The sequence below is a fragment of the Thamnophis elegans genome, chromosome 6, assembly GCF_009769535.1.
Source record: "Thamnophis elegans isolate rThaEle1 chromosome 6, rThaEle1.pri, whole genome shotgun sequence".
Taxonomy (NCBI): Eukaryota; Metazoa; Chordata; class Lepidosauria; order Squamata; family Colubridae; genus Thamnophis; species Thamnophis elegans.
Window position 1 is genome coordinate 63,196,687 of NC_045546.1, and position 67,826 is coordinate 63,264,512.

Consider the following 67,826-nt stretch of genomic DNA (forward strand, 5'->3'; position numbering starts at 1 on the left):
ACGCAATGAGAGCGTAGAAATGTGAACATTTAGCCGCCCGAATCACCACTAGATAAGTCCTAATAAAGGGTCTTAATTGTGTTTGGTTGGATTCGGATTTACTGGCCCTCCAGCATCGCTCTAGACGTCTCTTTTGGCGCTTCATCTCACGGAGTTCCTCAGTAAACCAAGGGACCCTCCTGGATCCACTGCCGCAGAGAGACCGCAAAGGCGCCATCCGATCAAGAGCCCCAGCCACCGCTCTGTTCCAAGCAGCGACCAAGGACTCCGTCGGACTGTGGGCAAGCGAGTCAGGTATCTCCCCAAGCTCCGTCTGAAATCTCAAAGGATCCATCAGGCGCCTGGGCTGGAACCATTTAATCGGTTCCACCTCCCTGCAGTGGGGGAGTAGTTTCAGAAACTAGGAAGTGATCTGATCATGACAAGGGCAAGGTCTTTATGCCCTTCAATTCCAGATCACATCTCCACTGCCCCAAGAGTGTGTCCCACTGTATGAGTCGGACCCTGAATTACCTGGGTCAAGTCGATGGCTGTCATGGAAGCCATGAACTCCTGCGCCCCATCGGAGCGTTCGCCAAGAGATGGCAGGTTAAAGTCCCCCAGTACTATAAGTCTGGGGAACTCAACCGCCAAACCAGCTACTGACTCCAGGAGCGAAGGCAGGGCTGTTGTAACGCAGCTGGGAGGTAGATACGTTAACAACAAGGCCACTTGACCTCCAAGGTCCAGCTTCACCAGCAGAGACTCACACCCGACAGTCTCCGGAGCAGGGATCCCACAAGGTGCTAATGATTTCCGGATGACAACTGCCACTCCCCCACCCCTTTCTCTGGTGTCGTGGTTGGTGCAGCACCTGAAACCCTTCTGGGCACATTTCTGAGAGGGGGACTCCTCCCTCATGGCCCAGCCAGGTCTCAGTAATACATGCCAGGTCTGCCCACTCGTCTAATATTAAGTCCTGGACGAGGGGAGCTTTCTGAATCACAGACCTGGCATTTAGCAGCAGCAACCTGAGGCCAGGGCCCTGGCATCTCTTGCCACCTGGTCCTAGGGTTGAGTTTTCAGGGCCGGAACAAGGGATCACTGTAACATAGCGAGCCCTCCTTCCCCGGTAATGGCCTGCCCTGAAACTCCCGTCGTACCTGCCTCTCCCAACCATGACCGGGATGCTCCGGCCCATCCCCGTCGCCGTAGATCCCCACCTCCCCTCCCATGGCCCTTGTTCTTCCCAGCAGGCCATTCCGATCATACACTCTGGGACGAGAGGAGGGACCGGGCCCCCATCCATTTCTGCTTCTGCACTCAGATTGGCCTATAGTTCTTAATTTGTGTTCCATTTGTACCTTCTTTCAAAATCAGACAGATATATGCTTTTCTCCACGATTCTGGTAACTTTGCTTCTGTCAAAACATCATTACAGACTTCCAGTAATAACAATTCAATTGGTTCACTTAAATTCTTATAAACTTCCCCTTGTACCCATCCGTCCCCGGGATCTTGTTTGTGTTTTGCCTTTGAATTGCTTCCTTAAGTTCTTCTAATGTTATCTCCCTATTTAATATTTCTCTTTTCTCTTCTGTTAGCAGGGGCATGTTTTCTCCTTTCAGATAATCATTTATTTTCTCTAGTGCAATTCCTTCTTGTTTTAGAGTTCCTGAAAAAAGTCTTGTGCAATAATCTTTTTCTTATCCATATTGCTTTGTAAGTTTCCGTTCTTATCTTGTAGTTGCTGGATTATTCTCTTCCCTCTTTCTTTTTTTAATTTATATGTTAACCATCTCCCTGGTTTGTTCGTGTGTTCAAAGAGGTTTTGTTTTCAAATTTTAGGTTTCTTGCATTTTTCTCCTGATCCAGTATATTCAATTTGTGCTTGGCTAGGGCCTTTTTACTTTTAATTTGCTCATCCCCGGGCTTCTTTTGTAGTTGTGCTTCTAACTGTTTGATCTCCTCCTGTAATGTATTGTAATCTTTCTCTTTCTCCTTATTTTTCTTAGCAGTATAGGCTATTTTAGTCCTCTTATATACGCCTTCATTGTGTCCCATAAGTTTTGTAGCGAGGTATGTTGTTTCTTATTGACCTAAAAGAATAATTCTAATTCTTTTGTAATCCATTTAATATATTCCTTTTGTTTTAAAGTTTGTGGGTTCAATGTCCATCTTCCTCTCTTCTTTTTTTGCCCTTTCCATATTATTACAAGGAGATTATGATCTGCCCAGGTATTTGGCCGAATCTCTACTGCCTCTATTTCTTTGCATAATTCTACATTTATCCAAATCATATCGATCCTTGACCAGGATCTATGAGGGTTAGAGTAGAACGTAAATTTACTTTCTTCTGGGTTAAGGGTTCTCCAAATGTCTATTAAATGCAATTCCTCTGCCATTTCAAAAAAAGGTTTTGGAAGAGTATTCTTTTTTTTCTTATTTTTCTGGTCACTTGCATAATCTTCTTTATATCTACAATTGCATTATAATCACCAATTAAACATATATTCTCTTTTCCTATCTCTATAATCTTTTCATGAACTTTTCTATAGAATTCCTTTTGATTGTTATTAGTTGCATATATAGCTGCTGGCAACAGACTTTTTTGATCTAAAATTATTTCAATTATCAGCACTCTTCCCTTTGTATCTACATATATTGGTTTTACTTTTATCCCTTTCCTGATGTATACCACCACCCCTCTTTTTTCCCTTCCGCCAAAGCTACCTAAATTTTCCCCAATTTATTACATTGTAAATATTTTTTGTCTTGCTTCTTAATGTGTACCTCCTGGAGGCACACAATATCCATTTCCTGTTTTACTAATTTTGTGAATATTTGTTTCCTTTTAACTGGAGAGTTAAGTCCATTAACATTTAGTGAATACACTTTCAGTTCATTTTTCATTCTCTTACTGTTATGCCAGTCGTAGTCTTCTACTAGTCCTTGTATATCTTTGTGTCCTTGTTCTTACTCCTTCTTCTTCTTGGTGTTCTTTCTCTTCCTTACTTATTTCCTCCTGGTCTTTTCATTTCACAATCTGTCAGTCTTCTTCTTGGCTCATCTGTTCTAATTCCTCCTTGCTGCTATGCTCTTCCTCTGATCCAATGAGTTGGTCATAAAATTCTTGCACCTTATCTAAGGTATCTACTTTAATTTTTTTAATCCTGCCAGGATACCAACATTCTTTCCGGAGTTATCCATCAGAATAGTATATTTCAATTATTCAGCAGAGTTTCCAGAAAGCAATTTTGTTCTTTGTTCTCAGACTCTTCTAGGGATTTGTTTCAATGTTATGATTTCTTTATCCTTATATCACATCGGTTCCTCTTTAGTAATTTTGTAGATAATATCTCGAACTTTCTTCCAGGCAAATCGTATGTGGACTTCCTTTGGCAACCTATGACATCTGCGTAATTCGTGTACACTCTATAGACTTCATCCAACTCATTTAAAATCTCTTGTTTATCCCGTTGAAGGGCTTCAGCTATCGATTCTGCCATTACCATTCCCAGGTCTTCTTCCTTAGTCTTTGTTACATTTTGGAACCTTAGGTAAAATGAAGCCCAGTCCATCTCTAAGTGTATCAATGAATCTTCTAAATTCTTATTCAGCCCTATCATTCTCTGGTCTACCAAATCTATTTTTTTTCTGTTTGTTCTGTTCTTGTTTCAATTACTTTTATTCTTTGATCGTTTTTCTAGATCGCTTCCTGTATCGATCCATTCTCTCATCCAGCTTCTGGATATCACTTTTCACTTCTCCCATCTTTGCTTTTATCTCTCCATGATTGTTGGATATGTTTTCTTGGAGCTTCACCATAGTTCCCACATTTTTAAGTGACTAAAAAGTCCAAGTATACTATGTCCACAGCATTTCTCTGTTCTACTAATTTAGCCACTTTTCAAAGAATGAAATAAGATTTGTTTGGAATGTCCCTGATATAACAAATAGGTCCATGATGTTCTGCTCCTTCCTTTTCTATCTCACTTTTTAATCCTAGAATGTTTCTAGAGTAAATTACTTGGTCAATGCATTATCATATGACATGATCTACTGGGGCAAAGTTTTGATCCTTTGGCATCTGGACATTGCTCAGTGAACTACATAATCCCAATAGTCACAATCTGTAACTAAGAGTGGTTGGCATATCATTATCCACACACTTTCTGCACAATCATACCAAAGTTGCAACAACTTGCTAGGAAAACATGCGTTCTTTCTTAATAAGCACAAGAGCTTTGAAAGAAAATAATTTTGTACAAACTCATTGCGTACGATAAACTTACAAACATTTCCTAAGGTATAATGTTGACACATCCCATTTATTATACCTGTTTTATGACCAAAAGAAGGCCTGAAGTGCTATTTTTGCAGGGTCTTGTGAGACTCAGATACCCACTCTATGCATTAGAAGACACACTCTGCTGAGTGCTTCCATTTTGGGATTCATTTGCCTTATAACTAGGTAGGGCATAATTTTCAATATTCTCTGGGGGTTTTAAGTTCTCCTTTTCTACAGAGTTTCCAAATGTCAGAGGTTTGCAGACATAACAAAAAAACCTGAAGCATATTATCAATCCTTCGTAAATATTTGAAGAAAAAAGCTTCTTGCATGGATGACAGAACTGGTAGAACACAAGCATAAAAAGGACAGCTATGCAATAGCCAATCAGTAGTTGCAAGAACAGCACCGGAGCACATACATATGTGTAGACATCTGTCTTATATGTGTACCACATTATTAAGAGAAAAGCATTCTCAAAGAATCTCAGCAAATAGTACAAAGCCAGCTTACCCCAGTTTGGGGATTTGTCAATTAAATCAGAATCATTAAGCTTCAGCTGCACCGCTGACCAGCAAAACATATTGATGCCAGCATACAGGAAAGTGAGGAGACATAAGACAATGGTGGTGCCTACTTTTCTCAAGGCCTTTTCTATGTTTTCTGGCAGAGTACACTTGCTTTGCCAGAACTGAATCCAAGGATAAAAGAAAAAACCAAAAAAATTCACCAACACCACAGGCAGGATCCAGATCTGAAGAACTGAACTGAAGAGGACAAGGACTATCACCCTTGTTGCAATCTCAAAGCTTCTCCAGAGGAAAATGCAAAGGTAGGCAGCAGGTTTCACACTGATGTCATAATCGTCATACTTGATCTTAATGGCCAGAATATTGCATCGCAGTGCTCCATACACAATTGACAGGAGGGAAAGGATCATGAAGATACCTTGGAAAAGTAAATATGACAAACAATAGGTTTTTTTTAAAAACAAAACTGTCTGAACAACAGGAATGAGACTATATTTGGAAATTAAAAACCATACAGAACACTAACATATTTTTAGTGCTCTGTATGGTTTTTTTCTTATGCAAAGCACTTTCCCAGTCCTCTTATACTTATTCCTAGTGCTGGGAAATATTTTTCCAGAAAAGCTATAAAAATAAGCACAAAAACTTACCTGAAATAATACTAGCAACCATATACTATTTCACTGAATGACTGGCTAATGCACTATACATAAGCACAACTTTCTTAATTATCAACATATTTCTTAACTGAACAGAAAGAATATAGTACACTGTTGCTTATAGGCTGCAACTAACAGTGATGAAAAAAGGACGTTTATGACCAATCCTCACTGGTATAGTTCCCAGATCTTTAAAATAAAGAAAAACTGGGTAAGATCATAAGGACAGTGGCAGTTCCATTTAGCAACCATTTTGCTTAACAACTGAGTTGCTGGTCCTAATTATGGTTGTTAAGTAAGAACAACCTGTACTATTATGCTAAGCCAAAACAAAACACACTGCTTTATGACATACCATAATATGTAAACCCAGTTATGATGTACACAAAGGGAGGTTGAAAAGATCAATCAAGCATTTCACATTTTAGCTCTTTAGGGCTTGAGAAAAACATCATACTTACACCTCAGCAATCCTCCAAACCTCTTTACAAACACCCATGCATTTGAGCTTCAGATCTCAAAGTGTGCAAAGCTGTTCTTAATTGTGAAGTCTTCCCCCCCCCCCCCGTCAGTCAGCTGTTCTTTGGGCTCCTTAATACAATCATGATTATTATCTACCAGCAGTGGGATTGAGTATGTCTGCAGGGTAAAGTGGCTGCCTATTCCCACTGCCCATCAACGGTTACTTAGGCTCTTTTTGAAGATGGATTTTATACTCCTTTCCAAGAGCCTTGCATAGTGTTTGAAAATAGCCATATAACAGCTGGCTGGTTGGAGGATTATTCATGGGTCCTTTACGTACAGCCTTTTTTTTTGGGGGGGGGAGCTGTTATAAAACAGAACATAGAATAACAAAGTTGGAAGGGACCTTGGGGGTCTTCTAGTCCAACCCCCTCCTCGAGCAGAGGACCCATTTTACCATACCATTTTAGACAAATGGCTGTCCACTCTCTTCTACTTCTTCTGTTATATTTATATAGATATTGTTCAGATACAGTATATCACTATGTTATAAGATTATCCACGAGAGGATAACTCTAAATAATGTGATTTATTTGGCTTCAGTTTAGTGAGTTCTGGGAATACAGACATTATGATTATAAAGAACAGTTTATTGTTTATTGTGTGAAATAAATCTAACCAAATGTTCCCCCCCCCTCCCCCAGTAAACCATGTTCAAACAAATGGTCACTTGATGCAAATATAGACAATGTATCCCCTATGGGTCATATTACTTGCAACTCTCTTTGATGGAGGTACCTTTGATAGATACAATGCGCTCAGTTGGTAATCTCAGGTTTAAAAAAAATTACTTTGAAAAGAATTTAAAATTGTAGCCTAATCTAATATATGAGATTGCAGCCATTTTGTCAGCCTCTACTTTGCTACTTGCTTTCGGCTGCCATAGAAACGGGGAGGGGGAGCATGGTATTTGGGATGGGAATAATTGGTACAGGAGTGATACTTAAAAAGGGAGTTTTGTTCTCACCATCTTCTGCGCATGATGATGGCTGATGTTTGGAGTTGGTCAAGGCCAATCGTACTGCATACCAACCTGATGATGCTTCTTGGAGATGCACCCACATGACACCTAAGGGATTTGCAGATTGGGCAATGGGATGGGGGTTGTTTGGGGGAGGGGGTTGGGCAAATGTTTGATATTTATGATTTCATGCGTTTCTGCCTCAGACCTTGCTTTACTTTGCTGCTATCTTTTCATAACCAGTAAAAATACTCTTAATTCTACAAATGGAGTTGTGGTTTCTTTCTTGGTTGCTGAAGGAGGCACGCCTGACAATAAGCAAGGTCTCAGTTCACACTCATCCCAGAGCTAACACCTTCTGAGGGGAGTGTAATAAAAGCAAAACCTTCAAAGAAATGTCCAACCTGGGCAGCAACCAGGACGACATGGGGGCTTCCGGATCCTCATGTCCCTTGGAGACGGAGCGGATGACGGAACTGAATTTGGAAGAAAGATCCATCTGCCCCAGGTGGTCGTTGGGAGTGGGACAGAAGTATGATCTTGAGGAAATTCCAGCTGGAATTACAACAACCCGATGTCGGTGACCGGCAGCTACCTGGCAGGAAGCTGAAGAAGAGAATCTCATGATGTCCCACGCTATGAAACTCTTCCAGGAGGCTTGGGAGAAACGTCATTTTCCTGAGAGCAGGTCTGGAAGAGAAGCTGATTTCCCTGATCAAGAGAGACCTGCAGAGGACCTGTCTCACTCAGGGGGGATCCTGGGGGCAGACAGTGGAGCTGATCAGGATGGGAGAGCCCCAGCAACAGCAGCAGCAACTGCAAGAGCCCTTCCAAGGGGGGGGAGGGCCCCCCGCAGACGCCAGATGGCAAAAGTTCCTCCTCTTGGCGTGAAATTTGGAGGTGACCCAAAGGAGCTAGGATTTTTCCTGGTACAGGTCTGGAATTTCATGCAACAGTTTGGAGAGGATCTCCCCAATGAGGAAGCCAAGGTAAGAGTTGTTACCATGGTGTTAGAGAACAAAGCGGCAACCTGGATGGTTGTTCTGCATAACAATGACTCCCCCCTTCTGAGGAACTATAATAGGTTTATGGTTGTCTGAGAAAACGCTTTGATGACCCGCTCACCGAGCGAAAGGCCAGAACCAGTGGCTGAATACATCCAAGAGTTTCGTGAACTGTCGGTGTATATGTGGGGTGGGGGAGAGGGTCAGAGGAGGCTTTGATGGGCAGTTTTATGGATGGCTATATACCAGAACGGTGTTAATGGGGGGGGGGGGCGGGCCTCAACCTACAAGTCTGGTACAAATTGGCAGCAGATGTGGAGATCAACCTAGCCAGGGATAAACACCAGGAAGTGAGAAAGGTAAAAATCCCCTTCCCCCAGAGGAGCTCCGAGGGGAGGAAAAAGTTGGTCTGCAAGCAAGCCACAGTCTACTGCTTGTTTCCGCTGCAGGAAGGAGGGGCACTGGGCAGTGAACTGCCGCTCAAAAATTGGCCCAAAGCCCCCTGCCGCTGGAGAGAGGAAGCCAGACAAACAACCTGGGAAACGAAAGGACACTGCCATGAAAGGAGTGGATCCTGTTGAAGATTTCCCTCCCATCCAAGGGGAAGAAGAACTCTTCCTTTCTCTTGGGGGAAAGTGAAACCGACTCTGATGACGACCATCTGGTAAGTCCCTGATCGGGCCCCATGACCATTCCAGTAGAACTTAAAGTGCCCTCTACTGGAGCCCAAGCGAAAATGCTGGCCCTTTTAGACTCTGGATGCATGCGTTGCATAATTAGCCCAGAAGTGGTGGAGAAAATGGGCTTAAGACTGAGAACTTTGAAAGTGCCCATTGCCTTTTGCCAATGGGCTCCTGTCCATTTTGTGACTGAACCAGTAGATATGTGGATGGGGGATCACCAAGAAACCTTAAGTTTCATCATTGCACCTGGGATAGGTCGGCCCTTCATACTAGGACTACTCTGGCTACGGAAATGGAACCCATACATGAACTGGAGGAAAGGGTGGTTGCGCATCCGTTCCGCTAAAACCCCAGAGGGCAAGGGGAGGGTCTCCCACATAGCCAATGCTGAACCTAACCTAGTGGCTGCAGCGCAGGAGAAAATTGAGGGGGAAGAGAAAGTCCCTAAAGAATACTGGGACCTTAAGGACCTTTTCAGTGAAAAAGCTTCTGATAAATTGCCCCCCCACACACACACACTTTATTTTAGTATGTAATATTTATTTTAAAAGCATTGACACCTACAACATCGGTAAATATTATGACACCAACTGCCTGAAAATGTTGCTGACAACATATGTCAAGTTAGTCATGCCACCACAATAACCGCTTTTAACCATTTTTCTGAACCTTTCTAAAAAGAGAAAAATAGAAGGTTTAGACATTATTTGTCTATAATTTCCCTTCTCAAAGCATTTACTGAAACATAAATAGAGAAAAAAAACACAGTTGTACATACTTCTAGCTGTTGTGATCTCTTGTTGCAGCACACAGATGTAAAGCTGAAGTGTTAGCTGAGGTGCCGATCCTAGGAAAGCTTGAATCACTGATGCTCGGCTAAATGCAGATCTGTGTGTAAACAGCTTCCCCTCTGCCTGGCCTACTTCTTTCTCAACTTCTTCTGAATGTCCATCTTTTGGCATCTGTCTTTTCTTAGTAATACTGACATAAGGCTCTTCCACTCTACCTGCATGAAAGTAAATATAAAAAACTTCCACGCACCTGGAAGGAACAAACCAGAGAAACCATCACAGCTATCTATTTCTATCCACATATTTTAAAAGTCTAATGGATTGCATGTACATTTATACCCCACTGTCACTACCTAAGATAATCTGTATACACACCAATCAGCTAACTCACATTTAAGATTATTAAAATTATGGATCATATAACAAAGCAAAGTATTTTATATGAACATCCAGAATATTCTAAACACCCCCATGGAAACAGATTATTTAGAGAAAATCTTTCTCTTGATATGTTACTATTTGGTTACATGCTAATATGATCCATATTTAGCATTACTGAATTTACATAGCCCAATGCCAGAGGTGGGATTCAGCTGGTTTGGACCTCTTTGGGTAAACCGGTAGCTCCGACGATCAGGTGAGACTGGTTGAAGCAGTCACCAGGGGTCAACACTGACTCAAAGACAGCCAAAAAGCTTAAACCCATACTACATGTATTTCAATGTACTATGTATGATTTATTTACTAAATAAATAACTCGAAAAATTAGAATATCATGCAAAAGTTCATTTATTTCAGTAATGCAACTTAAAAGGTGAAACTAATATATAAGATTCATTACATGCAAAGCAAGATAGTTCAAGCCGTGATTTGTCATAATTGTGATGATTATGGCTCATGAAAACCCCAAATCCACCATCTCAGAAAATTAGAATATTACATGCAATCATAAGGTGACCAGATGTCCCGATTTATAACAATTTGTCCCGTGTCCCGGGGCGTTTTTAAAAAGTCCCAATTTTCTGGCTTCATGTTGAAAGCCCATTGGATTTGCTTAAGAAATCCTAACCGGGGCAAGACAAAAGTCACTCTGTCTAATCCCTCTCTCTGTCTCAGTACTTTCATTGAAGATGAAATGTTAAAGCAAGAAAACGGACACCACCACCCCGCCCATTTTACTTACTTTTATAAGAAAAGATGACCCAGTACCATAGAGCTCAAGGAAATAGTTTGGCTAGAGAAGTAGCGAGTGTTCCTTCCTGGATTTCCCAGAAGGGAGGGGCACGGAGGTTGGAGGTCGGCTCGTGTGGGAAAAATGGTGACTAATTTCACCATTTTAATTTGCTCAGTTCTTTGTATTAACATCTACATCATTCTGGATTGACTTGGAGTGCCTGCCTGCTGGTAAGTGAGCTGGGTTTTTTTCTTTTATTTTTTTAATGTATTTTAAAATAATATTTTATTTATTGTGCATAGGATTTTTTAAAATAGTTTTATTCTGTGTGGATTCTTTTTTTAAATTGTCTTAAGACTATCCAAAATAAATTTAAGTGAAACCATTTTTAAAAATTCTATGCACAATACTTTGAAATATATTGTGCATAGAATTTTTTAAAATAATTTTACTTCAATTTATTCTGTGTGGAATAGTTTGAAATGTTTTACTTCAATTTATTCTGTGTGGATTCTTTTTTTAAATTGTCTTAGACTATTTAAAAAAAGATTCTATCCAAAATACAAAATATCAGCTGCAGTTATTCACTTAAGAACTGTGGCAAGAAAGGTGGTATAGTGACCAAAGTTACAATGGCATTGAAAAAAATGACTGATGACCATTTTTCACACTTAGCTACAATTTTCACACTTAGCGACCATTGCAGCATCCTCATGGTCATGCGATCAAAATTTTGATGTTTGGCCACAGATTCATATTTATGATGGTTTCAGTGTCCTGGGGTCATGTGACCTTTTAATAAAGTCAAATGGGGAAACCAGATTCACTTATGTTACTAACTTATCAGCTGCAGTTATTCACTTAAGAATTGTGGCAAGAAAGGTGGTATAGTGACCAAAGTTACAATGGCATTGAAAAAAGTGACTGATGACCATTTTTCACACTTAGCGACCATTTTCACACTTAGCGACCATTGCAGCATCCTCATGGTCACGTGATCAAAATTTTGATGTTTGGCAACAGTTAAATTGTAGTTATGTTGAAATTAAAAAAATATGACAATACTATTTTTGCGTTGTATGAAAATTTTTGTTGCTCCGTATAAGATTTTTAATCAAGCCCCCCCCCTCCCTGGTCAAAGGTGTCCCTCTTTACCAATCTGAAAATCTGGTCACCTTATGCAATCAACAAAATAAGGATTGTGCATAGAACAATATCAGACTTCTGAAAAGTATAAGCATGCATATGTACTTAGTACTAGGTTTGGGCCCCTTTTGCAGCAATTACTGCCTCAATGCGGCGTGGCATGGAAGCTATCAGCCTGTGGCATTGCTGAGGTGTTATGGAAGACCAGGATGCTTCAATAGCAGCCTTCAGCTCTTCTGCATTGTTCGGTCTCTTGTCACTCATCTTTCTCTTGACAATGCCCCATAGATTCTCTATGGGGTTCAAGTCAGGTGAGTTTGCTGGCCAATCAAGCACAGTAATCCCATAGTCATTGAACCAGGTTTTGGTGCTTTTGGCAGTGTGGGCAGCTGGAAAATGAAGTCAGCATCCCCATAAAGCTCATCTGCAGAAGGAAGCATGAAGTGCTCCAAAATCTCCTGGTAGACGCCTGCATTGACCCTGGTCTTAATGAAACACAGTGGTTCAAAGTCCTGTTGCTCAATGGTCCAAAGTCCTCTTTTCTGAGGAGAGCAACTTTTGCCAAAAGCACCAAAAACTGGTTCAATGACCATGGGATTACTGTGCTTGATTGGCCTCTCCATTCTTCCTCCATACTCTGGGTCCTTGATTTCCAAATGAGATGCAAAAGTTGCTCTCATCAGAAAGGAGGACTTTGGACCACTGTGCTTCATTAAGACCAGGGTCAATGCCTGGTCTTAATGAGAATCTATGGGGCATTGTCAAGAGAAAGATGAGTGACAAGAGACCGAACAATGCAGAAGAGCTGAAGGCCGCTATTGAAGCATCCTGGTCTTCCATAACACCTCAGCAATGCCACAGGCTGAGAGCTTCCATGCCACGCCACATTGAGGCAGTAATTGCTGCAAAAGGGACCCAAACCAAGTACTAAGTACATATGCATGCTTATACTTTTCAGAAGTCCGATATTATTCTATGTACAATCTTAACTTTAACTTAACTTTTAATAAATTTATATGCCGCCCAATCCCATAGGACTCCGGGCAGCTTACAGAAACAAGTTAAAATAAGGAGTTAAAATAAGAAACAATTTAAAAAGAAACAATTTAAAAACAATGCACCATACACTCAATCTGGGTGGGGCTGGACCTCATTCATGAAGTCAATCCTTGTTTTGTTGATTGCATGTAATATTCTAATTTTCTGATTTGGGTTTTTATGAGCTGTATGCCATAATCATTACAATTATGACAAATCATGGCTTGCACTATCTTGCTTTGCATTTAATGAGTCTTATCTCATATATTAGTTTCACCTTTTAAGTTGCATTACTGAAATAAATGAACTTTTGCACGATATTCTAATTTTTCGAGTTTCATCTTTATATTGCCATCCAACTCACTGATGGTGATGCCAGGCAGGTTAAAGGAATAACCCCCCCCCCACACACACAAAACCCAATAACTCCCTCGCTCCTGGTGCCAACATTCAAACAGCTCACCACCCAATGGGCTCCATATTAGCCTGGATCATCAGACTCACTTGCAAAACTATGATTTTAGGCCCTTTGAAAGAATATGAAAATGGATGCTAGTGTTACGACTGTAGGGATGATGTTCCACAGATAGGGAGCCACCACATAAAAGGCCTAAGTGGACCTTCTTGATTTAAGGGACCCGTATCGTACTCTGCCAGTGGAAGGTCACTGATTTGGTGGGCTGGATAGATATAATTGGGAAACATAGTCTTTCAAATAAGCTGGCCTCAAGCTATGTAGGGCTTTAAATGTGATAACCAGCACCTTGAATTGGACCCAGAAGTAAATCAAGAACCAACAAGTAAATCAATTTGAATGGACCCAGAAGTAAATCAACGAGTTTCACAAGAAAGGTGATGTGTATTAATCAAGACTTGCACAAAACCATGCAACTGCTACATTTTAAACTAATATAATGCAAACACAAGCAATAGAAAATAATCCAACCAGTGCCTTAAATTTTAAAAGAGCAGATTTTAACAAACTCAGAGACATCCTATGAAAGATTTCATGGATGAAAATCCTAAAGGGAAAAACAATTCAAGAAGAATGGGGAAACTCTAAAAAATGCTATCATAAAAGCCCAGTCCAGCGCAATACCACTCAAAAACAAGAAATTCAAGAAGAAACTATCATGGCTGCAAAAAGATATCTCTCACAAACTTAAAGACAAAAAGAACAAGCATAGAAAACAGAAAGAGGGACACATAACTAAGGCTGATTACCAGCAGATAACCAGAACATGCAAAGACAAAGTCAGGACAGCAAAGGCTCAAAATGAACTAAGGCTTGCTACAAAAGTCAAAGATAATTTTTAAAAAGTTTCTTGAGATTCGACTGGAAGCTCTCCAGCTCGACAGATGTGGGGTGTGTGAACTCTTAAGAGCTTCACATGAACCCTGTCTGACAAACCTGTTCCAAGATCCTTTTTGGATCAGAACCCCACTTGGAGTGGGAGTGAAAAAGGGATAGCATCTCATCAGACCCAGAGGGAGGTAACAAGTCTCCTGCAAGTCAGAGATTTGCCCTTTGAATTGGAGTAGCTGCGGCAGCTTGGCTGCACAGAAGCTGGCTTCCAGCCAAAGCACTGAACAGGAGCATACAGGAGATGAGATGAAAGACTGGTAAGAAGATTCATTTAACCCACAGTCATAAATCAAAACTTGGAAAAGGCAAAGAATCTTGGAGGGTACAAATAATATTAATAGACAGATCTGGATTTTGGCAAAAGGAAAGAAAGAAAAGGAAAATGGAGGGTTGAAACACCCCCCCCCCAAAAGCTATTTGTTTGAAATAATTTGGACAGAAAGGGAGAAAGCGGAGAAGTGACAAACCCACTCAAATATAAACCTTAAATTTGGTTTTGGATTTGAAATAGAAACCAAACATTCTGAGGGATTTCATCTGAGCTTCTTCCAACTAATATATCTTAAGCAACTCCAATTAGGGAGAAAAATCAAGAAAAAAGCACTATATCTTAAGCAACTCCAATTAGGGAGAAAAAATCAAGAAAAAAGCACTACCTTCTCACTGACAACTGATAACCTAATCTTGATTGTGCAGAAAGTTTTAATTAACCAACTGCCATAAATCAGAATTTGGAAAAGCAGGAGGCAAAGAGATCAAGATGGCTTCAGCTTCTCTTCCATTTTTTTACATAAATTGAATTAGCTAAATTTAAGGTGGACCAGAACCTCAAAATAAGATCTGCATAACTAACTGCAATTTTGGAACTGGACATTTAAGGAAGAACAAAAGACCAAGATGGCTCCCGTCACTCTTCCCCATAGCAGTTGAAGTAGATAAATTTAAGGTGGACCAGAATTCTAAAAGAAGAGCTGTATAACTAATTGTAACTTTGGAACTGGGCATTATGGAAAGCTGGGAATTTGAAGAACTATGTGAAATCATAAAAAATATTCATAAACCATTAAAATATTAAAATTAAGCCTAAATAGAATTCTGAACACAGAGAATCAGGGATTTAAAGAAAAGGAGAAAGAAGAATGGGAGAAAGATAACGAAGGGTGGAAATAAAATAAAATAAAAATAAAAAGCAGACAAAAAACTCCATTGGACTTGGCAGTGGTATACGGAAAATGGCAAAGGGGGGATGTGTCCCAACAAAAGGGAATAAAAAGCAGACAAAAGATGTTTCGGAGGTTGACAGTGGCATAAGGAAAATTGAAATAGGAGATTATGCCCCAACAAAGAGAAATATAAAAGACGGTGGAGTGGGGAAAATTGAAGAGGGTGGATGTGTCAAAACAAAGAAAGGGAGAAGGCAGAAACAGAGAAGTGGGACAAAAGACTTACTAGGAAAAAAAATCAACTAGAAATTGTTATATGGGAAAATATAAAGTTAAGATAAGGGGTTTATTCCTAAATATGACAACAAAAGGGAATTGCTAACTGATTGAATATGATAGTGGAAAGATAATTAAATAAAGGTCAAAAGACATGGAATATGGATAAATATGAAACTGATATGGGGAAATTGTAAAGCAGAGGTTTGTGATTCACTTTTTTACATGATAATTAAACTAAGTTGCTAATTGATTGAATATGACAATAGAAGGACAATTAAGCTTGGGCTAAAATATTTGAAACATGGATATATACAGAACCTTTAAGATGATGAATAAAGTGAGATGTGTATCATTTGTTATTCTATATAGTAGACTATAGGAATTGTAATGAATATTGAACAGCAAGGATTGCTATTTATAGACAATTAAGGATAATCTAATCCAAGATATGGAAAAATGAAGAGGGAACATGAAATATACTTACAATGGGAAACTATCGAGATTTAAAGACAGAATCACAAATTGGGGACGTGTAAGGTTGCATAATTATATAAATATAATGATGAGAATATCTGGGAATTGTAACCATCTTGGCCAAAAATAGGTGGGGTGGTGGTTTAAAAGCACAATGACTATATATGTATATCTTTTTGTTCTCTTTTTTTTTAAAGGAGGAAGATATATGTCAAATTAAATATGTATACTGAAAAGGAATTATAAATACCATCAACATAAAATGGAGCTTGCTCAGAAGCTGAAATACACCAACTAAATGAGATGAAGAGTTTGAAGTAGAGGAGAGGGGTAAGGAAGAAGAGAGTGATAGTAGAGAGGGCAGCAGGGGAAGAGTAGGAGAGAAAGCAGGAGTGGAAAGGGAAGAGGAGAAGGAGAGAGGAGGGGGAAGTAGAGAAGAAGAGAAAGATGACAGAGGGAAGAAAGGAGGTAGGGAGGGGGAGGAGAGAGGGAGAAGAAAGTGATGGATGAGGTACAAATATATTGTATGGAGAGCAGAAGAGCCAATAATTGTTTTGGGGAGTTGATGGCAAGGTGAATTGATGTAAACATTTAATAATACAAATTGATGTTGGCTATGTAATAGTATACATGTGATTATATGCTATGAAAATGGAAAAATAAAAAACTTAATATGAAAAAAAAAGTTTCTTCCAACATATTAATAACAAGAAAAAATTCAAGGAAACAGTAGGTTCACTAAAGAGAGAAGATGGCAAGGAGTAACTGGCAGCAGGGAGAAAGCAGAGCTGATTAACTCATTATTTGCATCAATCTTCACGCAAAAAGAAATTGTAGCCCAATGTACCAAAAAAGCTACTGTAAAAGACAAACTAGAAATAAAAACTAAAATAAGCAAGAAAATGGTAAGATAACACCTATCTGACGATATATATAAATCACCAGGACCTGACAGTTTATACATCCCAGAATTCTGAAAGAGCTGGCAGATGTTATCTCAGAACCACTGTACCAAAACTTTCAAAAATCCTTGGGGCACGGGAAGTATCTGAGGATTGGAAAGGGATGGTATGGTTCCTATCTTCAAGAAAAAGGGGGGAAACAGACCCAGGAAAACTACAGACCAATCAGTCTAACCTGGGAAGATGTGAACAACGAAGCAAATAAAGTTTTAACTAGTAGCCAGCATGGGTTTGTTAAAAACAGATCATGCTAAACAAATCCTATTTCATTTTTTGATAAAGTCACTAAATTAATAGACCAACAAAATGCTGTGAACATAGTATAGATTTCAGTAAGGCATTTGACAAATCTACTTCTTGGTAAACTAGAAAAATGTGGAATAGACAACATCACCACCAGATGGATTGTAGCCAGCTGGCAAATTGTACTCAACAAGTAGTCCTTAATGGTACTACATCCACATGGAAAGAAGTAAGCAGTGGGATACCACAAGGCTCCATCTTAGGTCCAGTACTCTTCAATATCTTTATAAATGACTTAGATGAGGGAATAGAAGAGAAAAATCATCAAATTTGCAGATGATACTAAACTGGCAGGAACAGTCAACACCCCAGAAGACAAACTCAGGATCCAAAAAGATCTTGACAAACTTGAACAATGGGCTCTATCCAACAAAATGAATTTTAATGTGGAAAAAAGCAAAGCTTTACATTTAGGTAGGAAAAAATCAAAGGTATAATACAGATGAGGAGAGACCTGGCTCAAAAACAGTAACGGTGAGAGGGACCTTGGAGTCCTAGTGAATGATCATTTGAATATGAGCCAGTAATGTGCAGCAGAAGCCAAAAAAGATAATACAATCCTGGGTTGTATAAACAGAGGCATAAAATCAAGATCAGGTGAAGTATTAGTGCTGCTTTACAAAACCCTAGTAAGACCACACCTGGAATACTGCAACCAATTTTGATCACCATACTACAAAAAAGGTGTTGATACTTTGGAAAAAGTTCAGAAAAAAGCAACTAAGATGATTAAAGGTCTGGAGACTAAACCTTATGAAGAATGGCTGCAGATTTTGGGTCTGGTTAGTCTAAAGAAAAGAAGAAGTAGGGTTGACATGATAGCAGTATTTCAGGGGCTGCCACAAAGAGGAGGGGGTCAAATTATTCTCCAAAGCACCAGAGGGCAGGATAAGAAATAATAGTTGGAAACTGATTAAAGAGAGAAGCAACTTGGAATTAAAGAGAAACTTCCTAAGAACAATTAACCAGTGGAACAGCTTGCTTTCAGAAATCATGGGCGCTCCATCACTGGAGACTTTTAAGAGAAACTGGACAGTCACTTGTCTGAGGTTGTATAGGTTCTCCTGCTTGAGCAGGGGGCTGGACTAGAAGACATCCAAGGTCCCTTCCACTCTATTCTATTTCTATATTTATATTTTATATATGCAGAGTATATTTATATACTACAGACCATATTGGTGCCAGCGAGGATTAAAATTCTTGATTCTTTTAAAAATCATAATATCCTGATACACAGATTATAATTTTGAATTTTAATATTTTGCATTGTGAGTTAAAGGCCCAGGGCTCCCTAGCCAATCATGCATTCCATGAAGTGTTGTCATGGCTGGTACCATTCAGGACCAAGCATTGCATACAAGAAACAATGATTAGCTAAAAGTTAAATCATTTTTCTCTTTATTAATCCCATTGCCAGAGAGACTTGAAACTGCCAACATGAAAAACACTAATATCGACTTTTAGCTCATTCAAAGGAAATATTTATTAACACACCATATGAAGCTGATTTTTAACGATTTTTAAAATATTCTCAGATAACTAAAAGTAGAATAGGCTTTTCAGGTGTATGAAAAATCAAGCTCTTCATTTACTGTAGGAGTCGGATCACCTACTTCCCTATAGCAATGGATTCATCCCGAATCATACAGCCAGGACCCCCTAACCGGTTGTAACCGGTTGTGCAGTGAGTGACGGCTTACTGCCATGGGTTGCTGACATTCGGGAACAAGGGCACCGCATTCATCTTAAAGAGACCTCAGGAGAAGAGCCCAGCCTTCGCATTCCTCCTCCGTTGGAGCCACCGTCCCACCCACCTGACAATGGGTCCCAGCTGCAGAATGTGAAGCAGCAATACGAGCGGCCTGTCCCGGCTGAGGTCGCGGTGGATGAAAACGAGGCTGAACTGGACCAGGATGCAAGGCAAGAGAGCGAAGAGGAGCGTCAGCGACTGCCAAATGCGGTCTCCCGCCGAGCGGTAGGTGCTGCTTAGGTACAAGGCGATCGCCGTTTCGGCCACGAAGAGGAACAGCGAGACGAGTACGGAGCCCGGGAATTTCATCGCTCCTTTTTTGTGGCCTGCCCGCCGGAATGCCAATCGGCGGCTCAGAGGGCTGCAAGGGAAGGCGGATGCCATGGCAGAGAGACCCACAGCGGAAGCCTCCTGATGCCCATCTCCGTCTTCTGCAGCGGCGCTTCAGTTTCTTGGGCGAAGAGTAGCGACGGGCGCTTGCAATGCATGGCCGCTAGGAGTCAGGACTGAGCTGGCCGCAGCACTCGCCGAGAGCGACGGGCATCTGAGTTCGGCTTTTTGGCCTAGGGGATGAACAAAAGAACCCCTCTGATCAGAGCTCGACTCGTCTCTTTGGAATTTGGAAACAGTGAAATCTGTCTACATTGGATACAAAGATGCAGGTATCCTGTATTTTGCCACATGCTGGAGTTTGCCCCTACCTCAAATCAAGTCCAGATATACCCCATGTTAATTTGTACAGGCAAAGGAAGAGGTGGCTTTAAAGCAGCCGTAAAGTGAGATTTGGACATTAAGTGTGAAACCTACTGAGTCAGGCTAGACAGCCTCTTAGAACCCCTTTACTTCTATATTAGAAGTCACATAGACAAGAGTTGGAATTTGCAATAGACAGGGACAGTTAGAAGTTACTTAAAGGAAGTGTCCCCATTCACTAACCACAGGATGTTCTCGCCAACGTCCCTATGTCCTAACTTGTATTAAGTCCAAACCACAAAGTTCAATTAAAATTCGTTAATAACACGTAAGCCATATCTGAAACAAAAGGAGAAGTAAGACCTTCATCTTCTTATAAGGTTTTCTCCTCAAGGTAACCACTTAGAAATGTGTTAAGAATTTCCGTGTTGCAATGCTTTTGGGAATGTATAAGAATGTGTGCTTTGATAATTAAGGTTGTTCAGAACTTGCAATGCTAAGCCGTGGGCTAGCTTTCTGAACCTGGCTGCCAAATAAACTTTTCCTGTATCCTGAGAAGTCTAACACCTGTCATTTTCTGCAACAGCTTGAATGGTGAAGCCTTTTGATTTTATTCTGAATGTTACTCTCCTTCTCAAACAGCAGTCACTAATAAAGCCTCATCCAACCACATATTCCAAAATGTCTAGGTACCTATTACAAATTAGGATACCCAGATATCAGGAGAGGATGCTTTTAGAAAGGCTGTGTAGATTCTCAATGGGCAAAATTCACCCAGTGACAATTGGCTCCAGTTTCATGGTGGTAAAAGTCTACAACTTTGTACTGAGATTGGGTTGGCCACTCAGCATTCATATGAATTGTGTTAAGAAAGAGTGGCAATTCCCCTTGACATGAGAAACCAGGGAATATATACCTCTGATATTACTCTCTGCAGAATTGGGTAGCCAAGTCCATGTGCTATTTCCCAGTTCTAGATCTAGTAGAAAAGTTGCCTTTATCAGTCTGAGAAAAGTTGATGCCCATAGAAAACAAGTACTCTTCGTAACATGGAAGAGATCAGGAGTGGGTGAAAATGGATGCTTAGAATGGTGTTCCATTCCAAAAGCTTTCCTTCAGGCTACTTTTCAAGATGGATTTAAGTGCTCTTTTGAAAGTGGCTGGGAAATTCTAGGAGTTGAAATCTACATATCTTAAAAGTTGAAAAGGTTGAGAAACACTGTGCTAGATCATATCTATGGCAAAAATTGCAAAGATGAAAAACACTTCAAAATAAGTAGCTAAATATAACTTTTCAGTAATTAAAAACTATTTCAAATCTGTATATAGGATAACATGAATATAATGGAATAATTTAATAAATAAGTGGAATAACTCTTCACAGTGTGGGACAGGGGTGTGAAATATTTCCAGCAGTTACCAGAATGATAGAAAAAAGGTGTACAGCTTAGATAGACTAAAATTAAAGAAGACACTGTGGTAGTTTGGTAAAAGCAGGCACATGGGCCTCAAGGAAAACAAGTATATGTATTTTATATAAATAACATCAATTGGTGGAGGAATTTTGTTATTCTAAACCACTATTTTGATTACCATTTTAAAAAGCTTTTAAAAAGCATCCTATTCTCTTATATACTTTTCTAGTTTACAATGGAAAGTAATACATTTTGAAATAAAGTGTGGCTCAGTGTATAAGACAAAACAGGGTGTTTTTATGACACTAGATTAAATAAATCATAGTTTAGCACATTTTAGGATTGTAGGTGATAAATGAGAGTTTAAGATTCCACAGTGCTAAAAAAGCAAGTGAATTCTGGTCCATTATTTTTTATCATACATCAGTGAATAAATATTTTATTAGTACTGTAAATGTAACATGTGTGCTCTCTAACAATACAGAATAAAAAAAATAATTATTTTTAATGCTGCTCTTTTACATTAAGTTAATTTTAAGATCTTCCCAATTAGTATATACAATTATTGTATATAACAATTGAGATCTATAATATATTGTTAGATATAATACTTAGGGATATTACTACATTATAAAATATTTTTGAAGAGATTGTTGTCCCCAATTCGGGTCTGAGCCTGGTGCCGAAGCCAATGATGGACGCCAGACATGAAGTGCAGGTTTTCTGATTGCTTTTTATTGGAGTACCCCAAGAAAAAACGGGTTCCTGGTCCAAAGGCCAAGAACCAAGAACAAAGGTTTAAGTAAGTTTTATACATTTTCACTAAAGAAGGAGGAGGGACAAGGTGAGTTAGCAAGAAATATAATCTAATAAATACTTTAGTAACAATTCTACAATTTGTTCTATTGGTCTCTAGCTGTCCCTATTCCTAAGCCTTAGCTAATGAATGCCCCAAAAGTTATCTAATACACATTTCATTTGCTGCAGGCCATTCCTAAGTTTTAGCTGAGGTCTGCCAGTTGTCTAGCTACCCATAATTGCTACAAACTTGCATATTTCCTGTTGATAAGCATTCTTTGTTCTTGCCAGACATACCCCACAATTAGAGTCTTCCTGATTTACTTTCAAGTGTGTGCCATGACCTTGCTTTAGCAGCCAGCCCATCATTCCCCCCACTTTGAATCTGAAAATGGTCTAATTTTCCAAGATTCACCCAACATCAATATGTGTGTAGTGAGAGACCCCGTAGTTTGCTTACAGATGGAAAGGCAAAACAGAAGGCATTTTAATGCATAAGAGGTGATTAAGAGAACAATAACTGTGCCTGCCAGGGTCATTATTAGGTTCTTAACCAGTAGAAATCAGGCAACCATTCTGTCAGTCAATGCCACCAGTCTTTCCATTCGTCCAGGGGTGTGGGTGTGTGGCACCTATCTTTGTGATGTGTGTAGTTCAGCTGTAGAATTCCTCCAATTTGTCCAGAATACGCACACAGCATTGTTGTCCAAGTAGTGAACATACACATCCTTATATCATGTCATATCTAGAGCCATCCTATTCTGAACTGTCATTGTTCAAATGGCTTCTTGTTCTTTTGATGCAGCAATAAAAACTCCCCAGTCTCATTATCTAGGATTTCCTCCACTGCTTGTATATGATACAGAGCATTATTGAGGGACCAGAGCCCATGGAACAAAGTAAAGGGTTGGTAGTTCTTCAGGTACTTTCTGGATTGTTCAAGGTCCCTATGGTTTCTAATCTTTCTTTCAGGTAATGTAGGTATAATATAGGTGGATGGGAAGAGCACAGCTACATAGCAAATAATATGGTCTCATCCTGACAGTTGTTAAGTCTATTTGTCTTAATATCTTAGCCTTCACACATACACACCCCAATCAGCTAGTGATAATAATTGGGCAACTTTCTGGGTTTCCTTATAAGAAAGGGAATCGAAAAATTACCCCTTTCACATTCTGGGAATAGGGAGCCAACACACACAAGCATTTACACAGCAGCATACTTACACATTTATCCTCCATTCAAACTGCTTGCATAAAAAATCCACATACAAATATTTCCTTTCATACTTTCTCCAGGCAAACCAATCATTATTATCATTATTTTAGGGAGCTTTCACAAGCTAATAAGCTCCATTTTTCCAAATCCTTTTTTTAAAAAAGTAAAATAATTAATAATGCCTTTTTGTTTATTGTTATTAGAGGGTCTTGATCCTGTCCCAAGTCTTGGAAATGACACAACACAGAAACACATCTCTCTAACAGAAATGGACTATTAACAAGTTTCACAAATAAACGCCCTGAGAAAGAGAGCCCCTCCTTCCCGAAGCTCTGGCCTACATTTCACCATATTCCCTATGACCGTGATGGTGAATCTATGGCACAGCATGCCACAGGTGGCATGCAGAGCCCTTTCTGCAGGCACGCCAGTTGTCACCCCAGCCCAGCTTCACCCCACATGTGCGGGTGCCTCCCAGCAGCTAGCTGGTCTTTGGGTCTCTGCTCTGCATGGGTGGGTGGCGGGACGCATGTGGCGAATGCACATGCACAAGGGGGCGCATGTGCATGAGGTACTCACATTGCATTTTAGGGGTTCTCACATGTGCGTGCACCCCCGCACCCTGTTTTGGGCCTGGAAGGCCTCCTGTACCATCCTGGAAGCCAAAACGGGGTGAGGGCACACCTGTGCCCCATTTTGGGCCTGGAAAGCCTCATGCACCAACCTGGAAGCCAAAAATAGGCAGCTGGTGGGTTCATGCATGTGGGGGCAGGGGGCATGCAAGGGGGTGGTGCACATACGTGGAAGCATGTGAACCAGTATCCCCATAACATTACCAGTTTAACTGCAATACTGATGGGTTTTTTTTCAAACTCTGCCTGCAAGCTATCTACCCCCCCCCCCACACACACACCCCTACTTACCTCTAACCCTCCAACAATGGCTTTTCTGTGGAGGGGGACCTTGTTTTCATGTCTTTTAGCCCTGTACAGATGAGCAGAGCAACTGGATCCAGATGCCTCCAGAGGAGATTTCATTTCATTTTCATTTCATTTATTAAAATTTATAGGCCGCCCTTTTCCCTGAGGGGACTCAGGGCGGCTTACAATCACAAGGGAAGGGGGTGCAGTATCAAAAGACAAAACAAAATGTGAACAAAGAAAAAAAAAAACACAACTTTCGTTCAGCAATCAACACTCGGGCGGGTAACTTGGAAACCTATCCCCAGGCCTGCTGGGAGAGCCAGATCTTGAGGGCTGCGCGGAAGGTCTGGATGGTGGTGAGGGTACGAATCTCAACGGGGAGATCGTTCCACAGGGTCGGAGCTGCAACAGAAAAGGCTCTCCTCCGTGTAGTCGCCAGTCGACATTGACTGGCAGATGGAATTCGGAGGAGGCCCAGTCTGTGCGATCTAGTTGGTCGAAGGGAGGTAATCGGCAGGAGGCGGTCTCTCAAGTACCCAGATCCACTACCATGGAGTGCTTTAAAGGTGGTCATCAGTACCCTGAAGCGCACCCGGAGACCGACAGGTAGCCAGTGCAGCTCGCGGAGGATGGGTGTAACGTGGGCGAACCGCGGTGCGCCCACTATCACTCGCGCGGCTGCATTCTGGATTAACTGTAGTCGCCGGATGCACTTCAAGGGCAACCCCATGTAGAGCCCATTGCAGTATTCCAGCCTAGAGATCACAAGGGCTCGAGTGACTGTTGCGAGAGCCTCCCGATCTAGGTAGGGCCGCAACTGGCGGACCAGGCGAACCTGGGCAAATGCCCCCCTGGTCACAGCTGACAGCTGGTAATCAAAAGTCAGCTGTGGGTCCAGGAGGACTCCTAAGTTGCGGACCCTATCTGAGGGGTATAAAATTTGACCCCCCAGCCTAAGTGTTGGTACATTAGCCAAATTGTTGGGAGGGAAACACAACAGCCACTCGGTCTTGTCCGGGTTGAGTACCAGTTTGTTAGCGCTCATCCAGTTCTTAACGGCCTCAAGACCCTGGTTCATCACGTCCACCGCTTCATTGAGTTGGCACGGGGCGGACAGATACAGTTGCGTATCGTCCGCATATTGGTGGTATTTTATCCCGTGCCTCCGAATGATCTCGCCCAGCGGTTTCATGTATATGTTAAATAGTAGGGGGGATAAGACCGAACCCTGGGGCACCCCACATGTTAGGGGCCTCAGGGACGATCTCTGCCCCCCGACCAACACCGACTGCGACCTGTCCGAGAGGTAGGAGGAGAACCACTGCAGAACAGTGCCTCCCACTCCCACCTCCCGCAGTCGTCGCAGAAGGATACCATGGTCGATGGTATCGAAAGCCGCTGAGAGGTCAAGGAGAACCAGGATGGACGCATAGCCTCCATCTCTGGCCCTCCAGAGATCATCGGTCAATGCGACCAAAGCGGTTTCTGTGCTGTAACCAGGTCTGAAGCCAGACTGGAAGGGGTCAAGATAACTAGCTTCCTCCAAGGCCCGTTGAAGCTGGAAGGCCACCACCTTCTCAACAACCTTCCCGATAAAGGGGAGGTTGGAGACAGGACGAAAGTTGTTTAAAATGGCTGGATCCAAGGATGGTTTCTTCAGGAGGGGTCTCACCACCGCCGTTTTAAGTACGGCGGGGAAGTGCCCCTCCCGAAGGGAGGCGGTCACGACCGCCTGGATCCAGCCATGTGTCACCTCCCTGCTGTTGGCAACCAGCCAGGAGGGACACGGGTCCAGAATGCAGGTGGAGGCACTTACAGCTCGAATGGCCTTGTCCACATCCCCAGAGGCAACATCCTGGAACTCAACCCAGAGGTGATTTGCCAAGTAGTCCTCCTGTGTCTCGGCTGGATCTACTGCGGTGGAGTCCAAGTCCGATCGAAACCGAGCTATTTTGTCCGCCAAGAATTGAGCATAGTCCTCAGCCCTACCCTGCAAGGGGTCTCCCGCATCCCTCCTATTAAGGAGGGAGCGGGTTATCCTAAACAGGGCGGCTGGGCGTGACTCGGCGGACGCGACCAAGGCAGAGATGTAAGATCTTTTGGCAGTTCTTAATGCCCTAACGTAGTCCTTGGTGCAGGTGGTCAGAAGTGCTCGGTTCGCCTCGGACTTATCGGACCTCCACAGGTGCTCTAGGCATCTCCTCCGGCGTTTCTTCTCCCGGAGCTCCTCGGTGAACCAAGGAGGCCTCCGGGATCCACTGACCCGGAGGGGCCGTAGTGGCGCAATCCGATCAAGAGACTCCGACGCCGCCGAATGCCAGGCGGCAACCAGAGTCTCCGCCGAACTGTGGGCGAGAGTATCAGGAATAACCCCAAGCTCCGTCTGGAACCTCAACGGGTCCATAAGTCGCCTGGGGCGGAACCACCTGGTCGGTTCCTCCTCCCTACGGTGGGGGTTTGGCCTCCGGAAGTCAAGCCTCAGTAGGCAGTGGTCTGACCACGACAGGGGTATGATCTCATTACCCCTCAGACCAAGATCACACATCCACTGCTCCGAGAGGAATACGAGGTCGAGCATGTGACCCGCTGCATGGGTTGGGCCCCGAATTACCTGGGTCAAGCCCATGGCTGTCATGGAAGCCATGAACTCCTGCGCCCCATCAGAGCGTTCACCGAGCGATGGCAAATTGAAGTCCCCCAGAACTATAAGCCTGGGGAACTCAACTGCCAGCTCGGCTACTGACTCGAGGAGCGAGGGGAGGGATGCTGCAACGCAGTTGGGAGGCAGGTACGTTAGCAGCAAACCCACTTGACCCTTGAGGTCCAACTTTATCAGCAGGCACTCACACCCGACAAGCTCCGGAGCAGGGACCCTACGAGGTAATAAAGACTCCCGGATAACAATAGCCACACCGCCACCCCTTCCCTGGGCTCTCGGCTGATGAAGCACCTGAAATCCCTCTGGGCACATCTCTACAAGGGGGACTCCTCCTTCTGTGCCCAGCCAGGTTTCAGTAATACATGACAGGTCTGCCCTCTCGTCAACAATTAAGTCCCGGACGAGGGGAGCTTTGTGAACAACAGACCTGGCATTTAGCGACAACAGCCTGAGACCAGGGTCCTGACTGCTCGCGCCATCTGGTCTTGGAGTGGGACTCATAGGACCGGAAGGAGGGATCTCTGTAATATAGCGAACCCTCCTTCCCCGGTAATGGCTTGCCCTAAAGTCCCCGCCATATCTGCCCCTCCCTGTTATGACCGCAATGCTCCGACCCTCTCCCGTGACCATAGCCCCCCCGACCACCCCGGTGACCCCCGCAAATCCCGGCAGGTCCTCCGAGTCAATCATACCCAAGCTCTCACACAAGCAGTCCTCACGAGTAGTTAAAAAACACAGATTACAACAATAATAATAATAATAAAAGTGAGGTCATTCACACCATCCCAGACAATCCCATGCACTCAACATACCAATTTTAAAAAATTAAAATTTAAAAATTAAAAGTTGCGCAAGTTGGCAAGTCCGTACTAAGCTTGTAATAGTCCAAGGCGTCCTCCACCCTCCCCTAGGGGGGGAGGGGGGGGGAGAGGTACTCCACTCCTCTCCCTTCCTCTGGCAATTAATTGGCAGGATGGTTAAAGGCCCAGTTCCAGTCCGCTGAAAATACATAGAGGGGGGAGGATGGTGCTTCTCTCCCTCTAGTAGGATTGAAAAGTCCCAGGAGTCTAGATGGTTTAGGGGCCTGCCAAAGATGTTAAGTCCGGACTGCCAAACGTTTAGTAAAAAGCAGAGTCTGAGTGGCTGCAGTAGTGACACTGGAGCAGAGAGAGGTGACACTGATTGAACAGGTGTAGTTCGTTCATGCATATAAAAATCCGTATAAAAATCCGAGGGCTGCAGTTGCAGTAGTGGCCACTGGGGGGAGTCCAAGCTGCCAGCTCGTTGCCTCTCCGGAGTAATGGCGTCTAATACAAAATGATGACAATAGTGGTGACTAATGCGATACTCCTGGAGTAGTAGCAGCAGTGGATGGCACTGGTCACCACAGGAGGCCTGTCGTTGGGATCCTTGAGTCCCAGTCTGAGCAGAAAGATGGTCAGGCAACGTGGAGCCTCGTAGGGACAGCGGCAAAAGCGAAAGAAAGCGCCGCGCCAGGAGGGAAGGGGGGGAGTCCACAGGGCTATGGTGGGGGCAAGAAGCCAGTCCCCCAGACCCGATAGACATCTCTCCTGGGCTCCCCACCCCCTCTTCGGGACACACACCAACGCCTCGGCACTGCTCATTTAAAGGGAAAGTCTTCAAAGGGAAAGTCCAACGATTCCCAGGGCAACGAGGCTGAAACCGCCGCCTCTCGTACAAAGCCGTCTCCGCCGCCGCCGCCAGCCAGCTGTTTAAGTAGGTCAGCAAAAGAAACGGGGGAGGTAACGCCGTCCAGGAGCCGCTCAAATGCAGCCCCCTCCTCAAATAGTTACCTCCCTGGAGAGCCCAAACGTCCGTGCTCTGCAGGAACCCCTCTGCTTCCATGTCCGGGGTCCTGGTCATCCAAATTATTTCTTTGCTGTCTTTCGGTAGTCGGAGCGGTAAGACTCGGCAGCCATTCTCATTCTCACGCATTTATCTTCCATAAACCTCTGTTTAAGTCTCAAGTTTGACTCATTGTGGCTTGGATGTGTTCTCAAATTTCTATGGGTCTCAATGTATTCTCAAACCTTTTGGCACCCAATGTGAATGGAACTTGGAGGCCCCATTTTCCTTCATGGTAGCCATATCTGGCTTCCCATAGAGCTGAACCCCTTTGAGGTTTGGCAGGCCTTCAACATGATGGACTGGAGAAACTGGCATGGGCCACAGACGATGTCAAAGAGCACTCCCAGTGAGTTTGGACTAGTGACACGGACTTGGCCGGATGCCAGCAGATCCTGAATCCATCCAGTCCCGAATGCCAAAGTGGCTTGAATTAGGTAGTGGGGAAGATTGTATTCTGTGAGATAAGTAAAGAATTTTTTTTTCTTTTGGGGGGAGGAGGGGGTGTGTTGTCTTGTGTGTGCATGTATGAGATGAAGGAAATTCCTACTAGAGGTTTGCCTTTGACCAGAGTAAAAACCCTCTGCACATCTATCCGGCCAACCTACTCTATTGGTCCTAAGGGAGGAACCTGGCCTCCAGAAGGCAGTTTTGATTTAGATTTTGTCAACAAATCTGTTGATTTTCTGGCCACCATCAGATGAACTAAAGAGGAGCTCTACCTGAGTTTCTTCCCCAAGGTGACTGAGGAGTCCACAGGGATACGTTAAAAAGCTGTTGCAGCAGTAATAGTTGTCTTTAAAAAGAAAAGTAGAGCTCAAGAGCCCCATCTAGATGCAAACAATGTGTTAATGAAGGTCTCTATACATCTTGGTCTTTAAAAATATGCCAGCGCTTGCTGGGAGATCTAAAATAGTTATAGAAAAGTTTGGATCTTTAAAAAATCAGCAAGCGCCTACAGATAGATCCAAACTAGAAAGAGAAGACACTGAACACCCCAAGGCAGAGATGGATATTAACAATCTAATAATTTTAATATTTATATTAAAAACAAAGTATTCTCTTAACAGTTTTTTACATTCATTAATATTTTTCTCATATCTAAATAAGTTTTCGTTCAGTCTCCAAGTCCTTCTTGCTTGCATCCCAAATTCCAGCTCTATCCAAACCGGATTATGATCTGATAAGGCTCTGGAACATATCTTCGTCTTCTTTACCCTAGAAAGCAAATAATTGGTTGTTAGTATGAAGTCAATCCTGGAAAAGGATTGGTGTCTATCAGAAAAAAATGTGAAGTCTTATTCTTCTGCATTCCTTTTTCGCCAGATATCTCTCAATTCAAAATCGTCCATCATGTCGAAAAAGGACTTAGGTAGTTTCGCTCGCGTTTGGATATTTTGCCGAGAAGACTTCTTGTCTTTCTTGGTATCCATAACACCATTCCAATCACCCAGTAATATGCAAGATCTATAGTCCCAATGTACCAACTTAGTATGAAGCATTTTATAAAATTTATCTTGTTGTTGATTGGGAGCATATATTCCCACTAGAAGTATCCTTTTCCCTTCTAATACCAGTTCTATTGCAATATATCTTCCTTGAGAGTCTGCTTCAATTAATTTGGCTTTCATGTCCTTTCTTAAGTAAATAACTATACCATTTTTCTTCTCCGGAGCAGAAGCTATAAAGTGTTGTCCAAGTCTTGTATTAATCAAGTATTTCTGATCAGTTGATCTAATATGAGTCTCTTGCAGGCAAATTATGTCATTCTTAAATTGTTTCAAATAGTGATTTATTTTCTTCCTTTTCTGTGGGGAATTTAAACCATTAACGTTCCAGGTTAAGAACTTAGTTGTCATCTTTAGCTCCCTGAAGCTTTTTAAGAGCCATCTGGAAATCCTGAAGTTTGATTTTCGGCCTGACTCCACCCGCTGCTTCTAAACTAAGACCTGTAGCTTCTTGAACGGTAACATTTGTTTGTTGTGAGGCTTGTTGCTTTTTTAATTCTTGTTCCATTCGCCTGGTGATCACGCGGGTTTGTCTTTGTTTCTTGGCTCCTTGTAACTCTGAAAGAGGAAGTTGGTCTAGCCTTGTTGATCCTTGCATGGCTTGCTGTCTATCCTGTCCTTCATGTTCTCTTTCTCTGGGTCCAGGAGGGAGGGGGATGTCCAGCCTTCAATATATTATTGTAAAAATCTCAAGCCTTCCATACTGAATTAAGACGGTATCTTTGCCCCTGATAGGTGACTGCAAGTCCGGCTGGAGCCTCCCATCTGAACTGTAGCTGACGATTTTTGAGCTCATCGACTAAAAAAGCATAGTCTTTTCTCGATCTCAACATTTTAGGTGGTATTTCCTTCAAAACAGTCACCTCCTGACCCACAACTTGAAGCTTAGTTTTGTAAGACTCTTGCCATATCATATTCTTTTTTTTTAATAAATATTTTTTAATTTTAGTTAAAACAAGTACAGCATCTTTCTTTACATCTGTAGAAAATGTATCAATCGATTATAGATCCTCCACAATCAACAAACATAACTCATATTACCTCAAGCATTATTATATATCCATTTTCATTTAACTGTACTTATTATTTAAAAATGTTAATACAAATAATAATCTTGAACAATACCTGCCCACACCAGTGGGAAAAAAAAGACAAAACAAAAAGAAAAGGCAAGAAAAAATAAAACAAAAAAAGACAAAAACTACAAAGGACAAGGCAGGAAAGGAAAACAAAACACAGGTATCTATTATAAAAAAAAAGAAGTATATCAGCTGGTTACCACATGCTTTGGTGCTTCTCTTCCATTAACTCATATTAATTCAAATATCTTGACTCAAATGTTTACCATATTAACATCATTATACCTTCAGTTTTAATTACCTATAGTTATTTAAACATCCTTCATCCTTAACTATACAAAAGAGTTAATCCATAGCACATGCTGACCTTTCATTTACTTGCTTGTAAAATCCTCTATTAGCATCAAGTCCTCATATCCTATTTTAGCTGAACATCCATAATATTTAATTATATCATATATCATAACATTTTCCCAATATTGATTAACATTTGATTGTATGTATTTTATTTAGTTTTTATAATAGTAATAATTGTTGTAGTTAATACTCTTTATGTATAATTCAAAAATATTTTCTCATATCCAATTGTTATATATCATATCAACTCCACATTATATACATTATTATCAATATCAGTTATTATTCATCTATATCTGTTACAAAGAGAGCAATTAGGTTTAGCTAGATTTCAATTGTATTCTTCAGTCTATTAGCCAATTCCATATTATATACATTACCATCAATGTTAATTATTATTCAGCTATATCTATTACAAATTAAAGTAATCAGATTTAGCTAATTTTAAGTTGTTTTCTCCCATCTGTCAGCCTGTGTCCCTCCAACAGCGAGATTTTCTCAGTCCAATAACCATTCGTTGGATAAATTTACCAAATGTTTTTATAAGCAAATCCAGACAAAGAGATCTTCGCACCTTTTGACTCTGAATGTCGGTGATGAAATAATAATGTTGTCCCGGGCTTGTAAAATTTTTCAAATTGACTTTAATTCTCAAGGGTGGATTTTCCATTCCTCCTACACTCTGTCTCTTTAAATGAGTCATCTTTATAGCTCCCCCCCTCCTTTCTTCCTCTGAGATAGACCAGACACCATTTCTCGCATTTTCCATTTGTATTTCAGGAACATTTAAACATTCAACAATCTCAGTTTTTACTTCATATTTTAAAATCAGATGATCCAATTTTCTTTCCAGTCATTGATAAGAGTCAAAAAGCTCTTGACATGTGAAAAAAGAATCTGAAGTGAAATCTTAGAGGTATTTTGAGACGCCATGATGTGTCGCAGTTAAAAATTGCAAGCTCTTTTTTTTTCACAGACTTCGAAGCACTTTTCTTAGTCTCTTTACAAGCTGTGCAATCTTGTCTGATCGTAAACAAAGCCAAGTAATAAAAATGTCAGATCGTGAAGGGGTAATTAGTAGAAAATAAACTTTACGATCCACTTAGGGAGAGTCAGAGGGGGGAGAATGTCGAAGAGTTTCTTGAAGTGTTTAAGGAGTAAAGTAGCTACCAGCCATAAATCCATTTAAAAAAAACCAATTTGCCGCTGAATTCTTCTGTTCTTTGGTTTCAATTAGCTTAAGCTTTAAATGCGGACAGTCTCTCTTGAATAATAAAATCAGCTTACCAGATAACATCACTTCTGCCATTCTTAGGGGCAACCTGCAGTTTCAGTTAGCACGCAGCTAATCCAGAAAGGAATTGGCACGAGGAGTTAATACCCCCCCCCCCAGAGACTTGCGGGTGTCTCTGAGGTCCAGGGTCTCTCCTCACCTTCACTGTCGTCTCCGGGACAGCTAGAGTTCAAAGAACCCGTCCAAAAATCCTTCGGAATAGAGGAATTTCAGGAATAGCCTGAAACTCCATCTTCTCACTGCTAAGCCCCGCCTTCTTCGCCATATCATATTCTTGATGTCTCTTGTAGCAAAGTACACCACAATGTCTCTTGGTAGTTTCTTTTGTCTGGCATGCCAGGAGTTGACACGATATATCTTTTCAATTTGCCATTCAAAATTCCCTCCTGGCCTTCCCATCAATTAATCAAAGGCTTCTGAGAAAATCTGGTTCAAATTTTCTTGATTTTCTCTTGAAGGCCTCTTATCCTTAAGGCAAATTCCATCTGTCTATACTGCAACATTATAATTTCATTTTCTGCATCGCCAACCTTTTGTTGAACCACATCCATTTTCGTTACCAGATTAATATTAGAATCACTAAGATCATCTAATCTGTCTTCAATTCCTGAGACATAGCCCGATAGGCAGTTAAAAGCCATTTTTTAAAGCCTCAGCTAATTCTTTTTGCAAAATTTCTCAGGTCAGGGGCTCCCCCGCAGGAATAGGAGGGGGGAGTAGTGACTGTAATTTAGTGCCAGGGGCAGGCGAGCTTCCTGCACTTTTCGATGCGTTGGAGGGTGGGAAACTTTTGCTGCTTAGAAGCCATTCCAGATTTAATCTTCTCCCCAATTAGTAAGTCCAGGCAAGCTGCTTGTCCAGCAATTACTATTTAGTTTAGTAATAAATCACTTCTTAATCTTTAAATGTTCTGAGCTCCGTAAAAATGTCGTCAAAGCCTGACCCCTCCTACAAAGCTGTTCGGCGCCATTTTATGTGTATTTCTAGCAAGTAAATTGTTTTTTAATTGCAAGTAAAAAAATGGAGTTAAAGATTTATACATACAATTAGGAGTTCACGAGTATTAGTTCTGCCCGCTTTGAGATCAGTAATAAATCAGTCTTTGTGCTGAGGGTGGGTGAATGCCTTCGTTCTGCAAAAAAAAAAAAGCAGAAGAAATTCTTGACGAGGAGAAATACTATGCTGTCGGGTGGCCCCCACTTCCCGTCCCCAGATTTATGTTCTGGGGGGGGGGGTTAGTTGGAGCACTGCCCAAACATAGTTCCTCGCCTTCTTCTTCTATGCTCAGAGAAGAGGTAATCAAACTGCTAAACAGCTGATGGATACTGTTTGACAATTTAATGCAGCCAAGATTCTGGAGCTGTTAAAAACAACAACTCCCACAGGCCCCGCCCAACCGGAAGCCCCTTTCATTATTTTAAAGGTCACTGTACTTTCCCCATTTAGTAATATATTTGCCTTTTGGGTGAAATATATATTGTTTCTATTAATCTTTCAAATTGGTCCCCTAATTTCATATTCTTAATTTGTTGAATTCCCAATCTAAATTGTCAAATGCCTTCTGGGAATCCAGAAGTGCCACTTGTTTCTCTGGATGCGTCTCATAGTACTCTAAAATATTTGCTATTATTCTAGTGTTATTCCTGATTTGTCTTGTTGGGAGAAATCCATATTGGTCTGAATGTATATAGCCATTTAATAGTTTTTTCAATCTCTCTGCTATTATTGTTGTGAATATTTTACAGTCGGCATTCAACAACGAGATTGGCCTATAGTTTTGAATCTGTTTTTTATCTGCACCTTCTTTAGATATTAATGTAATATGTGCTTCCCTCCATGTGTCCAGTATTTTTGCTTTCATCAGTGCTTTATTATACATCTCCTGCATCAAGGGTTCTATCGATTCGTTCAATTCATCTATTATTTTGTACCATTCTGCTGGGAATCCATCTGGGCCTGGCGTTTTATTATTTTTCTGTTTCTGAATCGCCTGTTTCAATTCTAGTTTTGTTATTTTTTTTTTTGACAACATTTCTTTCATATCTTCTGCTATTGTCGGGGTTTCTTCTCCATTTAAATATTCTTTTATTTGTTTTCAATCTACTTGTTCCCCTTTATACAGATTCTCAAAGTACTTGTATGCAATCTTTTTCTTCCCTTTTATTGTATATTGTAGTTCACCAGTTTCCTCTTGAAGTTGATATATTAATCTTTTTTCTCTTTCTTTTCTCAAGCTATATGACAGCCACCTCCCCAGTTTATTTGCTTGCTCAAAGAAGTTTTGTTTTGTTAGTTTTAGGCCCTTTACCATTTCTTCCTGGTCTAATATATTTAATTTATGTTTTGCTAACATCCAATCCTTTTTAATTTTGTAATTTTATTTCTAAATTTTTGATTTCCTCCTCTAATATCTTCTGTTGTGCCCATTTTTCTTTATTTCTTTTTGCTGAATACGCTATAATAATTCCACGGGAATAAGCTTTCATGGTGTCCCATAAATTTTGTATAGATGTCTGTTCTTTTGTGTTTTCCTTAAGGAATAATGCCAATTCGTTTCTACATTTTTGAATAAATTCTTTTTCTTTTAATATTTGCAGATTTAACATTCATCTTCGCCTAGTCTTTTTTTCCCCTTTCCAGATTAATTTTAATGGGGTTGTGATCTGCCCAAGTATTTGGTAATATTTCAATTGTATGTATTTCTGCCCCAATTTCTTCATTCATCCATGCCATATCAATCCGTGACCAAGATTGGTGTGGGTTGGAATAAAAAGTAAATTGTTTTTTTTTCTGGTTCCATTTTTCTCCAAATATCTATCAAGTTTAATTCCTCCATCATCTCAAAACAGGTTGCTGGTAATACTTTTTTTATTTTTAGTTTTTTTGTCACTTATGTAATCTTTTTTACTGTCTACTATGGCATTATAATCTCCTATTATGCAGATATTCCTCACTCCAATTTCTCTAATTTTTTCATGTATTTTTTTATAAAAGTCCTTCTGATTTTCGTTTGGGACGTATATTGCTACCAGTAGTATTGATTTTTGATTTATCCATATCTCTATCATTAATATTCTTCCCTTTGGGTCTGCATAAATTAAATTTGTCTTTATCCCATCTTTAACATATATCGCTATCCCTTTTCTCTTTTCTTCTGCTGATGCTGCATATAATTTTCCTAATTTAGGACATTCCAGGTATTTTATATCTTGTTTGTTAATGTGTGTTTCCTGTAAGCATATTATATCTGCCTTTTGTTTTGTTAATTTTGCCCAGATATGCTTTCTTTTTGTTGGCAAATTTAAACCATTAATATTTACTGACAATAGTTGAATTTCTTCTTCCATCCTCCTAATTCTCTACCTGTCTTTGTTTTTTATTAACTCTAGTTTCTTTTTTGGCTCCTTGTTTTTGGTCTCACTTCCTTCTCTCTCTGTTGTTCTTCCTCCTCCCTACTACCTTCTCCCTGTTCTTCCCTTTTTCTCTGTTGTCGTTCTTCCTGGCTTCTATATTCCATCTCCTCTTTACCACTCTGTTCCTCTTCTGGGCCTACTAGTTGCTCATATAAATCCTGTGCCTTCTCCAGATTATCAACTTTAATCCTTTTCTCCTGCCAGGTTACCAACATCCTTTCAGGTACCAACCACCTAAATAGTATATATTGTTTAATCAGTTGTGTCACCAGGAATTGATATTCTCTCCTTTGCTCCCTCACTCTTCACGGGATTTGTTTCAGGGTTTGTATCTCTTTCCCTTTACACAAGCAGTCTGGTTGGAGTGCAAATGTGAGTATGTTGATGGTAAAAGTTGGTGTGAATGTACTTTGATTCCCTTTCATATAAAGAAACAGTAAGTTGCAAGGTTGTTTAATGGTATGTGTGTGTATGTATGTGTGTTATCATTTCCAAACCTGAAGGGAGGGAGTGTGAGATCCTTTAATAATACAAAAAAAGATCATTGGCTTGTGAAAGAGCTTCCTGAAATACCTATAATGATTGGTTGGCATGAGAAAGCATGAAGGTCTGATTGCAGTATGAATGTGAGTGTGTGTCCCTGATGCCCCAAGGGAGTGATAAGTGAAGGGATCCAGAGACCTGTGATTGCCTTGTGTGTATCGCCCCTTCTTTCCCTCCTTCCTTCTGGGTCATTAAAGGAGGCTGCAGTTTTTCTGCTCACTGTAACCATTTTTTCTCTCTCTCTTCTGAGAAATTTGGAGTAAATGGGTGACCTGCTCCTGCACCTTTACCTTTCACTATTGTGATCTTTTTCATCTGCATATAAAAGCTATACAGTTACATTTCCTTTTCTGCTCTGAATACAATTTTGATTTTTTCTTCTGGAAATTTTTGAGGTTTAAAATGCTTAATTAAACCTATAAAAAGAAATGCTTTTGAGATATTTTGCTTACATTTGTAAATGTTTTAACATACTTAATGAGAATTTGCTTCCATCTGAATGGAATCTAATATTTTGGAATGTCGACTCAAAGTACCTCTTTTTTATTGCTAGTTTTATTTTTTGGAGCTGTTCTTCTTCCCTCCCTATTTTATGCTTGAGTGCATTTCTGAATGCTTATGAGTCAAGGTGCTCTACCCTATGATTGTTTGTTTGTTTGTTTGCAACACAAGTTGTTGTCCTTTTTGGAAATTTACTCATCTTACTACAAAAGTGTTTCAATCATAGAGGCAGTGGGAATGTCATATTCCATTAAATTTACATCATCTGCCTTCTAAAATAATATTTGGATTTCCACACTTGGACAGAATGTGGAAAATTCCACAAAATGAGACTAAAGATATGTCTGTAAAGAACTGTATACTTGGTCTCTCCTCTTCTTAACCTCAGAAACAAAGGACTGCTAGCTCAAACCATAACTCTCGAATTTGCTGTGGGTGATTAGGTCCTGATAAAACCTGACATGAGAAAAAAGCTTAGCCAAGCCTGGAGCAGACATTCCCAAGCCTGACTGACCATCTTACCAGCAAGCCGAGCCTAATGCCATCCAGCAGACATGAAAGAAAGGACCCTGAGATGGACAAGTAAAGACCAAAAGACTCTTTTCAATCCCCAGAAAACAGCTGTAAAGACTATGGGGGAAGGTGGAAATTGATTGTAAAGTTTTCTTTCTTTGCATCCTTCACAGAAATTCATTGTAAGGTTTTCTTTCTTGTCTCATTTGTATTGTAGTCAGTTTAATGTACTCATGTAAGAATTGTATTTGAGAATGGCTAACACGGCTAGTTCTGAACACCTTAGATTTCTGTCTAGTGGGAGGGAAATTTATCCAAAAATGTCAGTATTTTCTGTATTGTAGAAGTAGCTATTCCCCATACACACACACAGACACACACACACACACAGCCTAGAGAGTTGCCCCTGCATAGCCCCCTGGGAGTCTGACAACCAATCAGAATGCATTTCTTACACAGGAACAGGAAACAGATAGTGGGGCCAAACAGATTATAAAAAAACCTGCAAGCCCCTTCTTCGCTCTCTTCTTCTCCACCCAACATTGAAGCATGTGATCACCTTTTCTGTTCAGGACTCAAGCCATATGGTCCTGTCCACCATTAAACCATCTTTCCAAGCAGTCTCCATGTCTCCAGTGTCTTTTTCCCCACTTGGAGCCGAACCCAGAAGGACATTTCTTTCAACACGAGAAAAGGAAAAACATGCTCTTGGAAAGCAGCCCCCACCTTTGTTAATAGCCCCAGGAAGACTGGGTCGTCTTATCTACAGAACAAAAGTCCTTCAACTCCAGAGTGATAGGATTAGCCTTCACTCAAGATCCAAACCAGGACAAAGCCATTAAGGAGTGGAATTGCCCAACACCCTTACAGAACACAGGCCTTTTCATTACATCACCCAGCACAGTTCAACCAAGCTTCACTCAGAAAATGTACAAGATTAGCTGTGACCCCTACAGCAGCCAATAGCCTGCCACAGGGAAGCTCAGATTCAAAGCCCAAGACAGGAGATATGTTTAACCTAAAAATATGAGTTCCAAATGTAGTTATAAAAGAAGAGACAGACATTGTGATCTCCAGAACTTAAAATATATTATCCACTTAGATTGTTAGCTTCTGCTAACATCGTCAGAGTGTAAAAACTACCATTGAAGAGATATTTGCCTTTAGACATCATTGATCAATTTCGCCATTTTGTGCATGATAGGCCCATCCACCTGCTTCCCACCTGTAATTAGCTCTGTTGTTTTTACTTCAGACATGTTAATCGATGGAGGCTTAGCTCCTGTTCCTTCCTCCCCTATCGAGCAAAGTTTGGGCTGATCATCCCCAGGGAATAACGTTGAGCTGTCCGATGTTGCATTAATGGCATTTTCTCTGGCTCCCTCCCACACATCCTCCCTTCTTTGCCTCACAGGCACATCTGATATATCAACCAGATTAGTTTCTTGTTTTGCCCACGATCTTATAATTGGCCCGGATTGTTCCTCATTGTTCATATCTATTATGGCTTGAAGCAATTCTGCCAGGCTCCTCGGCATTTGACCCGGGCTGGTTATGTTTCTGTAGAGCAGATCTGCATGCCCAAAGGGAGAAGGAGTGGCTTCAATCTCTACTCTGGATAGAAATTGGTCTGTGCTCATCCTGCAGGATGTTTCCCGGTGCCTCAATGCTTGGTAAGGCAGTAGCAGATCGATGTGCCTATTGATGGAGTTATTATTGGAAAACCACACTTTTTAAAGTAGGTATCCTCATTTAGTTGCATTGTGGGCAACAGCTTCAGCCTCTTAAAAATTGAATATGTGATTGTGCTCCTTCATACTGTATGTGTCCAGATCTGGGAGTGCTGTTCTTTGCGCTGGACAGCCAATTCATGTTCATGCAATTTAGTCTGTAACTGCTTAGCTGTTTCCCCTTTGTCAGTGATGGCAAACCTTTTTCTTACGGCATGCCAAAATTGTGTGCATGCCAACTCAACTCCACACCCAACTGTGCATCCGCACACAACCCCTCCTCAGGCTCCAGAGGCTTTCCTGAAGCCTGGAAAGGGTGAAAACTGCATCCCCCAGCCCCTGGAAGCTGGAAATGGTTGTGCGGTTGGAGCTGTTTTTCACCATCCCCAGGCTTCAGGAAAGCCTCCGGAGGCTGGGGAGGGTGAAAAATGGCCCCAACAGGCCAACTGGAAGTTCGGAAATGATCTGTTTCCAGATTCTGGAGGGCCTTCGGGGGGGGCGGGGAGAGGGTTTCACCCTCCCCAGGCTTCAGGAAAGCCTCCAAAGATTGGGAAGGGCAAAAAACAGGCCAACCAGAAGTTCGGGAATGAATTTCCGGTTGGGTTGTTAGGGCTGTTTTTCGCCTTCCCCAGGCTACGGAGGCTTTCCTGAAGCCTGGGTGAAAATGGACTCCCCTGGCCATCTGGAAATGTGAAAAATCAGCTGATGGCTGGCGTGCCACCAAATATGGCTCTGCATGCCACCTGTGGCACGCGTGCCACAGGTTTGCCATCATGGACCTGTGTAGTTGCTTGCACATTTACTGCAGTTAATACAGTAAACCATTGAGAATGCCTCCCTCTTTGGGTAATTTTTCTTTTGGGCGCATCACCGTCATTCTCAGAGTTCATTGTGTCATTGATATAGCATGCCCAAAACTTGGGTATGTCCTTTGGGCATGCAGATCTGCCCTACAGAGACATAGCCAGCCTGGATTGAATGCCAAGGAGCCTGGCAGAATTGCCTCAAGCCATAATAGATATGAACAAGGAGGAACAAGCCAGGCCAGTTACAAGTTCACGGGCAAAACAACAAATGAATCTGGTTGATATATCAGTTGTGCCTGTGAGGTGGAGGAGGGGGGATGTGTGGGATGGAGCCTGAGAAAATGCCACTAAAGCAACATCGGACAGTTCAGCGTTATTCCCTGGGGATGGGCAGCCCAAGCTGGAACTGAACCCAGATGGACATTTCTTCCAACATTTCCATTCTGCCCCTTTGCTTGGTGTGCTTAGAAAATACTGCCAAGGCATAGAATAGATTTTTGAGTTCTGGAGCTTATTATTGCAGAGAACCTTTTTTCCTAATCACCTTAGTAGGCTTCAACATCTTATATTTGAAAAGCCTGTTAATTTTGTTTGGAAAATTTAAGGACAGGTAATTGAGCATTTTCCCTTTTTATCTGGTAGTTTTTCTTAGAATTCTGCTGTGAATTTGTAGAATTCTGCAAATCTAGAGAGTCTCGGGCAAGTCTTAGACCCATTGTTTGAAGATATCAAAGAGCAGAGGATTTTTTTTTTAATATCGTTGAAAAATGTCTTGATCTTTATGCAAACAAGAAAATTCATATTGTTGGAAGAAATGTCCATCTGGGTTCATTTCCAAGTAGGGAAAAAGACAGTGGAAACATGGAGGCTATTTGTAAAGATGGTTTAATGGTGGACAAAGGATCACACACCTTAGAGGCTCCTGGGTGAAAAAGGAAGAGATGCTGAGAGTCCCTGGGCTTTATGCCCTCTCTGGGCTTTGAAGTTTCTGGGGCACAGAAAGAATATCCTGATTGGTTGCTGTCAGAGGTCATAGCTAGCTTTGTAGGTTGTCTGTGTGCTAAGTTTGGTTGAAACTTGGTGGGTGGTGCAATGAAGGGCCATTGACAAAGTGGGGGGGCAGGAAGCTGCAGGGAGCTGCTTTGTCTTTAAATACATGTTTCTCCTTTTCTCATCCAGGGAAATATAATATTCTGCCTTTTTAATATTTCCTAAAATATTTCATTCTTCTAGGAGAGGGGTAGGTGCTAACTTTCTTCAATATTGTATAGGAAACCTTGAAGTCCTTTCCCCCAAATTCAAATTGTTTTCCTATTAAAATTCACAGAGTATCAGAATATTAAACTATAGTATTTGAAATAATAATTGTGGCAGTTATGTTCCATTTCTCAGTGAGGAATTCCCACATCATAGGGAATATATGTGAATGTTGCAATATGTATCTAAAGAAATTAAAGTAGTCTTCAAAGCAAATATACAGTTTAATTTATCAAAGACACAGTTTAACTTCACATTTCTTATGGCAGATCCTGGTGATTAGAATGCCAATCATGTATTTAGACAATTCCTATAAAAGTATAATGTTATCCATGAATTCATCTTTTGATTTCAAAGCATAGTGCCTCATCAGAAGCACCCTAGAGATCTAATGCTAATCATATATTGTACAGATTATTATGACAAAGAGCAGTATCATAAACATTTTAAAACGGTGGGCACACGTGTGAAGTGAACTGGTACCAACCGGTACAGGAACCCAACCCTGCTTTACATGTTACTTTATACCTACCTAAAATTTTATCCAACACTTTCTGAATAATTACTAGGGTTTGCTATTTTTTCTATACATTGTATACCAACTTGTGATAGATGTGGCTTATAAATTAGTGTGGAAGATATTAGTTTTCATGAAAAGGTGTCACAGTGACTGATGAGGTACCATCTTAGTGAGGCAGAAATATAATTGTAGAATCAAGTATAAAAATAATTGTATATTATCATTATTCAAGCTATTGTTTTAGTAATAAATTTGTACTTTCAGCAAATGTTTATTGCTTTTGCTGTCATGATTAGAAATCATGTGATCTAAGTTTCTTTCATTACCTTCTCATTGTTTTTAACTGCTACAAATGTTTTGTGGAAGCTGGATAAGTAGGTCAATCTTTCACTCTTTTTATATATTTTTAATGTTTAGTACATACGACATTTCAGGGAACTTTCCACCTATTGCCACCTTATTATTTCAAACCTTATATTCATGTATTTCTTCCAGCCATTACTATGTTGCATTATGTTCAGTTATAGAAAGAGCAGAAAAATCCATTCACAAAGAATCCATTTCAGTTGCATCATCTATTGAATAAGACAATCACAAGTGGCCAAGCAAAACTTAACATGAATTTTAAATAATTTATGCTGCAACAAAGGTTTTGCACATGCATAAATGGTTTGCATCAGTGGTGGGTTGCTCATCCCGTTCCAACCAGTACGGTTGGAATGGGGCCGGCGGCGTCCTCGTGCACGCACACAGTTCACGCATGCATCTTAGCACATGCGCGATGCTCCAGCTGCTTGCAGAGAATCGCGCAGGTGCTGTATGGGCCATGCGCCTGCGTGGAAGCGCAGAAGCCTTCAAAGACCGGTAAGGAGCGCGGGCGGGTGGGTGGGCTTTTCGCCGTTCCCGGAAGTTACTTACTTCCGGGTTCATTGACCAACCGGTTCGCGGGGACCGCCGCGAACCGGTTGAAACCCACCCCTGGTTTGCATCCATCCAAGAAAGGGACTGAGTTTACTTGGCATTAATATCCAGATTTTCTGGAAAAACATTTAAACTGAACAGCAGGGACAGATAATTAATTGATACAGAACATTTCTGTCCCCAGCAATCTAAAATTAATAGGGTTATCAGTGCATGTAACATAGATGTTTGTGTAAGATTATCAGCCCTGCTGTCAAGCAAAACCAAGCATTTAATAGTGAGTGCCATACCATGTGCATTAATCAAACAGGTGGCAAGAAAGTAGGGGCAGTCAAACACAACACAGGTTAGGTAGATAGTAAACACAGGGTCAATCAAAATGAACTCAAATGCCTATACACCAATGCACAGAGTATGAGGAATAAACAGGGTGAATTAGAAATTCAAGTAAATGAGAGCAGGTATAGTATTGTTGCCATTAAGGAAACTTGGTGGGATGAAACCCACAAATGGAACATACAACTAAAGGATTTAAATTATTTAAAAGAAATAGACTAACGGTCCGACGGTCCTTGGATGAAACCGATTATCTGGATTCCTTTCAGTCCAGTTTCAAGCCTCGTTACAGCACAGAAACTGCTTTGGTCCTGCTGATCGATGATCTCTGGTGAGCCAGGGATAGGGGTCACTCCTCTATCCTAGTGCTTCTTGACCTCTCAGCGGCCTTCAATACCATCGACCATGGTATCCTTCTGCGACAGTTGCGGGAGGTGGGAGTGGGAGGCACCGTTCTTCGGTGTTTCTCCTCCTACCTCTCGGACAGGTCACAGTCGGTGTTGGTCGGAGGGCAGAGGTCGACCTCTAGGCCCCTCAATTACGGGGTGCTGCAGGGTTCAGTCCTGTCTCCCCTCCTATTTAACATCTACATGAAGCCGCTGGGTGAGATCATACGCCGGCACGGGATTAAATACCATCAATATGCGGACGATACACAGCTGTATCTGTCCGCCCCGTGCCAACTCAGTGAAGCGGTAGAAGTGATGTGCCAGTGCCTGGAGGCTGTTAGGGTCTGGATGGGAATGAACAAGCTTGCGCTCAATCCCAACAAGACCGAGTGGCTATTGATGCTCCCTCCCAAAGATGGTCCAGTTATTCCATCTCTCAGCCTGGGGGGTGAAATTATACACCTCTCAGAGAGTGTTCGCAATTTGGGAGTCCTCCTGGATCTGCAGCTGACTCCAGAACATCATCTGTCGGCTGTGACCAGGGGGGCCTTTGCCCAGGTTCGCCTGGTGCACCAATTGCGACCCTACCTGGATCAGGAGGCCCTTTGGATAGTCACTCACGCCCTCGTCACCCCAAGACTGGACTACTGTAACGCGCTCTACATGGGGCTGCCCTTGAAGAGTGTTCAAAGACTTCAGCTTGTCCAGAATGCAGCCGCGTGAGTGATTGTAGGTGCACCTCGGTACACCCACATTACACCTATCCTCCGCGAGCTGCACTGGCTGCCTATTGGTCTCCGGACATGCTTCAAGGTGCTAGTCATTACTTTTAAAGCCCTACATGGTATCGGACCTGGGTACTTGAGAGACCGCCTCCTGCCAGTCACCTCCCAAAGACCTATTAGATCCCACAGACTAGGCCTCCTCCGAATTCCATCTGCCGGCCAATGTCGGCTGGCGACTCCTCGGGGGAGGGCCTTCTCTGTGGCTGCTCCGGCCCTCTGGAACGATCTCCCCGTGGAGATCCGGACCTTACTACCCTCCTGGCCTTCCGCAAAGCAGTTAAGACCTGGCTGTTCCGGCAGGCCTGGGGCTGTTGAACCATCCAGCCCCATTCGAGGTTACGGCTGTTGTAGAATTTTAAATTGTTGTTTTATTTTTTTGTATCCCTTCCCCTTTTTTATTGTGAGCCGCCCTGAGTCTCTCGGAGCGTGTTCACACACCAAGATCTGAACTGCCTGGGCTATCCCAAGGACAGTTACTTTATACTTTTTCTCCCGGCTCTGCTATAGCAGGATGTTTCCCTGTAATGCGGGCAGAGTGACTTCACCCCTGAGATAACCACCTTGTGAAGGGTGTTTTCGCAAGCTACCGACACATGTCCCAGGAAAAAGGGTAGTACATATTTCTGAGAAATGACAAACAGTACATTTTGGAAAATTATAGAAACAGAAGTTATCATATTAATTTGCAGTAAGAGACGTTTTGCTATTGCTATCTTACACCCCCAGCTGTCTTCCTGTGCCCCTTCTCGTTCAGTAGCTTGCCACACAGTTCCAGTAATATAGGTACTATTTATGAGGAAGTGAAGAATTAAAGTGTATCAAGGTTAAGTACAAACTAATATGAAGTTATAGTAGGCCTTTTGTAAGTCCCTGGTCTTTCTGGGGCTAGATGGGCTTACCTGAGCAGCCCCCTCCTGCCTCATTCCCCCCTTTTGAAACTTCACAATAGATTATTGTGTAGTTTCATAAACAGTGGAATGATCGTCGTCTAGCATCAGCTCGACGTATTCCCCTGGTTGTCCTATCAATGCCATGGCCTGGACAGATGCCCGTTTTCCCCCCAAGAGAGACAGAGTATTGGTGATACTGCAGACAAAATAGGCAGAATGCAAGGCAAAATTACGCAGCGGGCTGCTATGAGGCCAATTAGTGCTACTATCACTTGAAGACCTGGCAATTTGGGGAACCATGAGGCAAAAGTGGAGTTAAAATCGAACCCCTTATGTTCCTGCACTTTGAAACGTGTGAGCTGTCGCATCTCTGAGGTCAGTTGCTTAATTACTGCCCCTGTTTGGTCAATCTGTAGGCAGCAATTGGACAGATTAAATTTCCCACAAACACCTCCCTCCCTAGCCAGAAGGTAATCTAATCTGTTCTGGTAGACTGCAGTGTGGAGTTTGTCAGTGGTGGTAAAGAGGATGTTCAAAGATTTGTCAATCCTCTCACCCGCCAAGTCCAAAACTGCTTGCAGTCGCATGATGCGATTTATCATGTAAATTGGAGTTCGGTATCCCTAAGACCCATCTTCCGCCCAGGTGGCCCTCCCATAGGTACAAACAATTCATTCAGAGCTCCAAAAGCTGGATTGCTCATATTCGGCCATTTCCTTGCAAGGGAATTTAGAGAAGGCTGTTTCAGCCTCCCACTTTTGGCAAGGATGTGGGTGAGATTGCCATCGAGGGACATTTGTTATAAACCCCTGGGTCTGCTTCCAGTGCCTCCCATGGCCATTGCTCCCCCATATTGCTTCCTCCGCACACAAAACAATTGGTGAGGGCTTTGGCCACCTCCTTGGCCATTTCAACAAACAAGTTAACTGCCTTGGGGCTAAGGGGGAGAGGCTCTTCCAACTTTCTAAGGTTGTTATAAACAGACCATCCCAGGGATTTAACCTCCCCTTCCCGCAGGGTCTCAACTTTAATGGTGATGAAGGCAACGGGGTCCAAGCCAGACCCATCAATTCCAATCCCATAACTTTCCTGGGTGGGGTGGTTTTGGGACACCTGGAAAGACACCAAGTTGGTCCCAGGGATCCGGCGGACGTTTGAGATGTGGGGGCATCCTGAATACCTTCCTCCCGTGTAGTCACATACACAGTCCCATCCAACAAATTCATTTGTCCGATCGTGGCAGGTAGTGTACCCATCTGGATTGGTGAAAAAATTATCTGGGATGTATCTGCGGGATCAGGGGCAGTGCCTCAGCTTGTTGGATTTTGGAGAGATTATACGACGGGGGTTGATTTTCTTGTGGCGGGGATCACAAAGTAAGATAGGTGGCTTGCAAGGAGAGGGGTTGTAGTGCCGCAACAGGGGCGATGCGGTCAGGCTTGTTTCCCCTTTCCGCAGCTGGTGGCCCCTTACGTGCATGATTGCCACCTTCTTAGGGGTCCAGACACTATCCAGCAGGCACAAGATCTGGGGACCGTACTTGATGTCCTTCCCTCCTGCAGTGACGAGGCCCCTTTCCTTGTACAGTGCCCCATGGACCTGGACCGTGAGAAAGGCATACTTGGAATCGGTGTAAATGTTGACTCGCAGACCGTGGGCTAGCTCAAGAGCCCGGGTGAGGGCCTGCAACTCAGACAATTGCGCACTGGTGCCGGGAGGAAGGGCTTGGCTTCCCACACCTCGTCCAGGGTGACAACAGCATAGGCCGCCTTGCGCATGCCCTCGTGTAGGAAGCTGGTGCCATCCATGAAAAGGGTGGCATCAGGATTGGGGAGGGGCTCATCTTTCAAGTCAGGGCGGCTAGCATATGTCTCCTCGATGGTTTGTAAGCAATCGTGGGTAGTTTCTGAATCCGGCTCAGGCAGTAAAGTAGCTGGTGTCAGCTCCTCTTCATTAATTAATTAGGAAAGAAAGACCACGAGACTCCATGTGTGGAAATCAAGTGTACTTTTACTAATTAAGAATGATTAAAGGCAATGCATAGCGAAGTCTGGATATTAAGGCGCGAAAGCGATTGATATATAGAATAGCCCATTCCCCACCCCTTGGCATCACAGTCCCAGTCCAATCATAATTCTTGCAAGTGTCAGGTGTGAGATAACTTCAAAAGGCATCACGAAGATGGAATGTCAGTGCCGTTAGTCCTGGCGGGAAACACCCATGCATGCGTAGTCCGATCAGTCAGTGAAGTCCAGAACCTTCCTCCAGCACAATGAGTAACCCCTCCCAAATACCATGCCCTCCCTCCCCGTTTCATGGCAGCCGAAGCGATAGCAAAGCAGAGGCTGACATCCAGCCGTCCCCCGGAAAAAGGCGGTCAAGCCTGGAAAATGAGAAAACACAAACAAACAGACGAACAACAAAACATAGAAGAGAGAAGAGGGGGGGGGAAGAGAAAAATCAAGGTTTGTCAGGATAAGTGGCATAAAACTTCCGAAGCAGGCGGGGAGCACGAACATGGGACTTGTCAACCCATTCCGTATGAGAGGGAGGAAAATGCTTCCAAGCCAATAAGTATTGGACACGATTACGCCGCTTGCGGGAGTCCAGTATTTCACGAACTTCAAAGTGCCTTTCACCATCAATCAGCAAGGGAGCAGGTGGAGGGTCATCAGGCGGGCGCAAATGTGAAACACGAACAGGCTTAATGAGGTTAATGTGGAACACTGGGTGAGATGCTTAGGCAGCTGCAAATGAACAGAAACAGGGTTGATGACTTTGATGATGGGAAACGGCCCAACATATTTAGGCCCCAACTTTTTGGACTTCTGTGTGGTTTGAAGGAATTTTGTGGACAAGTAAACCAAGTCACCCTCCCGGTACTGATAAGGCTGCGCACGCTTCTTATCAGCCTGTTTTTTATGAGCACAATGAGCAGCATCCAAAGTCGCAAGAGTTAAGGGCCAAACATGGCTCAGATGTTCGCTCCACTCAGCGACGGAAGAAACTTGCGGCTGGTCACGAGGCACCTCAGGAATAGGAACAAAATCCTGACCAAAAACAACCCAGAAAGGTGTGAAACCAGTGCTAGTATGGACAGAATTGTTATAGGCTACCTCAGCATGCGGTAGCAAGTCCACCCAATCATCTTGCTGATAATTGATGAAACAACGTAAATATTGTTCCAAAACAGAATTAGCCCTTTCACAAGCGCCATTAGTCTGAGGATGGTAGGCGGAGCTAAGGCCCTGGGCGGAGCCAATGCGTTTGAGAAATTCCTTCCAGAAAGCTGAGGTGAATTGGACACCCCTATCGGAGATGATGCGTTCAGGCACCCCAAGCAAACGGTAAATGTGGGAAATGAAGAGTTTAGCTAATGCCTTAGCAGAAGGAATTTTGTGGCACGGTATGAAATGAACTTGTTTCGAAAATAAGTCCGTAACAACCCAAATGACGGTGTGCCCCTGGCTCTCGGGGAGTTCAACAATGAAGTCCATTGAAATTTCCTTCCAAGGGGCAACAGGTCGGGCGACAGATTGAAGCAGGCCTTGTGGTTTCCCAGGTGGCCTTTGTGCGGCGGCACAAACCGGACAGCTGGCAACATAAAGTTCAATGTCTTTTTTCAAAGAGGGCCACCAAAATTGTCTCTTCACTAAATGTAAAGTTTTTATGAACCCAAAGTGACCCGCCAATTTGGAATCGTGAGCTCGTTGGAGGACCATGAGACGAAGAGAGGCGGGGACATAAAGCTTGGCGCCGATCCACGGCAAATCGTCCCTCATCGTGCACTCATCCTGATGCTTTTGGAACCAGTCATCTTGGGGAAGGGCGCGTTGGAGGTCAGAGAGAAAATCCTGAGGCACCTCCACTTTCGAGCGTGCTTGCTGGTGAGTGACCACCGGGGCCGCCAGGCTGGAAGTGGGAACAACAGGCTGAACAATGCTCAGTTTAGAGCAGTTGTATTGAGGGAGTCTGGACAGGGCGTCCGCCATGAAATTCTTTCCCCCAGGGATGTACTTGAGTGTGAAATTGAAACGGTTGAAATGTTGGGCCCACCGCATCTGTTTGGGGGATAGACACCGCAATGCCTCCAAATTCTTGTGGTCAGTCCACACCTCAAAAGGGTGCTTACGCCTTCCAGAAAATGGTGCCACGTGGTTAGGGCCCACCGCACAGCAAACGCCTCCTTCTCCCAAACTGCCCAACGTCTCTCAGTGTCCGTGAGCTTGCGGGAGGTGTACGCGCAAGGTTGCAAGTTACCTTGGTCGTTGGCTTGCAGCAAGACGGCCCCAACGGCGACATCACTGGCATCAGCTTGGACGACGAAAGGCTTGTCCATGTCGGGATGCTTCAGCACCGGTTCCGCAGCAAAAAGGCATTTCAGCTTTTCAAAAGCGGCTTGGCATTCCATGGTCCAGTCTAGAGGCTTGCTAGGCTTAGATTTGGGCCCGCCCTTGGACTTCAGCAAATTTGTGATAGGAAGCGCAATTTTGGCAAAAGAAGGAATGAACTGACGGTAGAAGTTAGCAAAACCCAAAATTTTTTGCAACTGTCTGCGAGTCCGGGGCGCTTCCCACTCAGTGACTGCCTTCACCTTCCCAGGGTCCATCTCAATGCCAGCAGGAGAGATGCGATACCCAAGGTAGTCAATCTTAGCCTGGTGAAATTCACATTTGGACAATTTGGCATAAAGATCAGCAGCTCTGAGTTTTTTCAAAACAGTGTGCACAAGAGCGACGTGTTCGTCATATGTGTGAGTATAGATAAGGATATCGTCCAAATATACGATAACGCCTTTGTAGAGGTGGTCATGCAAGATCTCATTAATTAATTGCATGAAAACTGCTGGCGCCCCCTGCAGGCCAAAAGGCATCACCCGGAACTGGAAGCAACCAAGAGGGCAGTTGAACGCAGTCTTCCATTCATCTCCTTCCTTTATACGGACCCTATAGTATGCTTCCCTGAGGTCCAGTTTAGTGAAAATGCGGCCTTTTCCCAATTGGGCCAACATGTCCTTCATCAAGGGCAGCGGGTAGAGATTTTGGGCCAAGATAGCATTAAGGTTTTTAAAATTCACACATAATCTCAAGGAGCCATCTTTCTTTTCACGGAACAACACAGGAGCAGCAACCTTAGGGCGTGCAGGCTCAATGAAACCCCGTTCCAAGTTTTTATCGATGAAGTTCCTCATTTCCTCCATCTCCCTTGGTGACATGGAATGTATTTGGGGCTTAGGGAGCTTCACCCCGGGTAAAATGTCGATTGAGCAATCAGTGGGCCTGTGGGGCGGAAGTTTATCGGAAGATTTCTCACTAAAAACTCCTTTCAGATCCCAATAGACTTTTGGAATTTTTTCCTCTCCTTCAATCCTCTCCTGCCCTCTGGCGGCCAAATCAGAACTGCAGCTAACAGGCTCTGAAGAAACGCCTTCCCCTTCCGGGGGTGTCTGCATGCGAATGCGTAACCAACCCTCCCTCCAATTTATGCGAGGGTTCCATTTTCGAAGCCAAGGGAGGCCCAAAATGAGAGGCCTGTCCATCCCAGGCGCCATAATAAAAGAGATTAGCTCGGTGTGGGAGCCCATTTTCATCTCCAGGGGTTCAGTATAAAAATGGGCTGCCCCCCCCCCCTGCTATGGACCCATCTATCTGGCAAAAAACAATAGGGGTTTTCAAAGTTCTCAATTTGAGGCCCAGTTTCTCCACCATCGCAGGGTTGATCATTCACCGGGAACAGCCTGAGTCAAGGAGGGCGGGAAGACTTTCCGACCCCCCATCGGGCGGAACTTTCAACTCTATTGGGATTAGCATAGGGGCTTTGTTTGAACTCACCCAGCGAGGCGAGGCGTCGTCATCGGAGTCATCAGAGGAGCTGGTGGAGACGTCAGCTTCTCCCTCCAGGGCCTGGCTGAAGGGGGGGGGGGGGTGGAATCCACAGCTAACGCAGCTTCCTTTTTCTTCTTGTCCGGGGCCTTGCTGGACCTCCCCTCCCGTCTGGAAGGGGCTGGAGCAACCGCGGGTAGCTTAGCACAGCACTCAGGCGCGCGATGGCCTCCCTTCCCACAACAAAAGCAAGTGAAAGGTTTGCCCTTACTAGAGGGGCCGCCCCTCCCTTCGCCTTTCACTTCGAAAGAGGTTTTGCGGCTTGGGGGGGAAACTCTCGCAGCCCTCTCTCTTTGCCTCTCCCTCTCTTCCTTCGCACATCGGAGCCGAATTAAATCTAGTTCAATATCAGCCGAATTTTCAAACCAACTAGTGAGGCGGTTGGGAAGGTGGCGATTAACACATTGTTGGTAAATATCTTCATCCAAGCCAAAGCAAATTTATCAAAAAGGGCTTCTTCACTCCATCCTCTCATATAATTACAAAGGTGTTGAAACTCTTGAATGTACTGAGTCACCGGCCTGTCTCCCTGCATGAGGGTCATAAATTTCAGTTTGCCCCGTTTCTCAGTCAGGGGGTGATCAAAACGTCTCTTGAATGCTTCCATAAACGCATTAAAATTCCTCAGGAGGGGGGAGTTTGTCCGGTGTAACCCTTTCCACCAATCAGCAGCTTCGTCCTCTAAAGCAAGCAAAATCATGCGGACTCTCATGGCATCTGACTCAAAGTCGGGCCCATAAATCTCCATGTAATTGTAAACCTGCATGATGAAAAACCCCAGTTTCTTAGGATTTCCATCATATTTTACAGTTAGTGGGGGGACTTTAGCCATTCTGCGTCTTCTGGGGGTGGGGCCGCTGGCCTGGCAGCACCCCTGGCTGGGGGGGTGAAGCTGCCCGTGGGTTTTCTTGCTCCCACCCCCTCTCGGCTTCTTCTTCCTCCCCAAACTTTTGCCCAGAGTACCTCTGTTCCAAGTAATCAGGTAGGCCTCTTTCCTGGGGTCTTCGTTTGGCCCCCGCTTCAAGTGGTCTTTCCTGATGTTTTCTTCTGGTAACGGCCGCATCCCAGTTTGCACTTTCTTCCCTTTGTCCAACCGACACGGACCAGCGGGGTGGGCTCACAGGGCTCGTTATTTCCAGCTGAGCCATCTCCTCGGGAAATAATAACTCAGTGAGTTCTTTTTCCTTTTCTCCATCGCTGGCTGGCGAAGACATCCCTGTTTCATCTTCTTGTAGAATTTTTCACCCCCCACGGAAGGTTGTGTCCTCCTGGAAGGGTGTTTGAGACTTCGCTAACTGTCAGCTCCTCTTCATTAATTAATTAGGAAAGAAAGACCACGAGACTCCATGCATGGAAATCAAGTGTACTTTTACTAATTAAGAATGATTAAAGGCAATGCATAGCGAAGTCTGGATATTAAGGCGCGAAAGCAATTGATATATAGAATAGCCCATTCCCCACCCCTTGGCATCACAGTCCCAGTCCAATCATAATTCTTGCAAGTGTCAGGTGTGAGATAACTTCAAAAGGCATCACGAAGATGGAATGTCGGTGCCGTTAGTCCTGGCCGGAAACACCCACGCATGCGTAGTCCGATCAGTCGGTGAAGTCCAGAACCTTCCTCCAGCACAATGAGTAACCCCTCCCAAATACCATGCCCTCCCTCCCCGTTTCATGGCAGCCGAAGCGATAGCAAAGCAGAGGCTGACAGCTGGATTCAAAGCATATGACTGGACGAGCTTAATGAGGGGATTATGTGTAATAAGCCCCTGGTATTTGAGCATTCTCAGGTTGGTGAGCCAGAGATGACCCTTTCAGTCAAGGATGGCCCTAACAGCATGGAGGGTGTAGATATCCAGGTGTTGTCCAAAGGTGAGCTTGTTAGCCTCCTGAGTGAGGAGGGCAGTCCCTGCCACCGCCTTAAGGCAAGCCGGCCATCCCCTTGCAACCTGGTCCAACTGTTTTGACAAATATGCCACCGGATGATACCATGTTCCCAATTTTTGGGTCAACACACCCATGGCCATATTCTGTTTAGTGTCCACGAACAGCTGGAAAGGTTTATCAAGGTCTGGAAGCCCTAGGCTGGGGGCCTGGGTAAGGGCTTGCTTTAATTTCAAAAAGCTATTGTGTTCCTCCTTCTCCCACCTCAGCGATTCATTTTTGTTCTCCCTTGTAGCTTCGTACAGAGGCTTTGCCAAGAGCGCAAAATTGGGAATCCAAATGCGGCAAAACCCAGCCGCTCCCAAAAAGCCCCTTATTTTTATTTCTTTTTCAAATGTTACCAATACTTTAAAATGATGCAAATTTGTTAGAATGGCAGAAGGGTATTAATAAATTTGTATGGGTAGGTAAGAAGCCGAGAGTAAAACTTAAAATAATGCAGGATGTGCATGAAAGAGGAGGTTTGAAATTACCCAATTTAAAACTATATTATGATGCAGTTTTATCTATAATTAGTGATTGGATCAACTTAAGAGATGATAGAATACTCAATATTCAAGGGTATGATTTGGTATATGGTTGGCATGCTTATTTGCTATATAACAAAAAGGTGAATAAGAATTTTAAAAGTCATATTTTAAGGAATGCCTTACTGCGGGTTTGGAAAAAATATCAATATACACTAAATGATAAGTTACCTATGTGGGCTATCCCTAGACATGCAATAGGAAATATGAACATAGTACAAAAGCAGGATATAATTATTGTAACGCGCTCTACATGGGGCTGTCCTTGAAGAGTGTCCGAAGACTTCAGTTAGTCCAGAACACGGCCGTGCGAGCGATTGTGCGTGCACCCAGATACACCCACGTCACACCTATCCTCCGCGAGCTGCACTGGCTACCCATTGGTCTCCGGACCTGCTTCAAGGTGCTGGTTGTCACCTATAAAGCCCTACATGGCATTGGACCTGGGTACCTGAGAGACCGCCTCCTGCCGATTACCTCCCATAGACCGATTAGATCTCACAGGTTAGGTCTCCTCCGGATTCCATCTGCCAGCCAATGTCGGCTGGCGACTCCCCGGGGAAGAGCCTTGTCTGTTGCAGCTCCAGCCCTTTGGAACGACCTCCCCGTGGAGGTCCGGACCCTTACTACCCTCCCGGCCTTCCGCAAAGCCACCAAGTCCTGGCTGCTCCAGCAGGCCGGGGGGCTTGTGAAATATCCAGCCCCACGATAACTGTGAATGTTGTGTATTTTAAGGTGTTGTCTTGTTTATTTATCCCCTTCCCTTGTTTATTGTGAGCCACCCGGAGTCCTTCGGGAGTGGGTGGCATACAAGATCAATAAACTCAATTCAAACTCAAACTTACAGGCAGCTTCTTACTGTAGAAAGAGGTGAACCACAATTGAAATCTTTGGATGTATTAAAAAAGGAAAAAGTAATTCAAACATGGTTTCAGTACGGGCATTTAAAGGCTAGATGGAAAATAGATAAAAAACTAGCTTTATGCAAGTTGAGGATAATTTACTTAAACAAATTAGAGACCAAAATTCAATGCATATAAAAAGATTATATAATGTATTAATAGAAATTGACTCTGAAACAGATCTAGTTAAAGACTGTATGATTAAATGGGCTCAAAATGTTGAAGAACCAATAATGTTGGATACATGGGAGAAGATATGGATGAGAAATGTAAAATTTACACAGGACCAAAACTTGAGAGAAAATTTTTATAAGATGTTTTACAGATGGCATCTAGATCCTCAAAAAATGGCTTCTATGTATTTGAATTTACAACCTAAATGCTGGAGATGTGATTGTATGGATGCTACATATTTTCATATATGGTGGACTTGCAAAAAGGTTAAGGCATTCTGGATAAAAATATGGTGGATCATGCAAAATGTTCTTTAAAAAAGGATAAAGTTTACCCCCCAGCTATTCTTGTTAGGTATAATTACTGACTGTACAGCAGTAGAGATTAACTTGATTTTGCACTTGATAACTGCAGCTAGATTGTTGGTGGCGCAATAGTGGAAGAAGGAAAATTTGCCTACTATCCAAGAATGAACATTGAAAGTTACAAAATTAGCAGAGATGGCTAAAATATCTGCATATCTTAAGGACTATTCAAATGAGAGATATAAATGAGACTGGAAAAAATGGATTGACTATATTCAAAATAAATATGGGTCTAGGAAATTTCAGATAGCTTATGATTAAGATCAGGAATGATACAAATTGTTTATAGTTAGCCTAGCAAGGAGGAGCTAAGCTCAATTTAAAGACGTTATTAATTTTTTACTTTCTCTTTAAGTATATTTTAAACTGTTTTTGTTAAAGATTTATACCTTGTATTGGTTCTGGGAAGTCAGGGGGGGAGGTTGGGGGGGTTGGAGGGGAGGGTGGGAGGGGGCGGAGTTTACTAGGTTGGAGGAGGAGTGTTGGATTTTAAGGTATTATGATTGTACATGTATACTGCTATTTTTTCTTTTTTATGTATATTGATAAATACCATCAACACAAAAGGGAGTTTGCTCAGAAGCTGAAATACACCAAGTGAATTAGAGGAAGAGTGGGAAGCAGAGGAGAGAAGTAAGATAGGAAGAGAGGGACAGGAGAGAGGGTGAGGGGGAAAGATGAGGTGTATAAGGAGGAGTGGTAATGGGAGAGAGGAGAAGGAGAAAGGAAGGGGAAGTAGAGTAGAAAATGATGGAGGGAAGAAAGGATGTAGAGAGGGGGAGGAAAGAGAGGGAAGAAAGTTTCGGATAAGGTATAAATATGGTGTATGGAGAGCAAAAGAGCCAATAACTGGTTTTTTTTGGGGGGGGGTTAGCAATAGCAATAGCAATAGCAGTTAGACTTATATACCGCTTCATAGGGCTTTCAGCCCTCTCTAAGTAGTTTACAGAGTCAGCATATTGCCCCCAACAACAATCTGTGTCCTCATTTTACCCACCTCAGAAGGATGGAAGGCTGAGTCAACCCTGAGCCGGTGAGATTTGAACAGCTGAACTGCAGAACTGCAGTCAGCTGAAGTAGCCTGCAGTGCTGCATTTAACCACTGCGCTCACCTCGGTAGTTGATGGTAAGATGAATTGATGTAATTACTTAATAATACAACATGATATTGACTATGTAATAGTATACATATAATTATATGCTATGAAAATGGGAAATAAAAAATTTCTATGCAAAAAAAAAGCCCCTTAGTTCCTTCCTGTTCCTAGGGGCGGGCAACTGGCAAATAGCCTCCTTCCTTTCGTGTCCCAAGGTCCTCTGTCCCTGTTGGATGTTGTAACCCAAATATCTAAGCTCCAACTGGACTAATTGGGCCTTCTTACAGGAGGCTTTGTAGCCTTTTTCCTGGAGTAGAAGCAGCAGGGCAGCCGTGTTGGCGTAGCAGTCTTCCTCCGTTTGGCCCGTGACCAGCAAGTCATCTACATATTGGAGGACTACATCGGGTGGGGCAATATCCAGGAGCTCCAAATCCATGGCCAATGCAGCGCCAAATAAGGTGGAAGAATTTTTAAAGCCTTGGGGCAAGGTGTATTGTTGCTTACGGCCTGTGACTGGGCTTTCCCATTCGAAGGTGAACAAGTGGTGGCTTTTCTGGTGGATGGGGATGGCAAAGAAGGCGTCCTTTAAGTCGGTGACAGAAAACCACTTTGCCCCAGGCGGAATGAGCCCTAGCAATACATAGGGATTGGGCACCGTGGGGTGGATGGTGACTGTTACCAGATTAACAGAGCGGAGGTCTTGCGCCAGGCGGTAGCGTCCATCCCCCTTTGGGATGGGCAGAATTGGGGTGTTCCATTGGGAGTCTACAGGCACCAGCTTGCGATGGGCGAGATAGAGCTGGATGACCTCTTGGATGGCATGCACAATGGGCCGGGGATACGCCCTCTGACGGATGCGCACGGGTGGCCTCATAGGGAGTTCTTCGACTATAATAGGGGCGTGGTGAGAGGCGAACCCTGGAGGGTTGTCCTCCACCCACAAACTGGGGACTCTGAAGTCCCTCCATTTTTCTCCCGTGGCCTCCCTGACCACCATGATTCTCCAGGCCTCTTCGGTCGGCATTTCTAGATGTACCTTGCCGTATTTCAGCCCCATTGATCCTTTCTCATCAAAGAATATTTGTGCTCGCAGTTTGCAAAGCAGGTCTCAACCTATAAGCGGAATGGGGCAACTTGGGATGTAGACAAATTGGTGAGTTAAAGTCCGACCTCCAGTGGTGCACAACAGGGGTTCCAGAAGGGGTTGTTGTTGTGCGGTTCCTGTTACCCCTTGGATGTTGATGGATTGGGAGGAGATTGGGCCCAGGGGTTGAGTTAGAACGGTGCTCTGGTGTCCACAAGGAAGGGGATATTTTTGCCTCTGACATTAATATGGACCACAGGTTCTGGGAGGCTGGTCAAACCTGGTCGGCCTCAGTCCCATTCTTCAGCCTCTGCCAATCCGATGAGCGGGGTGCTAGGAGAGGGTCCCCTCCCACTCCAGCACCGCATTCCATTAAAGGGGCGCCTTCGGGTGTCACGCCTACTAGGCCTACTGGGCAGAGGTGGAGGGTCCCTTGGCATCCTGGGGCGGTCTTCCTCCATATTTTCCTGTGGGGGCGCACGGTCCCGATGGGGGCATTCCCCTTTCCAGTGGCCATGTTCGTAACAAATTGCACATTGGTTTCGCCCCAAGGGCGGGGCCCTGCCCCTTTCCCTAGTTCCTCTTCTGCCTCCAGGCATGGTCATAGTGGCGGCTGCCAGAAGTTCTGCTTTCTTCTGCATTTTATGTTCTTTTTTCCATTCCTCTAAAAGGTCCCTATTAACAAAGGTTTTCCTGGCCACTTCCATAAGCTCACTGAGGGACTTTCCCAGTGCCCCTTCCAGCTTCTGGAGCTTCTGGCGACTGAGAGATAAACGCCATGGCCAACATCCGGGCATTCTCTGGGAGGGTAGGGTCAATGGGAGTATACATTTGATAGCCCTTGACCAACCGGGCATAAAAGGCCTCAGGGCTTTCGGTGCCCCCCTGAGTGATGAGGCTACACTTAGACATATTAGTGGCCAGTTTTCCTCTGAGACAGACAGCCCTGACCACTAACTGCTGATAATTGCTAAGGAGTGTTAGCTGGTGAGCGTCATAGGGGCTCCATCCGGGGTCCCTTGAAGGGAAGCATTGTTCAGTAAAGTCAGCCAGAGTGGTGTGGGCTGGGACATCGGGCTTTAAAATGTTGGAGACCGCAATCCTAATCTTCTCCCTCTCTCCGGCATTAAACAGGGTAGCCATCAGCTGCTGGAGGTCCAGCCAGGTAGGGTGGTGGGTATCCACAATAGTTTTAACCAAATCTGCCACCTCGTTTGGCTTGGCGCTATAGGGCCCATAGTGGAGTTTCCAGTTAAGCAGGTCAGATGTGGTAAAAGGGACATGTTGAAACAGGGATGCCGTGGAGATTCAGGATGGATCGTTTGGATCTACCAGAAACTGAGCCACCTGGCATAGGGGGGCCATCAGTGTATGAGTGTCCTTCTTGGCTCGAGTTCTAGCTGCGACTGGCTGGTCCTTGCCCTGTTCTGGCATCCCTCCTACAGACCCCTGCCAATGTTCTGAATCCTCTTCCTTTTTCTCTAAATCTTCGGTCCTCAGGGGGTCCGAGGTCCCAAGAGGCTCTAAATCCTCTGACCTCTGGAAGGGGCTCCCTTCTGAGACCATGGGGGGCACAGCGTCCAGCCTTCGTTCCATCCACCCGACCGACGAGCGGCTTGTTGATGCCCTAGAGTCCCCTGAGCTTTGGGGGGTAGCTCCCAAGGAGTATGGTCGTGATATTGTGGGTCTTGGCGCCGAGCCTCTTCCTTCCACTGCCACTCCAGGTGGAGGCATGTAGGGCGGTGGCTGGGGCAGTTCTTCTGGGGCACTGGCTAGGACGGGTGGGCTCTGCTTGGGATACTTTGGGAGTGTAACCCGCATGTACATAATCATGCACTGTTTATTTTTGCATTTTTGCAGCCAGGCTGGGGGTCTCCTCAAGAGTTTATACCACACGTCAATATATGGGGCCTGATCTGGGTGTCCCAAATCGGGATCGAACACCAATTAATGGACTTTGAGAGCTATGTTGGGATCAAAGCTGCCTTTATCAGGCCATCCGAAACCAAATGTTGGCCATACAGATTTGCAAAACTTCCTAAGTTCGTGCCTGCTCCACTCAATGCCATAGTCCTGGGTCATGTACCCTGCTTTAAAATTGTTCAGCATGCATTGGAGGGGGGTGAGGGGGATGCTGCTGCCACTTCCCATGGTCCTCCCAGGGCACCAAACAACAAAGAGAGTTAACAGTCGCCCCACTCAGGCTCTGACCCAGTGTCCCAGATAGACACGGTCACCCTAGGGAAATGCAGTAGCCCCCCTCAAGCACACACACACACTCGCACACTAGACAATCCTCCCAAAACCTTCCACCTAGCGAGGGAGATCGGGCCTCGCCTCCAGCTCAACAAGGAGTCCGGGCCTAATGGGGTCCCCACAATACTTGCCTGGGGGCTTCCCTCCTGCGATGCTGGCCAGCCTCAGTGTCCTGGTCTCTGATCCTTCTCTGGTGGTTCTTGGAATCGCCAGCCGCTGCTGCCGGTGCCTTCTGTTGTTGGGAAGTCCCTCGGATCAAGGGTCCATTGGCGCCAGGGAGGTTCCCCTCAACGGGGCGAGCCCCAACACCAGGGTGGGCGCTCCAGAGGGTTCCAAGACCCCTCGCAGTCCTGCAGTGGTCACCAGGAAATGTAGCAGCAGATAGGGGCTTTTGGGCCCAATCTATTTACGAAAAAAACAGGACTCGAGACCACAAAGGTGCAAGAGAGACAGGTTTATTGATGCATCGAGTTCAGCATGTTCACACACCAAGATCTGAACTGCCTGGGCTATCCCAAAGACAGTTACTTTATACTTTTTCTCCCAGCTCTGCTATGGCAGAGTGTTTCCCTGTAATGCGGGCAGAGTGACTTCACCCCTGAGATAACCACTTTGTGAAGAGTGTTTTCGCAAGCTACTGACGCCTGTCCCAGGAAAAAGGGAAGTACATATTTCTGAGAAATGACAAACAGTACATTTTGGAAAATTACAGAAACAGAAGTTATCATATTAATTTGCAGTAAGAGAAGTTTTGCAATTGCTCTCTTACACCCCCAGCTGTCTTCCTGTGTCCCTTCTCGTTCAGTAGCTTGCCACACAGTTCCAGTAATATTGGTACTATTTATGAGGAAGTGAAGAATAACCTCGGGGGAAATTTTACAGGTAATTAAGCAGCTAAAGTCAGGGAAGGCACCAGGCACAGACGGCTTGACAGCGGCTTACTATAAAAATTTACAGTTAGAAATGGTAGAACCTCTTAGAGAATTATTTAATGATTCAAACGGAAGGTAAGGTACCTCCATCTTGGAAGACAGCTTTTATATCTTTGATACCCAAAGAAGATCAAGATACTACTCAACCCAAAAACTATAGACCTATCTCATTACTTAATGTAGATTATAAATTTTTTACTAAAATATTAGCAAATAGGTTAATGCTGGTTATTCAACAATTGATACACGCTGACCAAACAGGTTTTATACAAGCGAGACAAATGAAAAGTAATGTTAGATTAGTTATTAATGCATTAGAATACTTGGGAAAGAACAATCAAATTCCTGCTGAGTTCATATTTTTGGATGCTGAGAAAGCCTTTGATCGAGTTAATTGGCAATTTCTGTTGAAGATATTGCAAAAAATGCAGATAGGAGATAATTTTTTACAGTCAATTAAAGCAATATATCAACAGCAAACAGCTCAAATCATAGTCAATGGAAGTTTAACAGACTCTTTTCAAATTGGAAAAGGTACAAGACAGGGCTGTCCTTTGTCCCCACTATTGTTTATTATAACTTTGGAAGTATTGTTGAATAAAATACGGGGCTTGGATGGTCTAAAAGGAATTAAGATTAGGCAGCAAGAATACAGAGTGCGTGCTTTTGCGGATGATTTGGTCATAATATTGGAACAACTGCAAGAATCTAGTATGGTTTTAATGAATACGATTAATCAATATGGTCAAGTGTCTGGTTTTAAAATAAACTTAGGGAAAACGAAAATATTAGCCATAAATATGAATACTAAACAAAAGAAGGAATTAGGAGGAATGTTAGGATGTGAGGTAGTCAAAAAGGTCAAATATCTTGGAGTTAATATTTCAATCTCAAATGGGAAATTATATAAGTATAATTATGAACCACTCTGGCATAGTATACAGATAGAGATGAAAAAATGGGAGAAGTTGCACTTATCTTTGCTGGGAAGAATAGCGGCAGTGAAAATGAATATCTTACCAAAATTTTTATTTCTTTTCCAAATGTTACCTATACTCAAAAAAGATGTGAATCTTTTAGAATGGTAGAAGGGTATCAATAAATTTGTATGGGCAGGAAAGAAGCCGAGAGTAAAGCTGAAAATAATGCAAGATGCACGCGAGAGAGGAGGTTTGAAACTACCCAATCTAAAACTATATTACGATGCAGTGGTATTATCCGTAATTAGTGATTGGATCAATTTAACCAATGATAGGATATTGAACCTTGAGGGATATGATCTGGTATATGGTTGGCATGCTTACTTGTTATTTAACAAAAAACTGGACAAAAACTTTAAACGTCATATTTTAAGAAATGCTTTACTGCGGGTTTGGAAAAAATATCAACATAAATTAAATGATAAGATACCTATGTGGGCAATTCCTAGACATGCAATTGAAAATATAAATATAGCACAAAAACAGGATAGAATTACTTATAGACAGCTTCTTATTTTGGAAGGAGGGGCACTACAATTAAAATCCTTAGAGGTATTAAAAGAGGAGAAGGCAGTTCAAACATGGTTCCAGTATGGGCAATTACAGGCCAGGTGGAAAATAGATCAAAAAATTGGTTTTGTCCAAATTGAGGACAACTTATTTAAACAAATAAGAGATCAAAGTTTAATGCATATAAAGAGGATATATAATGTATTAATACAGATAGATTCAGAAACAGAGTTAGTTAAAGATTGTATGGTAAAGTGGGCTCAAAATATTGAAGTACCAATAATGTTGGTTACATGGGAAAAAAATTGGGTAAGAAATGTGAAACTTACACAAGCTCAAAACCTGAGAGAAAATTTTTACAAGATGTTCTATAGATGGCACTTAGATCCTAAAAAGCTGGCTTCTATGTATCCAAATTTACAACCCAAATGTTGGAGATGTGGTTCTCTCGATGCTACCTATTTCCATATATGGTGGACTTGCCAAAAGGTTAAGACATTTTGGATAAAAATATGGTGGATTATGCAAAATATCTTTAAAAGAAGGATAAAGTTTACCCCTCAGTTATTTTTGCTAGGTATAAGTACTGACTTTACAGTGGTGGAGACTAACTTGATCCTACACTTAATAACGGCAGCAAGACTGTTGGTGGCGCAATACTGGAAGAAGGAAGACCTGCCTACAACTCAAGAATGGACATTGAAAGTTACAAATTTAGCCGAGATGGCTAAAATATCGGCATATCTTAAAGATCACTCAAATGAGAGATATAAACGAGACTGGAAAAAATGGATTGACTATATACAAAATAAATACGGGACCAAGAAATTCCAGTTAGCCTATGCTTAAGATCAGGAATGATTTAAATTGTTTAAAGTTAGCTTAGCAAGAAGAAGCTAAGATCAATGTAGAGATGTTATTAATTTCTTTATTTCTTTTTTTTCTCAATAGATTTTAGACTGTGTTTGTTAAAAATCTATACCGTGTACGGGTTCTGGGAAGTTGGGGAGGGGGAAGGAGAAGGAGGGTCGGGGGGAGGGGGGAGGGGGGAGGGAGGGATATATATTAGGCTAGACACGATGTGTTAGATCTCAATGCAATGTGATTTCACATGTATACTGTTTTTCTCTAATTTTTCTTTAAAAATAGGATAAGCCAAATACATTAACATATAGTGGAAAAACACCGAGGGGAGGAGGAGTAGACAAGAAGAAAGATGGGTAGAAAGGAATGGGAGAGAGGGGGGGGGAGGCGAAAAGGAAGTGGGGGAGTGGATCTGGAGAGAGGAGTGGTAGAGGGCGAGGGGAAGTAGGGTAGAGGGGGATGATGGAGGGAAGATAGAAAGTTGGAGGGTGGTGGAAGAAAGAGGTGTATGGAGAATGGAAGAGGCTTTTATTTTCTGGGGCATTGTCGACAAGAGGAATTGATGCAATTATTGTTTAATACTGTATGGTGTATACATGTGAATGTATGAAAATGAAAATAAAATATACTAAAAAAAAATGAATTTGTTGGCTGCAGTGATTCAAAAAGGGAGAAAGCCGTCAGGAAATTGTTTTAAATGTGAAAAATCAGGTCATTTTCAGAAAGATTGTCGTACAGCGCCATCTAGTGGCTGTTAGCCTGTTCTTAAACAGGATGTGTTTGTTTTAAATTTCCTTTACAGTTACAGGATAAAGAAAAAAGAGGTAACATGGTTTTGTTTATTGTCTTTTTTCTCTATTAAAAGGTTCCAAAAAACCTGGAGATTTGGTTTCACTTACTGTTTTGCAAAAGAAATGTCTCCAAGACATTCTAAATAAACTTAAATTCGGATACCTTGATAGAATTGTTTCTGTAGCCAAGAAATTATGGTTAGCAATTCTTCCTACCTCACCTTTACCTACTGGATGTCTTTATTCTATTTTGGATGAAAAAGTGATTCATATTCATAAATGGTTGAATTTGTCTGCTTCTCCTCCTAGAAATATTTTTCCTTATCAACAGGCTTTAGAAGAATTGATTATGAAAGCACGACGAAGATCTTTACAATTAATAGGTCATGACCTGGATGGAATAGCTTTCACTCGTACTAAACTTGAACATGAACATTTGGTGACCATTTCTGATTCATATCAAATTGCTTTTTCATACTACCTTGGTGATATTCAATATTCTTTACCTAAAGATCCTAAAATTGTTATTACAAATACATTGAATCTTTCATTTTCTTCTATTTTTACTGGTTCTCCTCTTCCTGAAGCATTAACAATTTTCACAGACGGATCACCCACTAGTGGAGTTGTGGTTTGGACGGATGGTGAACAATGGTTTTCTAAATTCACTTCTGTTCAGACATCTGCCCAACGTTCTAAGTTGGCAGCTGTTATTTTGGCTCTGAGATTATTTTCTGATCAACCTATTAACTTGATTGTTGATACCAAATATGTTTTTCTTGCAATGCAATCTCTTCCTTATGCTTATTGTGCTGTTTCTCTTGACATTAATCTTTTGTCTTTATTTTTATCTTTAAAACATGTTTTGGAAGCACTTGTCTTTCCTTTATATGTTGAGCACATTAGGAGCCATTCTCCTTTTCAAAATCCTTTGACGGAAGGAAATAGACGAGCTGATGAGACTCTCAAAGAAGTTACAACTCTTTTTTCAGATCCTGTCGCTAGTCATTCATATTTTCATCAAAATGCTAAATCTTTGGCTAAACAATTTTCTGTTCCTATGTCTCAGGCTCGTGACATTGTTAGAGGATGTACTTCTTGTCAACAATTTGCTGTTCCTTTTCCTATGGGAGTAAATCCTTGAGGAACAACAGCTAATCAAATTTGGCAAATGGATGTCACACAATTTGCTACCTTTAAACCATACACTTATTTACATGCATCCATTGATACATATTCTCATTTTTTGTGGGTCACTGCTGCTAGACATGAGCGCACTTTTGATGCAATGTCTCATTGTCTTTCTGCTTTTTCCGTAATGGGCCGACCAATTCAATTAAAAATTGATAATAGTCCTGCATATACTAGCAAGGACTTTAATTCTTTTTGTCAACAATGGAACATTCAATTGATACATGGAATTCCTTACAATTCTCAAGGGCAAGCTATAATTGAGCGAGCTCAACGTACATTCAAAGCTACCTTAACTAAATTAGTAAAAACTGAATCTGGTCCTTTCAATTTGAGAAAAATTCAAAATTTGATCTCTATTGCTCTTTATGCATGGAATTACTTAACTTTTCTAGATTCCTTTTCAGACATTCGAGTCAAGTTTCATTTTCAGACGTCCCCAGGTTATAACTTGGACGTGGTTACGCTGCAGTTGAAGATTTGCAAACAAAGCAAGCTGTGTGGATTCCAGGCCGGTGTGTTCGTCCTTACCATGGAAAAACAAATGAAAAATCCAAGGATGCAACGTCCTCCAATCTTGCCTTGGAATCACCTTAAAGATCAACCTCAATAGAAAAAATCCTTTTTTCTCATGTGCTGTTTTCTCTTTTGCTTTTTCTTTCCGGTTTCTACTAACTCGGAAACAACTCTTGCTCTTCCTCTTAGTCCTAATCTTTGGATTCGTCACGCTCAATATATGTTTTTGATTCATGGTCGTAATATAACTTTATATAATGAACCTCCTATGGCTCTTGGTCAAGTTGCTTCTAATTAATTCTTCTGTTTTCATTGTTTCGCAACTTCAACATATTTCTTCTTCTTGGTTATTTTCTACTCCTCCAAATGAATTAAATTTAGTTAGATGGAAGTATATTCGTATTAATCAATTTACTAGAGGCTTATGTTTTTGTTGTTATGCTCATCATAATTGGCTTAATCAATGGTCTAATTACCCAAAAGCTAAACGTGTTTTAGATAAAGTAGGGAATTATAGCTATTATACTCAGAAATATTGGTTATGGGGTACAATTAAAAAATCACAAGGTCATAACACCATACCTGAAATGTATCCTGAAAATTTTCCTATTTTTCAAACTGTCTCTTCTAATACTGGACAGGTGGATCAATCTGTGCTGGGTGGCAATTAAAAGATCCTGCAATGTGGTTTTTCTTTGACAAATATGCAACTAACATACACCCTCAGAACTATCAATGTGCTGCTATTGGATATTTGTCGTTACCTGTCCAAGTGGGTGTTTATAGAAGTTTACCAACTCGAAAAAGACTTGGGATCAAAATGTTCTGATGAAGTTATTATTGATACTCAATTTTCTTCATTGCCTACTTTTGCACGTGCATTAGTTGGAGCAATAACTGGAACCATTTCTTTGGGATCATACCCAGGAATATTAGCTCAAGAAAATAGACATTCTATTTTAGGTCTTACATGCCGATTGGAGAAATCTATTAATGCTACTGCTGCAATTATTAGAGATTTGCAAAATGAAATTGAAGAACTTAATCAAGATTTAATTCAACAACGCTTTGCTATAGACTATTTGCTAGCTCGTCAAGGTGGATTTTGCAGCTTAGTTGGTCAACGTGCTTGCGCTGTGCATTTTCATTCCCTTAATAAAACTATTGAAGATGAATTAGCTAATTTACAAGCTGCTATAAAAAATAATGTACATGATGAATTTTATCCTTATGCTTGGTTAACTAAATGGTTACCTGATATTTCTTGGTTAAAACAATTGTTTTTCTATGGTGTGAACATAATCGTATTACTTATACTTTGCTGTTGCTGTATGCAATGTGTTCCTTCATTTTTTGCCATGTTTCTCAAGTCTCCTGTACTTTGAATGTGATTCAAATGCATGCTCTTAAAAAATCTCTTTTTTCGTCATTAAAAACAAAAGGCGAGGAAATGTAGGGTTTTTACAGTGAATCATCTGGATGGTCCTTAGAACTGAGGTTACACGTGTAAGTAAAAACTGCAGCAATCTGCAGAAAATATTTGCCTGTCAGCTATTCTTTGCTTGCAGTGTTCCCAGGCATGTTCGAGGACACGGGATGAAACAAAGTAATAACCTGCAACATTTTATTCACTCATTTGATAACACTTGATTTACTCAGCTATTACAACGTGAACGTTCGCACGAACACCAATGATGTAAGGACTAACCAATTATTGTGCCTTGGAGACTTGTTAGCCAATAATGATATAATACGTAAAGTAGGTAGAGCTCAAAGAAGCTGAAAACACTATAAGAATGATGTTTCATGATTAATAATTTTGCTGTTGATTCTCATGTTAATTCTGGATGCTCAATAAACTTTGGTTGATTCAGCTATCCGTGAGTGGACATTCCTTTCATCTTCAGCCTCGGGAACCCTAAATGCTACACCTCAATGGAACTACATCTACATGGAGGGATGTATGCAGTGGAGTACCCCAAAGCTCTGTTTTAGACCCAGTACTCTTCAATATCTCCATCAATGATTTGGAAGAGGGGATAAATGGGGAACTCATCAAATTTGCAGATGACACCAAGCTGGCAGGAATAGCCAATACTCCAGAAGATAGGCTTAAGATACAGAAGGATCTTGACAAACTTGAACATTGGGCACTATCTAACAAAATGAAATTCAATGCTGAAAAAAGTAAGGTTCTACATTTAGGCAAGAAAAACAAAATGCACAGGTATAGTATATGTGGTACCTTGCTCAATAGTAGTAACTGTGAGAGGGATCTTGAAATCCTAGTGGACAACCATTTAAATATGAGCCAGCAGTGTG

General features: G+C 42.5%; 1 protein-coding gene across 1 annotated transcript; it reads right to left on the minus strand.

The window, feature by feature from the left end:
* Positions 1-4,388: 4,388 nt before the first annotated feature.
* XK (X-linked Kx blood group) lies at positions 4,389-19,384 on the minus strand. The gene is made up of 3 exons (XM_032219209.1): positions 19,140-19,384; positions 9,408-9,670; positions 4,389-5,218 (listed from the first exon to the last, which is right to left on the minus strand). The coding sequence occupies exons 1-3, from the start codon at positions 19,382-19,384 to the stop codon at positions 4,389-4,391; spliced, it is 1,338 nt and encodes a 445-aa protein (XP_032075100.1).
* Positions 19,385-67,826: the final 48,442 nt, after the last annotated feature.

Coding starts and splice junctions, on each gene's coding strand:
- XK (XM_032219209.1), bottom strand. CDS start 19,384: ATGAAATTCCCGGGCTCCGTACTCGTCTCGCTGTTCCTCTTCGTGGCC. Junction 9,671..19,139: donor CAGCTGGGACCCATTGTCAG/GTGGGTGGGACG, acceptor TGTTCCTTCCAG/GTGCGTGGAAGTTTTTTATA. Junction 5,219..9,407: donor AGAGATCACAACAGCTAGAA/GTATGTACAACT, acceptor TACTTTTCCAAG/GTATCTTCATGATCCTTTCC.